Source organism: Anastrepha obliqua, chromosome 3 (genome assembly GCF_027943255.1).
Source record: "Anastrepha obliqua isolate idAnaObli1 chromosome 3, idAnaObli1_1.0, whole genome shotgun sequence".
In the NCBI taxonomy this organism is placed as follows: domain Eukaryota; kingdom Metazoa; phylum Arthropoda; class Insecta; order Diptera; family Tephritidae; genus Anastrepha; species Anastrepha obliqua.
This window is the reverse complement of record NC_072894.1, coordinates 32264139-32325086: the sequence shown is the minus strand read 5'-3', so window position 1 is coordinate 32325086 and position 60948 is coordinate 32264139. Positions and strand designations below refer to the sequence as shown.

Genomic DNA, 60948 nt, shown 5'->3' with positions numbered 1-60948 from the left:
TGTTAGATTTTACGTCGGTGTTTCTACAAAATAAGTTCCAAGTATGATGTGAAGCAGTGTGCAAAAATGACTAGTGCACCTGCACAAAATATTTGAAGAAGTTGAAGACGTTCATAAATAAATGGGTGCAACGTATGATGGAAAGAATAATGAGATGACGCATATCGTGGTACCGTTATTTTGCCCTCAGCGAATTTGACAATGAGTGACGTCATATTAGCACCAGTATGGCCAGATTACCATTTTCGTAACTTGATTTAGCATTTTTTTGTTTGTTTTTAGGTTCGGAGTTTTAGTTCTTTCTTCATAACATTTTTCTAGCCTGTTCTAATTAAAAGTAATGTTTATAATTTTAATAACCTTAAAAGGAGAAAAAAATTAAATTCACACTTTCAAAATATCAAATTTTATAAGAACCAACTATTTTTCATTAGCACTAAAATCTTCTCAGAGTGGCCTTTTTTAACCTTCTTTTGTATAAAAATACAGTTTTTTTTAACTCAAATTTCGGTACTTTTAAATTAAAAAAAAAAAGAAACAAACACGAAACTTCAAAACTTTCGCATTTTCGGTATAAAAAAGCACTAAATCTATTGCGAAGAGCAAATGGTTGGCAACACGTGACGTCACGCACTCTCTGATGGGCGCAATCTTGTTTCTGTCATTCTTGGAACTTAACGTTGCGTGAAGCAGAAGACATTTTAGGCTAAGGTGGTGTTAACTTATCTAAAGGTATGATTCGAGAACGTTTACTTGTATGTTGAAGGCTTCAAAAAACCGCTGCTCTCATTAACTCATTAACTATAACAGCATTCCCCATACATTTTTGAGAAATTTTGGTGAAGTGACAGCCATTGGCTGGATCATTCTGGTACTCTCACTAACTCTCGTGAGGACGCTTATTAAGATCCAGATGGGATGAAGGTATGATACGAGCACTAATTTTCGTTTCGGTGTGTAAGAGTCTTACTATATACATATGCACTGCCAGGTTAACTACATACATATTATGGGAGCAACATTTTACTCTTATGTAAAGCATGCCTACTGTAAACCATCTGTTGCTTATGGGTGAATGAGTGAACTCCTTCAATGTTAATCAAAATGTTTACAAAGCCTGCAAACTTCCTTAGCTTTATGATCACATTTACATACTCGTATAACACCACCAAAAATGCTGTTTCTTTCTACGAATTCCTGACATTGAGCGATTGCAAATGCCAGCGTATCTAGCATAACAGACAGTTTGGCATTGAAAAGCATGGCGTGCAATAGAAAAATTCACCACACATTCACGCCATGCCGAATTGCACCATTCGCAAATTATCTATGCGAGTATGCTTGAATATTTGTGCATATGAGATTTGTGGCTTCTATATATATATATGGGGTGTTTTTTGAGCTGTATGAGAACTATTAATATCGATAACTATGGTTTGACAGCTGAAAATGGCAAACTATGTTAAAATTTCTGTTGAGTTGGATTTGGCGATGTTCTTGGTGGAAATTGTGGAAATTTACTTTGAAAAAAAAAACCCCATGGTTTCACATGGTTTAAAGAGTTCATAATACATGACTAGATGTACAGCATAACCTTTGAAGCATGAATTTGTCTTTTTCGCTGTCGATGGACCTGGTTCAGCTGGCAGGCAATATTTCGGCGCTTAGGGTTATCATATTAGATTAATTTATCATAGCCAGTGACGATGCGATGCAGAAAACCTTTTCTTTTCTGCCGTTCAAGAAGCATTTCACACGTCACCAAACGTCTCTCGACATCCCTCTCCTTCAAGTGATGTGACACTCAGTTACCTGCTTTCTGGACCATTCCCACCGCGTGCAAACGTTTACCGACGGTTGATCTTTTTAGACATAAGGACATACGTTTTCATCTAATAATTGTTTTATTTGAGTATCTTCGAATTTTTTCGGTGCCTCTTCGCGATCTTATCACTCACGTAGAAATTGCCACTTTGGAAGCGTCAAAACCACTCGACAAGTTGTATTCGATGGAGCGTGATTACCGTAAATATTGATCAATATACGACACGTTTCAGCTGCACTTTTTTTTAAAAGGTAATAATGAAGCATGAATTTCCGCGAACTCTGTTTTTTCGGGTCGAACCTAGACGTTTTTGGCGTCAGATAAAAAAGGATCTTTACGCTTCAAACGAATGTTAACTACTGCGATCGAGACCTCACATATACACCTTCAAATCATCAGGATATTACGAGAGTGAACACAAAAATAGTATCAGCAGCGACACCTCTTTCACTTTGGCGAAAACTTATTCCCATATAAATATATTTCATCCTTTTATTCCTGTATGGAACAAGGGGCATCATCTGGCTGCCATACGACCAGATTTATTGGAAAAAGTAGTCGAAAATTGGATTGATCGAATGGCCGGTGGCCTACCAAATTATATTAAAAAAAATTCATTCCAACAATATTTCTGTTTTGTATAATCATTTGAAATTCTCAAGCTCTGAAAAAAACACCGTGAGTACAACAAAAAAAAAAACAACGTAAATACAAAAGTGGAACTTACTTAAATAACACTCAGAATGGTATGCCTTAGGCAATGTTATCTCTACTACATAGAACCTATTTCCATTCCTTCTCTTTGATCTGATTTAATATTTATGAGGCAAGCGCTGAGGATGAAATCCTCTGGCTACCACATGTGCCTGACTTATTTTACTCAAACGACAAAAAGTTTTGTTGAATGCCAATAGGAGAGCATTTGTATGCTTAACGGTTTCAAGCCCTCAGTACACAGACATACTTGCACTTTTTCCTTTTTTTCGAAATCCTGTTTAAATAGAAAGTGTAGAGGTAGAACATAAGTTTGATAGTAAATAATTAGGAACTTAAATGCTAGTATGTGCATTCTCGAAGTACAGTAGTCACTCTATAATTGGGACCATTAAAAATCTAACACTATTCGAATTTTTGAAGTCTTAAAAGCGATCAAAAAATTTATCTACTGCAGCAGCAAAATTAATTGTATGGTTTTCACATTACATTTTACAACATTAGCGCAGATATGCCCATTGACCTTTTAAAAAAAAAACAAATTCGCGACTAAGTTCGTGCTAAATATTTACACGCAGGTAGCGCCACATATAAAACAGGTTTCAAGGTTCTAGATTATCAGGGGAAAGTTTAGTTTACAAATTATCGAGTACTGAATATTGAGCTCATACCCGGGTAATTACAACCTCAATAGAAATTACACTTACATCCGGATTATCGAATGTCTGAACTATCGAAATCCTCCTGTAGTAAGGAATACAGAGTTCTCAATGGAAATTCACTCTGAACTGAAAGGAATTACGCTTTCAAGTGTTTAGTTTAAGGCCACAAATTGGTGTGTCTTTGCCGGATATTATTTATGACGTCATCCGCGCACTTGTTGAAATGTGCAATTAAAATGAGTAAACTCTGAAATCTATCAAAACGGTGTAAAATCGATTAGTGTTTTACAAAAATTGTCGAACTAATCCTTATAAAATTGTTTCGTATCGCTGAATATGAATTGGCATTAAGTTTCGCAATGGTTACAGTTTTTCATAAAATGCGGCAGTGTACAAGGCGTAACTCAGGCAACTGTTCTTCATATTTAAGTATGCAGTTGAAAACGCCTAATGAAGATAGATTTAACTGCTGAAATATTTTTGAGCATAGCTTTCGTTATGCCTTCTTTTGGCACGAAATATTATCATGTTGTCATTTTGACATTTTAGCATATACTCAAATCGAAATAACCTGGCACGTGTTTTCACTGTAATTGCATTCTTTGTCCATCCATTTTAGTTGTATATTTTCTCGTTCATCAATCTAAGGTGTGTCACCAGACTCAACCTCAACTGCTGAAGTTTATAGGTATGCTGAACTTACTCCATGATCTGAAAGTGTGGAATGTTCAAATAAAACTAAACGGAGTTAAATTTCAGACAAATTTGTTTTATCTGCTTCAAAATATGACCCGTCTGAAGCGTCACACATGTGCCAACGGTTAAACGTCCTCCATGCACCCCTGGTAGGCCGACGAAGGAATGGCCTTCAGCGCCTTCGTCGCATTCTCTTTGATCTGCTCTATCGACTGAAATCTCCTTCCACGAAGTGGTAACTTCAACTTGGGAAACAAAAAGAAGTCGCACGGGGCCATATCAGGTGAATACGGTGCTTGCACGATGGTGTTTACTTGGTGTTTGACCAAATAATCGAGCACAATTTGGGCTCGGTGCGATGGCGCGTTATCATCATGCAAAATCCAAGAATTGTTTGCCCATATTTCCTTCCGTTTGCAACGTACAGCATCTCTCAAACGCATCTCAAAACGGATAAATAATATTCTTTATTGACTGTCTGGCCCGATGGAAGGTACTCATGCTGCACTACGCCTTGGCAATCGAAGAAAATAGTCAACATCACCTTCCCGGTACTTTTTGATCATAGGGTACTTTCAACTTTCGTTCAAAAGTTTCCTTTGTTTTTAAACTTTCGAAATACAAATTCAATCACTGTCCGATACTTAATTTTTTCCATTATAGAAAATGCTGTGACACGTCGGTACTAAATGACTTATAAACAAAGAATGAATTGACAGAGTGAAATGCGTTCATATGAAAAGCGTACCAACATAAAAAAATGTAGGCTAGTAGCAATGCCCTCTCTTATCGAACCGCGAAACTTATTGAACAATCTGGTATTAACAGCTATAAGACTTCAATTCTTTTATAACCTAGTTTTTGTTTGTTTCGTCCTTTTGGGAAATTCTGAAAAGTAAGAACTCTGGATTATTTCTATCTTAAACAACACTAGAATGGAGCAAATATTCCAAATTTGTAGTTTGTGTTTATAGGTATTGCAATTAGGAATCAAATTTAATGCATTTTCCATTTATTTTTGCTATACAAATACATATATTTTTATGTGTAAGGGAAACACAAATGTCCTTAAATTTCGCGGAAGTTGCTATCCAATTTCACATACACATCTCAAGTATTCAACTGCTTTTCAAATCACTCAGTAGGAAGTCAGTAGGTCAGTCATTCCCACTCATAACAAATTTCAAAATAAGTCTATGCATATATTTACAAATGAGTTTATGTATCCATGGACTCAAGAAATGCCTCACACTTCTTTGCAGATTTTACGATACGCCGCTGCATATATATGTACGTATGTGTATGTAGATGGAGTGCTTCAGTCCATTAATGTTCACGTCTTGGAATAAGTTTTAAAATATTTATTGTTGTATGCCGGCTATTTCTATGGCAGCGACGCTTGCCTTTCAGGTCGTTGTCCCCATTTTATTATAATAATAATGCCACTACAGCGCGCAAAGGCAGAAAATCGCACTATTAGACGAGCGTTTATAAAGTGAGAAAATACATACATACATATTAACGCACATACTCGTATGTACATGTGCACGTTTATAACTATGCTTTTGGTTCGGCCTCAAAAGCTGAGTACCAGTTTTTCGCTTAAGAGTATTTTGAGGTTCGAACCTCAGATGGATTTGCAATATACTCGTAAATATTCGCATTCATATTTGCATACATATGTATATTATGTATGTTTGCGCTCGTATATACATATGTATGAATGTAAAATTTGCTGAATGAATGCTTTTTCTATTTAATATTTTTGAAATCATTCGGGCAGTGACTAAAGTTGAATGAGAAATCTGATCGGATAAGTTTGATAATATAACAAATGACTCAGTTGATGATATGTCAGTGCGTTTCGTAGCGAAACTCGCCAACGTATTTGTAAATTATGAATATTAGGGTAGCTTTTTATAAATCAGATATTTGCATTTCCATAACTTTAAAAATGTTTCAAGATAGACCCAGGAACAAAATATACAACAAAAATAAAAACCTAAAAACAAAATAAAAAATATAAAAAAATAAAAAAATATAAGAAATATAAAAAAAATTAAAAATAGAAGAAAATAAAATAAAATAAAAAAAAAACGGTACAAAAAATAAAAAATATAAAAAAAGAAAATAAAAATGGAAAATATAAAAAAAATAAAAAATATTAAAAAAAAATTATAAAACAAAAAAAAAAAATAAAAACATTAAAAAAATTTATAAAACAAAAAACAAATAAAAATAAAAACAAAACATATTAAAAAAATTATAAAACAAAAAAAAATAAAAAAAAAAATATAAAAAAAATAAAAAACATTAAAAAATTAAAAATATATATACAGATGGTTCAAAACAAGACGGCAAAGTGGGATTTGGAATCTTTTCCAATTCCCCTCACATCAATCTATCATTTAGATTACCGACTACTGTAGCGTATTCCAAGTGGAAGTATGCGCTATCTGGTATGCTGCGAAAACTCTCTTAGAAAATAGAATATCACTAGAGGATATCCGCTTTTTCACCGACAGTCAAGCGGCCGTTCCTCTTATACCCACTCAGATGTGGTTCGATCCTGTCTCTTATCTCTTAACGAGATAAGTGTTCAGAATTCTGTCCAAGTTATCTGGATACCGGGTCACAGTGGATTCGAAGGTAACTGCAAAGCTGATGAGCTCGCAAGAGCTGGAGCTGCGCAATCAAATGTTAGTAACGTACCCACAACCCACATTCCGCTCTCAACATGTAAATTGCTCATTGATCGAGAATTTCACAGCATTGCTGATCGGAGGTGGCGAGTGGAGACTACTTGCGTTACGACCAGACAAATCTGGCCATCCTACAATCTGAAACATACAAAACCCCTTATAAGTCTTTCGAAACACGAACTAAGGCATATAATATCTCTTATCATCGGCCACTGCCTTTTGGGCACTCACGCACGTCGACTCGGGGTTCCTCAAAACGACCTGTGCAGATACTGCGAGGGTCACCCTTAAACCAACCAACCAACCAAAAATAGAAGAAAAAATAAATAAACAATAAAATAAAAAACAGTAAATAGTTTTAATAATATACATATAGAAATAATAAAAAGAAAATAATAGTAAAAAATTACAAAAAAAAATTGAACATTAAAAAATAAAAATTAACAAAAAATAAAAAAGTGAAAAATATAATAATGAATAAATGAAAATAAAAATATAAAAACATATATTTATACATATTGGGTAGTCGAAAAAGTCTTTTCGTATTTTGTCAATAGATGTCGTTGGAGTCATCTATCTCCAGTGTTTCCAATCACATTGTGTCATATCATATGGTGTTAGAAAGGTGACATTTTAAGCTTCATTTAACTAAAAAAAATTAAATTCAGAGAAGTTGAAAAAAAGTTATAGCTGTTCAAAAATGAGTGAAAATAATGAAGAAATTCGCTATATTTGCAAATTTTTGTATAAAAAAGGGAAGAATGCCTCGCAAGCCACCAATGAAATTTGCGAAGTTTACGGAGACGATGCTGTATCAGATCGTGTAGCACAACAATGGTTCGTTCGCTTCCGTTCTGGAAATTTCGATGTGAAAGATGCACCTCGCTCCGGTCGACCTATCGTTGAAAAAGTCGATGAAATTATGGAAAAGATTGACCAGGACCGTCACATAAGCTGCCATGACATCGCCAAGGCACTAAACATTCATCATCAAACGGTTTTGAACCATTTAAAAAAGGCTGGTTACAAAAAGAAGCTCGATGTTTGGGTACCACATGAATGGACCGAATTAACATCTGCGATTCTTTGCTGAAACGAAATGAAATCGAACCATTTCTGAGGCGAATGGTAACGGGAGACGAAAAGTGGATCAAATACGACAATAATGTGCGAAAAAGAGCATGGTGCAAGGGTGGAGCTCGGCTGGGAAGTTTTGATGCATCCACCATATAGCCCTGACCTTGCACCATCGGACTACCATTTGTTTCGGTCAATGCAGAACTCCCTTAATGTAGTAAAGTTGGCTTCAAGAGAAGCCTGTGAAAATTACTTATCCCAGTTTTTCGCCGAGAAACCACAAAAGTTTTACACTGATGGAATAATGTCTCTAGAAGAAAAATGGCAAAAGGTGGTCGACCAAAATAGTAGATATTTGGTTTAATAAAGTTCATTATAAATATAAAAAAAATAAGTTGAAGTTTGATTAGAAATACGAAAAGACTTTTTCGACTACCCAATATATATAATTAAAAAAAAAAATAAAATAAAAACATATAGAAATAATATTATAATAAGAAATAAAAAAAAAAAGATTTTAAATTAAAAAATATATAAAAAAAATGTATAAAAAAATAGAAATAAAAATTAACAAAAAAAAATATAATAAATAAGATAAAATTAATAAAATGGGACGCCAAATAGCCGGATACACAAATAAAATGAAAAAAAAAAAATTGAGTTACTGAAAGTAAATGTAAAATATAACCTATTTCGTTTGTTTGCTGGTCGGGTGCAAAAGAGAGGGTACAGTATTTATACAGGTACTCTTGTCCGTTACATTGCAACTACAAATACTCAGATGTATTTTTCTGTTATTGATGCAAATTTGTAACTTCCTATGTTACTCAAATATGGGAAATGCACAGACATTAAGGCATAGGCATCAGTGTGTGTGTACGCGTAAATAAAGGGTCTTTCAAAAGTGATGCCTAGGTTTCAGTGAATAATTCCCAGATGCTACCTTTTTTTAATCATCCTTGGCATTTCTCAAGTAGACGGATATATAATTTTACACGATAGAACAACGCGTTAAACTTATTGAAACTATAATAACAATCAATCTTTAAGAAGAACATATCACTAAATTCGTGATTTTTTTGGTGGAAATAATTTTTTAAATGAGTTGACAATTCAAAGTTTGGGGAAAAAATTACAAGAAACTGGTGCTATCGAGGATAGAAAAAGCACTGGCAAACTAAAAACTGGATGTTCTTTTGCGAATATTGCTTCAACATCGATATCTCGACGTTCTCAAGAATTAGGCATTCATGAATATACTGTTTAGCGGACTTTTCCTGTAGACGTGCTCATGGTGGATGGCAATTTTTAACATATAATTGTTCAGAGCTTTATTTAAAAAAAAAAAAGCGAAGCCTACAAGAATCTAAATTTTATTTTATTTAGCACAACATTTTTGATAGACCCTTTACATTTGGATGTGCATACATACTTATGTCTAAAACGACTATGAAAAACTAATAGCAAAAGAGAGATTTGAATGAGCTAACACAGACATAACGATTAAAACAAAAAATTGCGGAAATTACCAAACAGCTGGTAGAATTGCCAACTAATGACACAAATGAATGAGTGTAATTAATTTATAGTGGCTGCACATTAGGTATGTGACTAGTGAATCCTCGATATCTTTACTTGCAAGTAAATACTCCACAATTTTTTACCGAAGCAAGTAATTATTTTACTCGATGCTTTTTTCGAGTTTGGTACTCCGTGTCGTTTTTTCGCAATTTTTGCTATATGGCAACGACGTCACTATCAATTTGCCGTTATTTTTTCGAATTTACTTTTCTTGTAACTTCTGCTTGTAGTTTAAATTGAAGTTGAAGATTTTAATTGAAGAAGTTAATTTTAGATTTTGCACTGCCTGCGTTTGGAAAAACTTCTAAAAAATGGACTCCAATAAAATTGCAGCGTGTAAAATATGTAATGTAAGGGTTAAGTATTCCATCCGTCTTTGTCTTTCATTTCGAGATTCCTCAAAACAGGTCTATAGGGCGAAAGGTTACGTCCAAAATGTGCGCAAAAGTTAAAGGTTGTAGCACCTAATCAAAATGATAAACAAAAAAAAAAAGAGTGCTAGGCCACGTTCCGAAAATTATATACTCAAGACATCCATAAATAGGGCTGTGTGATTATGGACGATGAAACATATGTACGTTAAAGTAAGCGTTTGCTGCCATTCTTAAGGGAACATACAGACTCAGTTCTGTTTTGGCCCGACTTAGCATCGTGTCATTATAGTCGTCTTGCCATGAACTGGTATGAAAACGACGTGATAAATATTGTTCAAAAGGACCCCAACTCACCAAACTGGCCACAATTACGACACATTGAAAAATTTTGGGCCATTGGTAAAATAAAATAACTAAAAATGAAAAGGAAGTAAAAAGTGAGCAGCAGTTTGAATGAATTGGCGGAGAGCGATATATGTCGTAATGAAAAAAACTAATGTCCATCGGGTAATGAGAGAAGCCAAATCTAAATTGCACCATTTGTTTATAACAAAGAGAACTTAAAAGTTTTTTGTTAAGAGTTTTTTGTTTTGTTTTTGTTTTGCTTAATAAAGAAGAAAATAAAATTAAATTGGTTTCGATAGCTTATACACATTTTCTGCTATAATGGTTTAAGGCGAACCAATATTTTTGGTGTTAATTTTTTAATAGAAGCTGCCCATCAGGCAAATATTTGAAGAAATTTCTGTTCTGTACCTCAGTTAGTGAGGAAGACTATTTGCTTAAGGGGTTTCATATGTACGTCCAGCAGCGCCAAAAATGCACAAATATACAAAAATGTACAATAGAAATAATAATATATATAATAATAGAAATAAATATAAAAAAATGTATACATTGTTTATTAGTATGATACTTAAACTTTATAAAAAAGTTTATTTTAATTTTTCTTTTCAAAAATGAGTATATAAAAAATCATGTGACCCAAAGTTCTCCTTGAAATGTTGATGCATCTGTAAAAAGTAAAAAAAAAATCTTGTAAAATAGTCTGTCGAGCCGAGTTTTTGAATTTCGAAAAATTTGCAATTTACGGCAAAAAAGTATGAGTTTTACGTCATAAATGTCACACTTTAATTATGTTTATAAAATTTTTTCAATAAAAATTTCAAAAATCAAATCTATAGGAAAACACTTTCGAATATTAAAAAAAAACATCAAAAAATATTAAAAACTGTATGAGTTATCATGCAGACCGTACCGGAAAAAATAGTTTCGAGAAAAACGTGTTTAAAGTTTGAGTTACAAGAGCGCGCAGACCGCTCTCTACCTAGTTAATGGGCTGTAATGTTGGAAATTTCCGTATAAAAAGTTCACAGTATATTCTTAAGATACTGTACCTTCGAAATTTCGAAAAAAAAATCGATTTTTTGAAAATTCTGGACCTATTAAATCCCTTAAGGGGGCAGTACCTCCAGACAACGACATTTTAAATTATTTTTTGCGAAAACCTGAGAGTTTTTATTATCTTGAAATAAATTATGTATTTATTAATGCTTAAATGAATCTACAAAAATCTTTTTGAAAAAAAAAAACAATGAAAATTTGAAGTGAAAAAGAAAAAAATTACACTATTTCTATAAACAAATTGATCAAAACAATATTTTTAGTGATAGTTTACATAAAATTTTAGGTACATGTAGAGGCCAATATGTTAAAGAATATCCCTGTAAAATTTTAAGTTGATATCTTGATTCCTTTTTGAAGTGAAACTTCTTAGGCGTCGATGGACGAGCGTGAATGGAGAGTAAAATTTCAAGGCCATGCAACGTTTTGGGATTTTCGTTCCGCGAGAGAGAAAGAAGATATAACGTAGAGGAAAAGGAAAGAGAGATCTATACCTTGTATTGATCTTAGATACTCTTTAGGCTATTTTTTCTTGTGGTTGCTAATTTCTAGTGAGAAATAACACTGCCTACTTTTTGACGCTTGTTTGTTGGTGCAAACTTGTAGGAAATATATTTTTGGTGCCTACTTTTTGGCGTTATATTTCCTTGGTGCCTACTGTTTGGGGCGTTTTTTGGTCCCAATTTTTTGGCGTTGTTTTTTTGTTGCCTACTTTTTGGCACTTATTTCCGTTTCCTGGCTAGTGCTTGTGCGTACTATAAAGTGCTATCCATTCCGGCGTCGGATTTATTGGTATTGCCTTGCCGTAAATTGTGCCGTTGCTGCGGTCCTGGAATCGCTGCGTTTGTGCGGGTTATAAACGCTCGGAGTAGTGCACGTTGTTGCCACGGTTTGTGTCCGGTGTTTACCTACACCGATCGACCCTTCTCCGTTTTTTGTAAATTTTGTCTATTTGTATTCTTTGCAAATGTTGTAAAGTTATTTAGATATATATTCTTTCTCTCTCTCTCTCTCTCTCTCGGGTCTCTACCTCTTTCTCTGTCTGCCTTAAAAGTTTCACTTCTGTTATCTGTATTACGCAACACGCACTTGTTTTTTTAGTTATATTCGATAGCGCGGAAAAAAAAGTATTTCGAGAAAAGCTCGATTAAAGTTTTCGTTCTTACTCATCTTACGTTCGACGCACATCACTTCACTGACTTTATAGGAACCTTTTAGACTTTCTATTAAGCCTAAAACATTCCAAAGATATTCTTTAGACTTTAAATGAATTTTTAAAGAAAAGAAAAGGGAAAAATTGAAGGTGCTTGAGGAGCTGGAAGAGCTCTCATTGTAAAATTCAAACCAAACATGAAAACAGAATTTCCTTGCAATAATAAAAATTAAAAAAAAAAAAATATATATATAGGTATATATTAAAAATTTGTAATGAAAGTTAATTTTTCTGCACTTCCCATTGTAAAATTCAAACCAAACACGAAAAAAGAATTTCCGTGCAATAATAAACAATAATAAAAAAAATTAAAAATTTCTGATTTTTATAATTTAAAATTTTTACTCGACTCTTTTTACCGATATTTATTCAGTATTCGATACCAGAAACAAAGAAAAGTATCTATGCCAAGGCGATCAAACCACCAAATGATCACCAAATGTGACTACACAATAATGAATGAATTTATTTAATTTTTCCACGACTCATAGCAACGCTATATTAAGCAATTTAAGTTTCCACATCATATGTGGTGATGCATAGTGTTATTATAGTACATACATTGCCTTGCCATGTTGCATTCCTTTATTGATCCCTCTTTTCTTTTAGCACCACAGCTCATCAAATAGCGCCACAGCTCATCAAATAGCGCCACATCACAACTTGCCATTTATCAAAAATCTTCATCACTTCTTTTCTAACGCAGTCCTATTGCTCGCCCTTTTTACCTCTATTTAGTTTAGCTATGTACGTATGTATAGAATATTTATATAAATTCCGACTGGCGCATTCACTGGCATCATTAGCACTGAAATTGTAAATAATTAAAGGCGCATTGTCATCATAGATTCGCTTTCCTCACTTCATCTATTTTCCTGCGGCAAAGTGCTACGTGTGTACCCGTTTTTTTTTTGTTTTTTTTTTATGTACTCGTAATAAAAATCAAGCATTTTAATATTTTAATCTGTTTTCTGCTTTAACAAAATATTCTTCTTTTATCTACTTATTTTCCCATTATAGGTCCAATGCACAGAGCTCAGCACCAGCAACTACGTGATGCGGCTAAATATCAAATACATTTAGGTAAAATTAACCAACTAACCGATCAACCAATTAACTAACCACAAAAAAACAAAAACAATAATCACTCAGTCAATCATCATCCAGTATTGCAGTTCTTAGTTCTTTGCACTCTTATTTAATTGATAATAGGATTTCAAATGCCACCACTTCTAATTCCCTTGATTTTATTGATGAACTTACCGAGTCTGTATTCCAAGCCTAAAGGGAATATAACTGGAAAATAAGGTCGTCAAAGTAGGCTACAGCGCTCTGTGTAAATGTTGGCAATTTGTTTGGTTTTTGTAGTAGACGTAGTAGTAGAATATTTTGAGCTGGTAGTACTCGTTTTTTACTATAATTCAAGCGTAAAAATTAGTTTTAAGATTAAGTAATAACAATACGTTTTTAAACTTTTATAAAAATATTGACAAAGTTATGAAAATTTTACTTGTACATATATGCATGGAAGAGTCTTGTCGAGGCCCTACGCTCCATAGAGGAGTGAACAAGGGGGAAAAATATACAGAACATACAAATATCTGTATGTATAGTACAGTGCTTACAGTTTATTTGAATTATCGCTTTAAATTTTAAGTAGAATAATTACTTCATACCCTATGATCAAAAAGTACCGGGAATGTTTAATTGACTGTTTTCTTCGATTGCCAATTACCGTGAGTACCTTCCATCGTGCCAGACAGTCAATAAAGAATATTATTTATCCGTTTTGAGATGCGTTTGAGAGATGCTGTACGTCGCAAATGTGCAAACAATTCTCGGATTTTGCATTATGATAACGCGCCATTGCACCGAGCCCAAATTGTGCTGGATTATTTGGTCAAACACCAAGTAAATACAATCGTGCAAGCACCGTATTCACCTGATATGGCCCCGTGCGACTTCTTTTTGTTTCCCAAGTTGAAGTTACCACTTTGTGGAAGGAGATTTCAGGCGATAGAGCAGATCAAAGAGAATGCGACGAAGGCGCTGAAAGCCATTCCTTCGTCGGCCTACCAGTGGTGCATGGAGGACTGGGTTAAACGTTGGCACATGTGTGTCGCTTCAGACGGGTCATATTTTGAAGCAGATAAAATAAATTTGCCTGAAATTTAACTCTGTTTTGTTTTATTTAAACTTTCCCAGTACTTTCGGATCATAGGGTACTTTAAGTGGTTATAATTATAATTTATAATTATAATTTTTAAATTAAAATCTATATGAATGAAGTTCACGTTCTTTTGGGTTGGAGGGCAAGTTCTTTCGTATTGTAAAGAAAATATTTGAATTCATTTATAAAAATATGTGTTTAATATTAATCAATTATATACGAGGGGGGTTCAATAAATACCCGTGTTAGAAATGAAGACACAATTTGAAAATAATATTTTTTCTTTATTTTTCAACATAGCCCCCTTTTTCAAAGATACAAATCTCCCAACACTCTGGCCATTTATTTAACCCCTCCAACAAATAGGATTTTTCGAACTCTCCAAAATACGCCTCTGTCTCGGCGATGACTTCCTCGTTTGAACTAAATTTGTTTCCGCAAGCCATTTCTCCATGTTAGGGAGCAGGAAAACGTCGCAGGGAGACAGATTGGGTGAATACGGGGTGTGCGGCAGCAATTCAAGCAGTTTGGCGGCCGTGTCCCCGTCAATTTTTTGTGCAAGCGGTCCAATAACTCACTGTAATAGTGTCCAGTGATCGTTTTGCCTTTTTCAAAAAAATCCATGAGGATGACGCCGTTCGCATCCCAAACAATCGTCGCCATGGCCTTTCCAGCTGATGGGACTGTCTCCACGTTCTTTGGAGCAGATTCACTGGGAGAAATCCATTGTTTTGATTGTTGCTTAGTTTCTGGTGTGTAATGATGAGTCCAAGTTCCATCAACGGTGACAGCTCGTTGCAAAAATTCTCTCAGATCTCACTCAAACTGCTCGAAACACTGCTTCGAAGTTAACTGCCGCATCAACTTATTTTTGCTTGTGAGCAATCGCGGCACCCATCCGGCCGACAATTTTTTCATCGCCAACTTATCAGGTAAAATGTTAATTGCCGTTCCGGTCGACACACCTATGGCCTCTGTTCCTTCGCACACCTTCGTTAGTCGATTAATCATGTCGTGGACTTTTTAAATGAGTTCCTCGGTAACCATCTCTGCCGGGTCTCCTAATCGCTCCTCATCACATTTAAATCTTTTTCCATCATCGCGAAAATCCATCTTCGAGAGTCTCGAACAACTGTCTGACTTAGACGTCAACAGTCTAATAAGGATCCTAAACCGCACAGACTGGATATTGTCTTCCTGTAAATAACTGTTAATCAAGTTGGTAACGAGGATGTGGCAACAAAATGGTGCGGAAGCGCCTCATCTATACCTTCATGGTTCCGTGCTAACTGAATCTGTATTGGACTGCTAAAAATTTAACTTTAAAATTTTGCACTCGACACCATTTCCCCACAGATTAACCAGCAACTCGAAACATTTTATTGGGCTTTTGGTGAATTTCTTGATACTCACCTTAAACAGCTGCATCGTTAATTGATTGCTGGCATAAAATCAGTCCTTATCGTCCCCCACAAAAAAGTCTAACGGCGTAAAAACGCACCTCCGAGGTGGGCAATTGATATCGTCGAGACCACTGATAATTCGATTACCGAACTTGGTGCACAAAAGATTGAATTTTGCATGCGCTGCGTCGCATAATGCGCGCCAACTTGCTGAAACCAAGGATCGTCCAAATTCATGTCTTCAATTACGGCCACAAAAAATCCTTTATCATGCCTAATTCCATAGCGATCCCCGTTGAATGAAATTGTGTTTCAAAGGGAAACACAAAAAATGGACGGCTTCAAAATCTGCATCGATAGTCAAACTCTGAGAATGAATTTTCTTCTCGAAGATCACGTGCGTGTTTTCCGATCGCCAAAAGCGGCGATTTTGATGAGATAATGATCAGAAAAGTTGATATCAACTTCTTTACAATCAACGTACTGTTTTCGCCTACACAACAGTTTGCAATATTTCCCAACGTCGTTCAAGTGTAAAGCGATTCTTGTTCCGTGGAGATATTTTACTGACTTTCTGTCATGGTTAAGGGCTGTCACTCTCAAAATAACATGTGATTGGAAAGAATCCACTCTATGGCCCACCCTTTATAACGTCTCGGCTTCAGAATTTTTTTATTCTGGTATTGCAAAAATGTCTCTCTGAGTAAAATATAACAAAACGAAAAAAACTTTTTCGTAGCTCCATGTTTTAAACTAAACGTATGATCGTGCCGGATTTCATCACCAAGATTTCAGCACTTATGTATTTATCTTGAAAATTGCGGCAATAAAATACCGTCACGTGCTACGAAATGTTTTTAGATGTTTTTGTTTTTTAATAAATCAATCGGCCTGCACTTGACACCACGGCAGTGAATATTTATAAATTTAATTATTTTTTATGGCACCCCATTTACTGATTTTACTATACATATGACTATTTGTGACTTTTGTTAACCATTTTTTGTAAAAATAATGGCGCAATTTAAAAATCAATATTCCAATCGTAACCATGGAATAATTTCCCTTCAAATATGGCAGTCTTTTGTAAGCCTAAACTCTTTTGTTTTTTTTTGTTTTTTTATATTCGCGCAATTAAATACTCAGCGCTTTGCTTTGTTTGGCAGCCATGCAATATTTTATTGTTACATTTTTTGCCATTTTATTGGACAATTAATTTTCTTTTAATGCGGATGGAAGGCTTGCTTTTGTACTTATATCCATTTTAATTGTGTTTCCATAACCAAATTTAGTGAATGAAAAGCGAAAATAAGCAGGTGGCTGTGGCTGTGTTGTAATTTGTATGTTATTTAAAGGCCAAGTTAAATATTGTTGTTGTTGGGAATTCCTATTAAAACATTGTAGACATCTTAGCGAGATATCTGTTAGCCGATTATAAAAAAACAGCTCAGAACACTTAAATTCAAACACAGAGTGCCGCATTCAATATAACACATAAGAAAGGAATGGAATATAAATAAATAAAAAATTCAAAAAATATTAAAAGTTAATACAATTAAGCATTTGCAAGTTGAAATGCATTATAACTCTGAATCAAAGAGTTTATGCATATATAAATATATTTTTACGATAAGATAAGGAATGATAAATTGCATTCGCTCTCTTGTAAGCCTGCATCGCGTGGTAATCTTTTGTAAACTAAACGGTGTTTTTTTTAGAGGTTAGGTTTTCAAGATGAAATAAAACGTATATAATTTAATGTTATGGCCAAGAATTTAGCTTTATTATAAAGATAAGGGTTTGCCATTATGTTTTAAAAATGATTTCGGGCAAGTGGCCGCCGCGGCTGGCTCGAATAAATTCCAGCCGAGAGGCCCAATTTTCGACCACTTTTTGCAGCAATTGGGGCCGTATGTCAGCAATAACGCGCCGAATATTCTCTTCCAAGACGTCAATCGTCTCGGGCTTATCTGCGTAGACAACCGACTTCACATAGCCCCACAAGAAATAGTCCAGCGGTGTTATATCGCACGATCTTGGAGGCCACGCCACAGGTCCACGGCGCGAGATAATGCGCTCACCAAAAGTTTCCTTCAATAAATCGAATGTTGCGTTGGCTGTATGGCATGTAGCGCCGTCTTGTTGGAACCAAAGGTCGTCCACATCAACATCGTCCAATTCAGGCACGAAAAAGTCATTAATCATGGCTCTATAGCGCTCTCCATTGACTGTAACATTATGGCCGGCTTCATTTTTAAAGAAATATGGACCAATGATTCCCTCTGCCCATAGAGCACACCAAACAGTGACTTTTTGAGGATGTAACGGCGTCTCAGCAATGGCTTGTGGATTATGTTCACTCCAAATGCGACAATTTTGCTTATTTTGACATACCCATTCAACCAAAAGTGAGCTTCATCGCTAAACAAAATTTTCTTCGAAGCGTCGCGCGAACCGAACCATTATTTTCGTAATAAATTTGCACGATTTGCAAACGTTGTTCAGGTGTAAGTCTATTCATTATGAAATGGCAAACCAAATTGAGCATAAATCAAGTGACAGCTGTCAAAAAGACCATCTACGAAAAAAGTAGTGCCAACTTGAAAACCTAACCTCTAAAAAAAACACCCTTTACTAAAAATTTAGCGTATGGTCGTTTTCTTAACGTCCTGTTAATGTGAACATCTCAAAATAGGTCCATAAATTTTTTGTGCCGATATGTTGAAAAAATATATCGTGACAAATATTTTTTCAACATATCGTTTAAAATTTATTTAATAGTAATGAAACCACGATACAATACTGTGAATACTTAGTGGTACATTGAGGCCTGTCCCATTGGACGGCTTGTACCATACGCAATTGTCTCATCGGGCGGTTTTCTGAGAATGCTGGTAACGGAGAGAAATAGTTTACATCTAACGCAGGCATAGTCGGCAGATCTCACTGCGCGATATGCAATTACGGTTACAACAGCGCCGTCCGATGAAAGAATCTTGGAGTTACAGAGCCACCAGAAGCTGAGAACAAAAAATTCGGTCGCGGAGGAAGCGTTTTAATAACTAAAATATCTTACTTTGAACTTTCTCTTTCTGAACTCTTCGTCTGTACACCTACATACCACTCAAAATAACCGCTCAAAAGGTTCTATAAGTTATAAGTACTTATACACAACTTTTTCGTCGAATGTTTCATCGAATGCATCTACATAAATATACGAATATTCCATTGTAGACAATTAATTATCAGCACTACCTATAGAAAAAAGGCAAGTGGAGCTGTTGAAACGAATAATGTTAATCGGTGTATGCTTTGCCTGTTAACATTTGTCGCGACATAAACTTAACAGGCGGTCAAGGATACAAAAAAGACTTCTAAAAGCAGACACATTTAAATTGAGAAAATGTCCCTAAATCTGTTGCAAAGAGATGGAAAACATATTTAACTTATTGAGTTGTACAATATTACTAAACCCGAATTGGGGAAAATTGTACAGATAACATAAGGCTGTACACCATAACTGTGGGCAAATGTGGCTACTCACTTTGTCTCACTGTTAAGCTGATGTTTAGACAACAACAAAAAAAATACATATTTATTCAAATTCTCTTTTTATTCAACCCACCTATTTAGACATTTTTTACTGAATGGCGTTCCCTATGTCAACTCTCGCATGCCTGCCTGCCTCTAATCACAATGAATCGCTTTACAACTCTTTTCAGAACTATGCATGCGTCTATTAATTTTGATATTCTAAAATCCACATAATACTATACGTCTTATGAATGATATCCACATAATTCATAATTTCGCCTCATGCTAGCTCACATTTCCGGCCCATAGTCGTCGCCGCTCGCTGTAAGACAATATTTTTTTTTTATTAATTTTTACTATACATACTTTTCGTTAATGAATGTATGAGCTATGCGCATATGTATGTATGTACATTGTATGTATGAAATTTTGTGTGTGCGGCAAGTATGCAAGTCATAAATGATGATGTCTTCGGCGTTCATATGGGTCTGCGGTCAGTTGCAACAACAACAACAACGATAACTGTTCTGTAGCCAATGGTGCGTCAAGCGTTTATAGCAGCTCGTTTAGATAAATGAATATTTCCTCTTCAATAATAAAATAAAACTTTACAAACTCGTAGTTACTTTGCTTTGAGATTCAAATGCGAAATATTTATGTTCATTTTGAATGGAACGTTTTAACGTCAAATAGGTGCATAAGTGGCAAGCAAATGAAATTGATATTGTGGTATTTTGGAAATAAGTTGGTGTTAAGAGTAATTAGTATATAGTTATAAACATACACATGCGTACAGTACTCCCCAGTCAATTGAAACTGGAAAGCTCTACTATTTTCGCTTAAATTATAATTTTAACTGAAAAAAACCTGCTTAATTAGACAGTTAGACAAATTTAAGCGTATTTGTATGCTTTTTTTTATGATATTAACAATCCACACATTGTTTCACGCGGGTTGATCATAAAATGTGTTGCGTTGCACTAATAACCAAGAAGGTGCAAAAAGCTCCGTACTTCTTCTACCCCTACCTCTACGCTCGAAAAGAAATGTCGTATTTGTGATCGAAATTTGACGCTTTATCTAACGTACTTAGATTCAAGTCGAATTTGCCCCGTTTTGTTCGCAAACTTGTTGCCATTTAGAAGGCAACTTCATTATCCCCACTTTATAAAACCCCCCTCCTTATTTGCAAACAACTCAGACAACCAGTTTTCGCAAGCCTCTTTTGAGGCCAACTTGGTATCACCAAGGGCGTTTTGAATAGACCGGAAGAGATGATAGTCACTTGGTGCCAGGTCCGGACTATATGGTGGGTGCGATAGGACATCCCATCCGAGCTCCCGTAGCTTCTGGCGGGTCATCAAAGATGTGTGAGGACGAGCGTTGTCGTGGTGGAACACAACACCATTCCTATTGACCAATTTTGGACGCTTCTGGTCAATCGCCTGCTTCAAACGGTCAAGCTGCTCACAGTAGAGGACCGAATTAAGGCTCTGGCCATAGCTGAGCAGCTCATAGTGGATAATTCCCTTCCAATCCCACCAAACACACAGCAAAACCTTCCTGGCGATCAATCCGGGCTTAGCGATGGTTTGGGCCGGCTCGCCGCTTCTCGACCACGATCTTTTTCGCTTGGTGTTGTCGTACGTGATCCACTTTCTATCGCCAGTCACTATCCGCTTCAAAAATGGGTAAAGTTCGTTCCGTTTTAGCATAGAATCGCAAGCGTTGATTCAGTCCAAGAGATTTTTTTGCGTCAACACGTGTGGCACCCAAACATCCAGTTTTTTTGGAATCCAATCTTCTGCAAATGGTTCCAAACGGTTTTGTGGTCTACACCAAGTTCCTGACTAATCGAGCGAATGCTCACATGCCGGTCTCTTTGGATAATGTCTACGATTTTATCAGTTTCTACGACGATTGGCCTACCAGTACGGGGTGCATCTTCGACATCTACTACACCAGAACGAAATCGATCGAACCAACGCTGTGCTGTGCGAATCGTTACAGTATCAGGTCCATAAACTTCACAAATTTTTGCCGCCTTCGTTGCATATACATATAATATATATATATAATATATTTGTCATCTTGGCTTTGCCTGCTTTATTTCCACAACTGCAAAAAATTCTCAATTTGATTTCAAAATTCTAATATTAATAGGAAATAATTTATGAATTTTATTAGTGCAGAGTCTTAAGGGAGGGGTCTAGGGTTTGAGCATTTTTTTTAATAAATTTTTGAGACTTTGCTTTAGAGATATGAATAGTGAAAATGTATTTAAACTTTTTGTACATTATAAAGCATCATTTCAACAATATTGTACTAAATTTTTTTAAGAAAATATCGGGAAATAAGCCGGTGAGGTAACTTTTCCGAAAACGCCTTTTCCAAAAGGCGATTTGCGGTGACTATCGTATCTAGTTGTAGAATCACCTGAAATAAAAAAAAACAGAATTATTTGGTTAAATTATCACCAAAACCTCCCCCCCACGGGCTCCGATTTTTTTTTTTTTCATTTTTACGTTGCCAGCGCGTTTTTGAAGCAAAAAGTGGGATTTTCACTGATTTTTTCGCTGTATAAGTGGAAACCGCCCTTAATGTAAAACAAAAAAGTGAAAAATCTCTCCGTGGGGGGGAGGTATTTTATATATAGAAGCTGTATACCAAATTTGAAAAGGATCGGTTAAATATTGTTGAAGTTCTAATAGTCACGGACTTTGAAAAAGTGGTTTCGAGAAAAACGCGTTTGAAAAACACGCTCCGCTCGCAGCTGTCGCAGAGGAGTGGGGACAAAAACGTCTATAACTCCAAAAGGTTTACTCCGATTGAGCTGAAATTTTGGGACAATATTTTTGAGATGATTTACTATAAGAAAAAGCTATTTCCAAAAAATCGATTTTTTGAAAGTCAAACCCTAGACCCCTCCCTTAAAGGTCTGTTCATGTAAAAATTATGCAGTAACTTGAGCCCAAGTTCCACTGGAAGCTGCACATAGAAAATTGAGTTAAGAAGTCCAATATAGCCTTCTACGTCTGTAAATCTATATTCGGCAAAAAATGGGCTCTCAACCCACGTGTCGTACTTTGGATGTACATCTTAGTGGTTCTGCCAATTTTGAAATACGGTTGCCTAGTTTGGTGGGTAGCTCTTCAGAAGGGCTACAACACCACTAAACTAGTGCAGAGAACTCCATGTGTGGGCATCACTGGTGCTTGTAGAACATGTCCCACTGCTGCGCTCAACGTTATTCTGCACCTACTTCCTGTGGATCTGCAGGTTAAATCCATTGCTGCTCAGAGTGATATTAGGTTGAAGGAGATTGGCCTTTGGAGACAACTGTTGAAGCAGATCTCCACTTCCTTTTCTGTTATTCGCACCGACCTCTCCATCCGCAAACTGTGCTTTGAGAGTTGTGCTAGGGCTATCTTTCCGAGCAGGCAAGATTGGAAAGAGGGGAGAGTCGGTATTGATATAGATACCTCTGTTTTCACTGACGGATCCAAAATGGAGTCTGGAGTGAGAGCGGGGGTTTACTCTAAATCTCTTTTAAACTGTCGGAAACAAGCAGCGTTTTTCAAGCAGAGGTCTTCGCGATCCTGCAGGCATGCAAAATGCTTCGGGATCGCTGTTGGGAGGGAGACATTAATATTTTTTCCGATAATCAAACTGTGATCAAGGCCCTGTCGTCGCCGTATTGCAGCTCTCTTCTGGTGAACTCCTGTAAGGAGGAACTCAAACGTCTCGAACGTGCGGGAAACATATCCCTTATCTGGGTTCCTGGGCACAGGAACATGGAGGGAAATGAAATTGCCAATGAGCTTGCCAGGAAGGGGTCGACAGAACCGGTTTCAGCTGTCCGTTTCTCAGACATCGGTGTCCCCTTGACCGTTGTTGAAGGGAAACTACACAATTTCGGCGTGCTATGGCCTCAATACGATAGAAACAGAACGCTTAAGGTGATGTGAATCCCCCGCCATTCAATTTCCAAACTCATTGCGGTGTTCACTGGTCACTGGGTGATCGGTACTCATGCGGAGAAGCTTGGAATTCTGTACAACCCCTATTGCAGAAGCTGTGGGGATCCTGCAGAGAAAGAGACTATGGAACACTTTCTCTGCAAATGTCTGGCTCTGGCGGCTAGGCGCTTGAGATTCCTTAGCGTACCTACCTACCTTAAGGTCTGTTCAGGTAAAAATTATGCAGTAACTTAATTTTCGAGAATTCTCTCTCAAAGAAAGAAGAAGAGAAAAATATCAACTGCATGTTTTACGAATAATAAAATAACGAGCCTCGGAATCACATGCTTTCATTTTGTCCACAATAATTTGCTCCATTTCATCATAGCTGAAGAGCATTCCATTAGTAATGGTAATTCGCAAATTTTAATTTGTGTTTATTTTTACTTTGCGATCAGCTATTTTTTGTACTTGCAAATTCTTACACGTAAAAATTTATCCAATAAAAACTTGCAACTTCCCCTCAAAATGGAGTGTAATTTTGCGCTCTCACTTTTCCCTACTGTGCAAAACGTGATAATGTGTAACAATCGTTACAAACTATTTGCTTTATGAACAGACCTATAGTAAACCTTTTAATTCCTTATAGCCAAAAACAATGCAGCAATCGGTTGAGTCGTTCTTGTTTTGTTCCAGTTAGAAAATTATTTATATGATTTTTAACACACTTTACCTCCGCAACTCGCCTCTTTTGTCAATGTATGCACTTTATGTTGAAAAAAAAACGTTCCAGAAGATATAACTCCAAAATGCAACCCACTATAAATCGGTGCTATCTGCGCATAGTTATTAGATGTAGATATTTCCGACTGAGTTGTTGGTTAAATTTAACTGGGGGACTATTTGAATGGAGTATGCTGTACATACTTTAAGGCAAGTTTGGCGCGGTACTATTTACGAAATCTACTTTGTTGCAAATATACCTTCTTTTAATTTTTTATTTTGTCTTTTCTCTTATTCATGCTCCCATTTAATTTAGTTCTTTGAATGCATAAAATGCTGCTTCAATGCCCTAATCCTTTTCAAAACATACTTCTTGTTTGCAATTTAGAGTAAACCACACATCACTTTCATTTGCTCTAGAAAGACAAACTTTTGAATACGAATTGGAGTTTTTCCAACTCAAGCGGTTTATTTTGTGCCCATAAAGTAAGTCTTATTCAAAAAGAAACGGCAAAGCTTTTGTTTAATCACCAGAAGATACGACAACAACAATGCTTGCGGTTGCATGACGCGTTCTCGTACACATTTCAGTTGCAGAAGCTGTTGTGGAAAAGTGGTTTTCAGCAACAGCCAACAATAAAAATAACAACATTTTAAAATATATATAAAAAAATAGGTTGTACGCATACAGTTACCCAATTTTTTAAAGCATGTAAGCTTTTTGTAAAGATAAAGGTGTCTTCTGTTCAAAATGTTTAAGAGGTCTAGAGCTCGAAAATTTAGGGTATTTTCAGGAATTTTTTTTTACAATAAAAAAATTCAAAATGATTTACATTTTTTTTTTGGCTTTTTATTTAATTTCTTTTACATACAAAAATGAAAAAAATTTTAATTTTAAAAATTTAAAACATGGCGCTGAAGTTGACCCTCCTGAAAAATTGGACCTGGACGGTGTTGACCATTTTGGGCCTTCTATTTATTTGAAACACAAAAACCAAAAAAATGATTTATCAGTATGACTGTACATATGGCCCGTACTAGAATAAAAAAAGTTCTCAAAATGGCGCGGTTTTAAATTTGACACTCTAAAAATCGAGTTTTTTTTAGTTTTTTTAATCAAAAAAATACGAAATAATTGAAATAATAATATAATATGATTTAAGTACATATGGGCGATAGCATGTTGATGTTTAACATATTAAAATTTCAGACGATTCGGTTTGACAACACCAGGCGGAAAAAAGGCGTTTCGAGATAAATGAGTTTAAAGTTTAAGGTACAGGAGCGCGCGGACCGCTCTCTACCTACCCAGCAAAACCTGCGTGACCGAAGCTCTAACACAATTACACTTTTTTATATGTTACAAACACATATGCACTCGTATTTCTTTGGAAATCGACTTTTTTTTTGATGCTCCGTCCCCTTTGGAAAAGGTGTAAGCAGTAAGCAAACTTCATTCATATATTTTTTCTCATTTTTGCATCAATAGAAAAAAAAAACAAAAAAAACGGCAAGTGGCTGTCAAAGCAATAAGTCAAAAAGATATCTTTTCTCTCTTTTTGATATCAAAGTAGGCCGAGAATCAAATTGTCAACCTTTGGCAAATATGTAAGCAGTAAGCAAATTTCATTCATATATTTTTCGTCATTTTTAAATCAGTCAAAGTAAACAAACGCCGTAGCCGAGTGGGTTGGTGCGTGACTGCTATTCAGAATTCAGAGAGAAAACGTCAGTTCGAATCTCGGTGAAAGCAAAATTAATAAAAACAATTTTTAATAGCGGTCACCCATCAGCAGGCAATGGCAAAACACCGAGTGTATTTCTACCATGAAAAAAATCTGCTCATAAACATATCATAAAACAAAATGAAATAAATGTATAAAAAAAAAAAAATTTTTTTGTGATTCGAACCAAGGATTTCGGATCGGAAGCCCACATTGCTAGCCGCTGGCCTATCGCGCTGTGCTGTCGCCGCTGGCCTAAAAGTTATTTTGTTCGTCGCTACGTTTATATGAAACTGGCACTGGCAAACGAATCCATATGTATGAAAGGGATAAAAAATCACACGTACACAAAAAATTTGGCACAATTTTCCCAACGCTTTTAACAAAGTGATTGTAAAGGGGCGGGGCTAGTGACAGTTTAACGACCACGCGTGGCGGTCATGTGCAGGGTAACCTGACCACCACTCTTCTTGCTGGGTAGTTAATGGGCTGTAGAAGCTATACTATTGCGAATTTCCGCATGAAAATTTTACAGTATATTCTTAAGGTACTATACTTCCGAAATATCGAAAAAACAAAAAAATCTTTTTTTTTAATTTCTAGACCTTAAGTATTAAAATGTATTGGTCCAACACCATTCTTTGGCTTTAACAAAAGCAACCTAAAACAGGAAACCAAAAAATGGCTCCAAATAAAAACCAGGGTATACTGGAATGGCACAAACGGCCTTAATCACTCCAAAAAGTTCCTGAGTTTTAATAGCAACAGAGCAAAATCTGCTCTAACCCTAGATAAAAAGGACCATCGATTACTCTGTGTGTTCTGAGCACTTACAGGCCACATTGCCTGCAACAAGCATTTCAATATAATAGAACTATTCAGCACTATTTTAATTTCAGTCTTTGATGACCACCTCCATGGATAAACTCTTAATCCAAAATAAGAATATCTATATGATTAGGAGTTCAGTTAGTTTAGGTTAAATGGTATTCCCACTTTGATGAATATACGAAATCTCGTACTTTGTGTTGCCATTGTGAGAGAAAAAAAAGAGGAAGAAAGATAAAGGAGCGAGTTATGTTTTTGGGGTTATGGAGAAAAATAACGAACGATGACGACTTACGCTCCATTCTACTAATGAAATTCAGTCAATGTGAGATATCAAAACCTGCTATTCGTAAATCTGCAATTGTAGCAAAAAAGTGAGAAAAAAATCTTAGTTCGGCGAGAACAGATGATTATTCCACCGCATCCTCCATACAGCTGCTGCAGAAAAGACACAAAGCAATACGCAATCTCACCGCGTAAATATGTAACGGACAATGTCCAGAAGAGACAACCACCAAATTCGAGAGCTGTGGCTTTGTTAACCTTAGAAGGTTTCTCAATCTCGCGTCTTTGCACGCTTGTACACTAACTCAGCGCTCCACATTCCTAGGAGCAGACCACAGGTTTTCAAGAGTACTCCAATTCTTTCATTTCGCGGAGTACTCATTAAAACGTCTACAAAAAAGCGTCTTACAAAATGCTTAGATTTAAACTTTTGCTCACACTGTTATGTGAATGTGCCTCTAGAAATATTTATCTTCCTCCTGTTTGTGGTATACGTTTTGATATTGTTCCACAAGTGGAGAGACCGACAGTTTTCAGCCAGAATGGCAGATGAACTTTTTTCATGGCAGAAATACATTCGGAGATTTGTCATTGTTTGCCGAGGGGCGGGCGCCATTCGAAAAACGTGGTCTATGTAGCAATTGATGTTTCGTTCTCGGGAGTTTGAACCCGAATGGTAGTCACGCACCAACCCATTCCGTTAAGGCGGCCGCCAGATTAGATTATAGAGCAGATTATACAGGGTTGCCTGTATTCGACGGGCCCATTCCAATCGACGAGGCTTGTCCGCAGGCAACAATCTTTGCGTCAATTGAATCTTATACGGGAATAAATGCAAATCAATGCGGATAATTCGTTGTATAGTGGTCCGAGCAATGCCCAACTGCTGAGAACGGCGATTTTGGGATGTCCTTGGCGACGTCTCAACACTGGCCCGTACAAGAGCAATATTCTCATGCGATCGCCTTGGTCGGTTTTGATTTGGCTTCTTTGGATTAGAAAGAGCATCACTAGTCGAAAACCTTAATTTTTTATACGCACGTTGAGTTTTCACAATTGAAATTTCAACAATTTGGGAGCTCTCGCATGGCGTGTACTGTTCCAAGGTAAAAATCTGCTTGGACTGACGCTTCCAACGCGATATGTCATTAAGCGATCTGACGTCTCTGTCATAAGATACAGGGTTGTCAGATGGGTCCGTCGAATATTAACAACCCTGTAGATGACATTCTAGCGAGGCTGCATTGCTTGATAATATTTGAATTGATTGCGGAAATCGTGAGAGCTCAAGAACTGATTGTTGAACTTTTCCTAAATGGTGAACATTTTCTATTCAACAAATATAATTCGCGTTCAAAATTACAATAATTGAATTAATTGTCTGGCGCTTTCAACATTTACAAGTCTCGTCCAAGTTTCTGCTCCGATATCGCATAATTAGTGTAGATATATTATTTATGTATGTGCTTTAATAGTTTTAAATAAGTTACAATATTTTTATACATTTCTCAAAAAATAATGGCAAAAGTATTAACTTAAAAGCAATTTGTATCTTTTTTTACACACAATCAACTCTCAAACTGGCACACTCGTAGATGTGTTGAATGCTGGCAGCTAAAAGATGCTATTAACTAGTCAACTTAGCAGAGCGGTCGTTGCATTTTTTTTACACAAAAAGTACAAATTGCGCTAGTGATTTCTGTACCATTAAAATTCTTGTAATTTTTTAACTGTCTTCCCACAACATACAAATGTGGTTTCTTTGGAAAAAAAGAGCTACAATGAGCAAAACACGATTTTTCTTCCTCATTGCCACTTTAACGTCGTGAATTATTTATTTTCTCAATGAAAATGGTTGCATCAAATTCATACAAACACACATACACACATATATACATTACATGCAATATAACTACGCTGTTGCCCACCACGTTTGTTAAAGCATTCCTGCATAAATACCTTGCGATACATAAATTGCCTCTAAAATTCCAGTTCTCATCCGTTTCGATGGCAATTGTTGCCCTCTGTGTTGACATTTTATACTCAAATGATTATCACTCGACGCTCCTTAGCGCTCTCAAAAGCCCTTAATAGTCGAATTTAGAACGAACCGGTATTAGTGCTCACTTACCACGCGCGTTTCTTGCCGGTTGTATTTTGTTTGCCTTCCTTTCTTTTCTTTAAATTCTTATCTCATAAATTGAAGTGAACATTCAATTGTTTTACCTCTCTCTTTGACTTTTCTCAAAACAAGTTTTCTTATATACGAGTATTTATACAACAATGTTGATTGTAATATTTGCAATGTACTTGAAAAAAGTACTGATATTTGTTGTTATGTTAATTTAGTGTTGAGAGCTTTTGGTTAATATTTATTAGAGATGAGTATGAAACTGTGGTGGTGGAGTCAATCCGAATCAATACAAGGCGATATCGATTCTACAAATACAACAATTTGGAGGGTTGTTGTCGAATTTTTGTTAAAGGAAGAAGGGGGAAATAAAATCCACATCCTTTCATTTTGGCAATCGGAGTCTAATTATCAGATGAGACAATACCACTTTGTACTGATTGGCCTTGGGCGGGCTCTAACTATTATACATTTTTGAACAGTGTGGAAGAGCTCGCTCTTGATATCCAAAGGCAGTCATCCTTTTTTGATTACCATAAAGTTTAAAAACGTGTTTTCTAACAATTGTCACTCCACGGCAGGTAAAGTCAAATCTCCGGAAGCATTACTGCCTTGGAAAAGCCTCTCGTAAATCAAAAGCAAGAGGAGAAACTTGGAGCTCAGTTTTGAACTCTTTAGTGATATTCCGTCGGTTTTTCACTGTATGATTTGCTTCAAGGCTACACCATGAAAGAAAAAAGGGGCTTTGATAGTCTTAATGTGTGAAAAATCAAATGTGGCATGCGTTGTGCGCCATTTGAGGCTCGTCCGATTTTAATAAACGCCATATACCCTACGAAATTCTGACCGAGTTTATGGCAAAAATGCGCTCAGAGGTTTGCTATAACCTACTGTGGGGGCGGCCGCTATTAGAAAAAATGATTCTCTCATTTGGTGTTTAATGCTTATAGTGCGTTTCAAATTTGGGTCCTACCGACTATACGTTGAACTTTTCAATAACTCTCTAACTTTCCAACATACCTCTATTTTCTAACTCTTAAAATTGCGAAACCCCTTTGTGGGCATGGTCACACTTATAGTGCTCAACGCTCAAATAGCAATGTTGGAACAAAGGTCGTTGAATGTTAAAGCTTTCATTACAGACTCCTCTGCTGGGTGGGCCTACAACAATATTCCACTGAAGCATGCAAGTATACAGTAGGTTTTTTTCTTGTAACTTCAGGATATATTTCGTTCTGCTTTTTGTTGCGTAATAGTCCTACTCAAGGGCTACGACGCCAGTGATAACTTTTCAAAATCTGGTCCTCTTTGTCGACGAGCTACGCAGAAAAGCTGGTTCAAACGATGCTGAGAAGATGCCAGGCTATACTCGACAACGATGGAGACTACATGGCTTATTTAGTAATTGTGACTCGTAGTTTTTTTATTTTTTATTTTAAATATATATCTTTTATACTTCATGAATAATCGCAGTTCCTTTTTTCTGATACAAGCTGGTTGAAAGCTGGTACTTAATGAAAGCAAGTCAGCTTTAATACTTCGCAATTATAACTTCAAGAGTAACTATTTTAGGTTCGTTTTCTCATTTGACCAAGCAGTGGGCTTTACTAACCATTAAACCATGCCTAAATTTAAAGTACCTTTTAATTGTTTGCCAAAGGGGCCAAAAGGGCATTTATGCACACACTTCAACCTTGAAGAAATAAATGCTGTTATACCGCACGGAAGCCTTCTTGATCCGCTCTTATACATTCTATATACCAGAGACTTGCCGATACCCCCGAATAGCTTGATCGCCACTTGTGTCGGCGACACTGTCATCCTAGCAATTGGAAAAAGTGCTGAAGAAACTGCAGCCAAACTTCAAATTGCAACAAAGAAGAAATTGAAGAATGGACGAAGACTTGGCACATAAAATTGAACAATGTACAGCTAATTCATGTAAGCTTCACAAACAAAAAAGTTTGAAGTGCTAGGTGCCGCAATACCACATGCAAGCACTGCAAAAAACCTTCGCATAACGCTCGATGGAAGGAGCATATAAAACTATGAACAACGCTATCCATTTATAACAAAATATCTTTATAAATATAAATAAACTAAAAAGCCTGTGTGGTCCTATGGTGCGCAACTATGGGGTTGCGCCAGTGAAAGTAATATAAATATACTTCAATGAATAAAATCCTTCGAGATATTCTCAACTCACCTTGGTTCGTTCGCAATAAAGATATTCACCGTGGCCTCAAGAGGCCTACAGTAGCTGAAGAAATTAAAAAAACAAGCAGAAGCCCACTCTCTCAGGCTTCAAAGGCACGTGAATGAGGAAGCTAAAAAACTCCTCAACACCTCAGGCCTAACCCGACGATTCCATCGAATCAAACCACATGATCTGGCATGATGGCTGTTAACTTTTTTTTTTTGTCGGGACAACTAGCAAGTGCAGCACTCAGACATTAATTAAGCCCATTGTACTACACTTGGATTCCCTTTTAATTTTCTTTAAATCTTCATAAAATTGAACAATGTACAGCTAATTCATGTAAGCTTCACAAACAAAAAAGTTTGAAGTGCTAGGTGCCGCTAGGTGAAGATTCTCCGATCTCCGAAGAAATCTGAGTAGATCTTGTGGTGCCAAGGAGCCAAGGTGGTCGCTTCAGTGCCAAAGACCTCAAACCTGATTCGAGCGAAGGCGGGGCAGACGCACAGGAAGTGGTCCGCCGTCTCATCCTCCTCTTCACAAGCTGGGCAGAGTACACTGTGCTTCGCCCACAGAAAGCGGTCCGTCATCAGTCCAACCAGCTGTCTGCACTCCCTTCTGCTTAATGACAGGAGGGTTCGCAACAGATCAGACATGACAGGTAACATCAGTTTAGTCCATCTGCAGCCTCTCTCAGCCTGCCAAGCTCGTTTGTGGGTTGTAGTAACTCATTTGCTAACCGTTGCTTTGATGGCTGCAGAAGGGAGTGGCAAAACGGACTCTGAGGCCAACTTTCCATCTTAGCCAAGGAGTCAGAGGTCTCGTTACCCGGCTGTTAACTTAAGGAGGGGACTATGAAAATCTCTTCACAAAATTCTCTTTGTTACTAAAATTGTACTGCTCGTTAGTTTATGTGTAACTAGTTGCAGTGTCAACAAACAGTTTTATGTATTTTCTATTGTATCTATGTACATATGTTTGTATTAAAAAATTAAAAACAAAAAAAAAATCAACTGTCGAGAGATTAAATACTTGTATGAACATGTCTTCTCGCTGGCCATCCTTGATCAAGAAATCTACAAAGAAGAGTTACCAACAACAAAAATAAAATAACTCTGTCGAATAGATGTGTATTTATGTATGTTATTTCAAGTGCAACAACAATAATGTGTGCCCAGCGTATTTGAAATCATCAACCAGAACATTATTCACCAATCACGCACTCGAATATAAATGTCATACAAATTAACATGTAACGAGTCGAATTGCAAATACTTCGAGGCTATCAATTGGCGCTTGATTTGTTACTACGAATCAGGCGTAGTATTTATGCATGTATGAGTGTGGGTTCTCTGGCGCGTTTAGCTTCGATCGCAACTTTAACGCGATTTTAAAAAATATATATGTAATTGAAATATTAAAACAACAAACTAATTAGAGCAACAACTAATTTTCAAAACAACAAAACAAAAAACAAAAAATGCGAAACCTATTAAAACATTAAATTTGTTTCACCAATTTGTTCAGATTTTTCCTGTTGGAGTGCTACATTAGCTATATTACGTATGATACAAATATTTGCCTGCATCAAGTTTTATGTGTTTTTCCGCTCAAATCTCGACCCATTGTCCTTCTGCGAATCGTCTTCATTCTACTCAACCGCATTTGTACTCTGTCAAAGAGCATAACCACTAATTCCTTTTGTTTCATTTCATTTCATTGCTTCAATGCCAATTAAACGCGTAAAATACTACTTGCAGATAAAATAAAAGTGTATTTTTTTACTTTCTGCTCTTTACAGAAGCGCTGCGGCAATCCCGTCCGCTGCCACACATTCCCGCCGGTACGACGTTGCTGCCTGACGCAGAGTTGCAATGCCAAGATGGCGTTTCGCTGCACACACACAGTCAAGGTCACAGTTCAGCCACATCTGGCTTTGAGTCTGCTCATCGTTGGACATCCAAAGAAAATCTACTAGCACCAGGTCCCGAAGAGGACGATCCACAATTGTTTGTAGCATTATATGATTTTCAGGCTGGTGGTGAGAATCAGTTGAGTCTAAAAAAAGGTGAACAGGTGCGTATTTTGTCATACAACAAATCGGGCGAATGGTGTGAAGCACACTCAGACTCGGGCAATGTCGGTTGGGTACCCTCGAACTATGTGACGCCACTCAACTCGCTAGAGAAACACTCTTGGTATCATGGGCCCATATCGCGCAATGCAGCCGAATATTTGCTCAGCTCAGGCATCAATGGTAGTTTTTTGGTACGCGAAAGTGAAAGTTCACCCGGCCAGCGCAGCATTAGTTTGAGGTATGAAATTTGAGAGAAATTAAAATATTTGATTGCTATGTACATGTGTACATACTCGTGCATAGGAAAATGATTCTATAAAATGTCGTTCTCTTCTTTTTGCATTAGATACGAAGGGCGCGTGTACCACTATCGCATCTCAGAGGATCCGGATGGTAAAGTTTTTGTCACAGCGGAAGCCAAATTTAATACCCTCGCCGAACTAGTGCATCATCATAGTGTACAACACGAAGGGCACGGGTTGATTACGCCATTACTTTACCCGGCGCCCAAACAAAATAAACCGACCGTTTTCCCACTCAGTCCCGAACCGGACGAGTGGGAAATCTGCCGTACGGACATTGTGATGAAGCATAAGTTGGGCGGCGGCCAGTACGGCGAAGTGTACGAGGCTGTTTGGAAGCGTTACGGCAATACGGTGGCTGTAAAAACATTGAAGGAGGATACAATGGCACTAAAAGACTTCCTCGAAGAGGCGGCTATAATGAAAGAGATGAAACATCCAAATCTGGTGCAACTAATTGGTAAGTAATTAAGCTGCTGGCACTTACGGATGCAATGAGCCATAATTAATTGTTAAATAAATGGTAAAATAAAAAGTTTTTAATTCCTAAAGAGATACGTTTTATATAAAATAACAAAAACCGAGCTTTGGAATGAATTTATGTACAACAACCATTTATTTTGTGTTTTCAGGTGTTTGCACGCGTGAACCGCCCTTTTACATTATCACTGAATTTATGTCGCACGGCAATCTTTTGGATTTTCTGCGTTCGCCTGCCCGCGAAACTCTAGACGCTGTGGCATTGCTCTACATGGCCACACAGATTGCCTCCGGTATGAGTTATCTGGAATCGCGTAATTACATTCATCGCGACTTAGCGGCACGCAATTGTCTTGTGGGCGATAATAAACTCGTGAAAGTTGCTGATTTCGGTTTGGCGCGACTTATGCGCGATGACACATACACAGCGCATGCTGGTGCCAAGTTTCCCATTAAGTGGACCGCTCCGGAGGGTTTGGCGTACAATAAATTCAGCACAAAATCAGATGTATGGGCATTTGGCGTTTTGCTCTGGGAGATCGCCACATATGGCGCATCACCATATCCCAATATTGATCTCACCGATGTATTTCATAAGCTTGAGAAAGGCTATCGAATGGAGAGGCCGCCAGGTTGCCCACCGGAAGTTTACGATTTGATGCGCCAGTGTTGGCATTGGAATGCGTCGGATCGGCCGACATTCAAGAGCATACATCATGCATTGGAGCATATGTTTCAGGTGGGTGAGGTGTGGGACGACAATGGTGACAGTGGTGAATTTTGTGAAGAAAATGATGATGAAGATGAGGAAGAGGAAGATGATGATGATGATGATGATGATGAATACGAAGATGATGACGTTGATGACGATGACGGTGTCGAACTTTGATGTGATCGTAACGGCAACCTTGGGTGCAAATGTACCGATGCAACAAATGTGGCTGCAGCCAGCATGTTGTTAGCCACTGTGACCGATACGATAAGAGACGCTTTTATTGTAGAGCCTCATAAAAATAAAATAAATCATGAAAATCAGAATGATGATGATAAAATAGCTATGAACATGAAAATACGTTGTAAGAACAATAATAATAACGAACGACCACGTCTCGTTTTCTTCGATCTGCAGGAATCATCGATTACTGAGGCGGTCGCAAAACAATTGAATGCCACAACGATGACCCAGAGTCTAACGCCACAAATGGGTAAAAAGGGTATACCAGCGAATGGTGGTGGTGGTGGAGGCGGAGGCGGAGGCGGCGGCAGCGGTGGAGGTGGAGGCGGATTAACACCGAGCGGCGGGCTGCTAGATCAACCACCAGCAGGCACTCCAATGTCGGGTAAATATTATAGCAAAATATTTAAATGCAAAGCGAATATAATAATTTTTAATATAATACATTTTATGCCTAATTATTATTTCTATCGTCTAGAAACTGGTTCTACATCCACAAAGTTGAGCACTTTTTCCAGTCAAGGCAAAGGCAATGTGCAAATGCGCCGCACCACCAACAAGCAAGGCAAACAAGCACCTGCGCCACCCAAGCGAACGAGGTGAGTTCGAGCATATCCATGTCCTTATTGTTAATGCTTTATTCTTTTTATCACAGTTTACTATCGACCAGCCGCGATTCTACATATCGTGAGGATGATGCGCGCAACCTCATTGACGATCACAATACAAATGGTAGTAGCATCTTTTTCAACCTACAGCAACAACTCCAAAAACAACTGCAAAAGCAAACTCCAATACAACCACAACCACAACCATCTAATGTTGTACAACCCAGTACCCCAACCAATAACACTAATAAACGTTGCAAAACGAATTCTTATACTTTGTGTACTACACCACCTTCTCCCCAATATTCTATAAAGAAATCATCCTCTTGCAGTAGTTTCCTAATCGATATACTTTTTCGAGGTATTTCACACCTGAGTAAGATTATTAAACCGTTTCTTTTTTGTTTCATTTGTTAATTGTTGAACTTCATTTAATGCTTTAGTATGACTTTTGGTACTTTGGTTTATGTAGTGAGCAGAGTTTGTTTTCATCTGAGTAATGAATAGGCAAATCTCTGTAATTTGTTTACTGTGTTAACTGCTTTTGAATAACGCAAGCATATGCAGTTCTATTATTAGGCAAAATATTTCAATAATAATGAATTTTTGTTCAAGAAAATTCTTGGATCTGCTCTGAATTCAATTATTCATTACTCATTACTGACCAGTTACATTAATATTTGACTTTGTTTTGTGACCTCTTTAATTTGTCGAATGTTTGTTTATGTTTGTTATTAACTTATTTTACTTTCTTACTAACTCATTAAGATGTATTTGAATTAATTATTCTTAATTATGTTAATTATACAGGGTTGCAACGGTCGTATTGTGTGTAAGTTATTTGGTAGCTTCTCACTTCAAGGTGTATGTCTGTAATAAAAAATTAAATAAAAAATCACGCGCATGTCAGTTACTTTTTGGATTGGACCTTTTTCGATTTGCGAATCTTGAAGTGAGTGTACAAGCTATTTTTCACGCTTTCCAGCTCACCCTGTATAAAAGCATAAATATATTAATATGAATGTAACTTTGATTAATTTGCTTTATGCCTTCCACATTCATTTCCATTTCAATAATCTTACTGCCTGGTTGCTGGACCTCTCCATATTTACTGCTTATGTCGCCCCAACAGTGCATCCACCTATCTACGCATTGCTCTTTTTTCATACATTCGAGCGTTCAAGCTTTCATACATTAATTTAATTAATCTTATTTGTTTTGTTTTCTCGTCAAATACTCACCCGTACAGGCATAACGCGCGATATCAACAGTCTGGCACAGCGCTACGATTCTGAAAACGATAATACAACTGGTGATCCCGACACAGATGCTACCGGTGATAGTTTGGAATGCCAGAATATACCTAGCCAAAGCAAGGTGCAACATTCGCTGCATGGCGGTTGTATTGGGCCACGATCCAGCCAACAACATAGCTCATTCAAACGACCTACGCCAGTTATGGGCAATCGTGGTCTCGAAACGCGCCAAAGTAAACGCTCTCAACACCAACAGCAACAGCATGCTCCTCGTGATAGCAGTGCAGGCGGTTGCACCTCACATCACGTTACAGTTGGCGCACTTGAGGTGAAGAATGTGAAGTGCGTAGTGAATCGGTATGGCACTTTGCCAAAAGTACAACGCATAGGCGCATTCCTGAATAGCCTTGAAGATCCGAATACGCCACCGCAGCACAGTATCGCTACCCATTTAACTACAGTTGCTCCGGTCACCACAAATGGCCATGGTAGTGCACATGCTGCGACACGCCAACAAGTCCCACCGGCTCATGTGTTGCCAATACCGCCACCGACTAAGTCAGCAAACGTCACGCCTGGAAATAATGGTAACGGCGTGAATGCACCCACACCGCCTCAGCAAATGATACGTAGCAATTCCTCGAGCGGTGTTACTATGCAAAACAGCGCATCTGCGAGCTTGAATAAACTACAGCGCCATCGTACTGCTGCTGATGGAACAATGATGACGTTTTCCTCATTTCGGGGCGCCTCTTCCAGCAATTCGCCAAAACGTAGTCAACAGCCGGCATTAGCCAATTTGGAATTTCCTCCTCCACCACTAGATTTGCCGCCACCACCGGAGGAATTCGAGACACCACCGCCACCACCACCACCAGCACCGGAAGTGCTGGAACAGCTGAAGGCGGCAAACGTATCTATGTCGCAATATCCATTGCCGAACAGCAGTAATAATGATGTCTCGAATATTGCGCCCAGTGTTGAGGAAGCCAGCTCACGGTTCGGTGTATCGCTACGTAAACGTGAACCGTCGACAGACTCGTGTAGCTCATTGGGGTCACCACCGGAAGTAGTTGGCAACGCTGGCGGCAACGTTCAAGAGCTCAACATGAAGGAGAAATTGATGGCAGAGATAAAAGATCGTTCCAAAGAGAATTCGGCCAACAATGCGAACATACAAAATGGCACCACCGTTCCAGCGTCTGCTGGCAGTGGCGTTGATCCCGTATCCTTACTGTTCACCGAGTTGGCCGAGATGAATTTGTCGAAGCAAAAGTCAATACCAACACCAAAAAGTTTAAGTGGCGGTAATAGCGGCAGCGATGCAAGCGGATCGCAAGCTCAAGAGAATGGCAATACAAACTCATTTAAGGCGCAGCTAAAAAAGGTTGAACCAAAAAAATTAACATCACCTACACAAAAGACCGAAAACCAAACGACGATCATCGACTTTAAAGCGCATTTACGAAAAGTTGAAAAAGACCCGAAAGATAAAAAAGACATGGGGGCAGATGAAACGCCCAAAATTAATATGCAAAAGGGCCAAGCTGTGACATCTACGGGTACGCTAGGCCGCAAGGGTGATAAGAAATTCACCACATCAATGACAATGGCGCCTGTTGGGACGTCAGCAACACAACAAAAGACTGAAAATACAAAACATGATATGACAAATAGCAATAACGGAAATTCCATTAATCTCACGAATACAACTAACACAACCTTAAATACCAATGGTAATACTCAACATAATGCAACTTCAAATTTGAGCTGCAACAATACCGTTAGCGTTTCTGAGATGGCAGATAATTCAGTGGGCACATCTGAAACCGAGGCTGGGAAACGCCGCAGCACAGGTAGTATAAGTAGCTTGAAGAAGTTGTGGGAGCAACCGGGCAGCGGCGCTGATTATGCAAGCACCCAATCACAGGCCAACTGTTTAGCAAATAACGGCAGCACAGGCACGACTACCACCACCACCTCCACAAGCACTAATCAACTCTCACCCAAATTCAGTTTGAAGCCCATATCGAATGCTGCAACCACGCCCACTGCAAATTCAAACCGTTTTCCATCACTTAGCACTCAAATCTCGTCACGTACCACTGCCACGACTACCACAAATTCCATAGCAAACAAGCCGCCACCGGCAGCACCACCACCGCCACCCCCTACTACCATCAGCACAAATAATCAAAATCAAAATTCCATTTTCAGCAATTCCCATTGCACGAAATCCCAACTAACATCCTCTCTTTCGACTCAACTATTCACAGATAGTAATCAGTATGGCGAACAAGGTACTTCAGCCACCACCAACAACACCTCTAATTCTTCAGGTAATCACACAGCGGCTAACAACGAAATTACTTCAATGACGCAATCGCTTTTCGTCGAGCATAGCAGTGTTGCTGCAAATGCAGGAGGCGCTCTGCTCCAGCAAAACAATAAAGTGAACACATCAACCAACTCCACAAGCACAGCTGTGAATAATACTTCAAATGCAAACACTTCCAATACAAATAAACCCGCCGTTCCACTCAAACCCACCAAACTGACCATCTATGCGACGCCCATCTCGCAAAAGATCGCCGCTAGTGCATTGGATAGTTCCACAAACTCACCACTCAGTAGCGCGCTACAGAGTTCCACGCAAATTTCACGTGAGAGCATACTAGAGCTGGTTGCTGTGCTCGAGGGCTCATTGCATCAGCATCCTGTGAATTCGATCTCAGCCTCACAGTGGCTGCAACTTAGCGACAAGCTCAATATACTGCAAAATAATTGTGTAGTTTTCGCTGACAACGAATCTATGCCGCCGCACTCGAAATTCCATTTTCGTGAGTTGGTGACACGGGTCGAAACGCAATCGCAGAATTTACGCACTGCAGGTAGCAAAAATGTGCAAGACAACGAGCGGCTGGTCAGCGAGGTGGGTCAGTCGTTGAAGCAAATAACCAATGCATTGCATAGGTAAATATTATTGAAGCGGGAAACACGGGCGGCAAACAAGGTAAACAGTTACAATTGTACTGATGGCGCAGTAACTGAGGAGTTGCCGGCGTGGCGTAGTTGGCTAGACGCCGAAGGAAATTTCATCAAGCGCAAATGAAAACTGCTAAAGTGGAGAATCAGTGATGCGTGATGCGTATGAAAGCGAGATGAGTTTAAAGGCTTTAGTTTCCTGCTTAATGATGAAAAATGGTATAAGCATATCATGTACGTGTATGTGTGAAGAAACTGTGGGATTTGAAATTGCGTGATGAACACATTAATTTGTATAAAATCAACATATGGGCTAAGGGGATGATGACTAAAAGCATGCCACAAAAAAAAATTGGATGTCTCCTTTTGATTTCATAGTGTTGATGAAGCTAATCTTAAAAAACAAAAAACAAATATACGAGTATATTTTTATGCAAAGAAGTACGCATTATAAAGGGTGCACTTGAATGCATTGGCCCAAACAATTAGGAAGATTAAACTTCAAACGAAGCTCAGGGTTCTAAATCCGAATAAGAATGTATAATTTGTTTCATTCATTGTCACTAGAAATCACAGTGCGAACTTGTTTTTTAGTGCTCTTGCGTATACCTTGAATGTAAAAAATATGTAATCTAGTCATACATAATGAATCCAATTTAAATTGCTGTTAGTTGTAGACTTTCCCTCACACGAAATCAAGACATTTTAAACTATTTGTACTAGTTACTATCAATATGACGGCAATGATGCGTGCAAAAACAAAAAACACAAAAATACAAGGGCGAAAAGTTCATTAGACTTGCACTAAGTACTCATTTACCAAAACTAATTTGAGGGTTATTCCTTTATCATCATACATACATACATTTATAATTTAAATGTTATTATTATTATTATTATTAATTTTTTTTTTTGAAAATTTAACAAATTGAAAACTTGTTTCCATATTTTAGACATTACGTACATTACATACATAAAATTTAGATATTCGTAAGTAGGATTGTATAAAGTTAATGAAAACTATTTTAATTATACAAATATAATATATACAGTTGTATGTGTCATTTTAGCGTTACGGCAATTTTTTAATACCGCTACTGAGGAAACATAGTTATGACAGAAAATGTTAATAAATTTTAGAAGTAAATGCCAAGTGCATTAGCAATGCTCCAGCGTGTATATATCAATACTCCCGTGCTTGCATTCTAATTCGATCACATTGAAGTGCCAAAGATTCTCGAAACTACATTAAACAAAACTGCATACAAAAGTGTGGTAAAGGATGTGAAAGTGACATCTTAACATAAAACATTCCCCGCTAAATTTGTTAGCTATGTTGTGGTAGTAACAACCCTTGGTGGCATATAAATCCGGGCCGTTCCGATAATTTACTCGATCTTCAATCCGCAATTGGTGCGCATGGCGGCAATCAACCATCGCAAATCACATAAAGGGTTTTCCAATAAGTGATGTTATTTTGATAAAAGATCAATGGTTTCGTTGCTTGTGTGGCACGTGGACGGCGGTCTTGTTGAAAATAAACGTTGTCAAGATCAATACCATACAATTCCGGCCATAAAAAATCGTTAATCATCTCTCGATAGCGCAATCCATTCACCGTAGCTCAGGATAGAGAGGCTTTTCAATAATAACTCTTGGATTTACTGAGCCCCAGATCCGACAATTTGGCTTGTTGCCGAAGCCACCGGGGTGGAAATGAGCTTCATCACTCTAGATGATTTTTCGATGGAATTCCGGATCATTTTCATGCATTTCAACGACCCAATCAGAAAAGACGCGACGTTGTTGATGATCGGCCGGCATGAGTTCTTGTTTTAACTGGACTTTATAAGCCTTACGACCCAAATCTTTATGCAAACAATCCTGAGTTTTCTTCAACTCTTTCGGCTGTTCTTGAGCGACGTGCACGGGTTTTGTTCTTCACATCACTAACTTATCCCAACAGCCCGAATTTTCTATTCAATTTCTGTATTGCGGCCCGACAAGGTGCTTCACGATGACCCAAAAATGTTCGAGTTTTACGAATCGTTTGCGCCAAAATTTTGCACCATTTTTATAGTGAATTTTAATCATTTCAATGCGTTGTTTAAGCGTTCCATTTTTTTTATCGTTCCATTTTTATTAATGGCGTAGTTTCTACTTGTCAAATATCAAAAAATGACAGCTACAAAAGTGACATCTACCGAAATAGCGGGCTATTGAAAATAACACCTGTTATTGGAAAACCCTTTATTTCCTATTTATACCATTTGTAATAATTTCTAATGTCAGAATGAAATTCGCGCACTTATAATAGTTATTGTGATGCACTATGGATGTGATTTCGTAGTTTAAAAATATTTCCTTCCTTCGCATCAAACAATAGCGAAATATATCTGCTTCTTTTGAACCAATGACTTTCAAAGCTGAAATACTTTGTTATAATTTTTTTTTTAAATTTCCTATTGGCACTCGCAACATCATGCTTCGTTTTTAATAAATTTTAATAAATAATACGTTTTTGTGGGTCTGTGATATATAGTTTTTTGGTATAATTATCAAAGAAATATTTAATCGAAATGTTGATTTTTACAATTTAGCCTTCAAAATTTTAAAATATTTTAGTGAAAGTGGTTTAGAATTTGACAAACTTGTTATTCTCATTTATTTCCAAAATAATAAATTAATCATGATTTTTATAATAGTAAATATGTTGGCATAATAGAACAGACTGATTAAGAAACACAACTTTATAAAGGGTGATCAATTTAGAGGTGTCGTATTTTAAATTGAAATAAAACAACGAAAGTTCAAAGTGATAGAGAAATATTAATTAGTTTTGTGTAGCACCATTCGTGGTATTTATTTTTTAAAGCCCTTTCAAATGTTGGCCGCAACTGCGCCGTAATTTGGCCAACCGTAGATACAAATTTTGAATGACTCGCGACTCGCTGGAGCACTTCGGTTGGTATTCGTCGTGTATAACTTTAGTAATGTTGGCTTTCAATGCCTGAATCGAAGCTGGTTAATCCCCAAAGTATTTGGACTTTACATACCCCACAAATAAAAGTCCAAAGGTGTGACATCACACGATCTTGGCGGCTAATCCACTAGTCCCAGACGAGCGATAAATTGCTCAAGGAAACGACGACGCAGTGAATCCATTGTTTCATGGGCTTTATGGCAAATGTCGTAGAGATCACGAGCTTCAATTTTCGACACAAAAAGTAGTTTATCATGGTGCGATAGCGTCCGTCAATCACTGTTACATTGACGCCAGCTTCTTCTTTGAAGAAATATGCGCCGATGATTTCTCCAGTCCATAGATCGCGCCAAACGGTTGGTTTCAATAGATGTTATGGCTGTTCTTGAATGTCTTCATCACTGAACACCATAAGTTGACCTGAGCGCGCGATGCAAACTTGTCACAGAGGCTCGATGTTCGTAATACAATTGTACGATGTACGAAACGTTGTTGAGGCGTAAGTCTTTCGATGAAGAAGTGTCAATGAATACTAAAAAAAATTAGGTATTTAGTTTGGCAATAGTCACGCGTGATCTGTCCAAAATCCCCTATGTACCTCCAATCTGATCACCCTTTATTATATTTCATTTCATTGTGTAATGCTGAAACTTGCGGCGCTCTTGCACAAGCAGCATTAAAGCGAAAATTGTATTGGCTTAGCCACTTCAGCGCGTATATCCTTCGGTGGATATTAAGCCAAGCGCCTCCTCGATTTTGTGGTGTGTGTCTTAAGGGGGTATTCTAGTCTAGAGGCCCGAACTTCGAGCATTTTTTGACGGTAAATAAAAAAAAAAAGGGTATTGATATTTTTACTATCCATTTTTTTATCATTTATTTATTTATATATTAAGAGCACACAAAATGAATTAAAAAATAAATAAATTTTCATGGAATTATGCGTCCTTGAAGTGGAAGGGGGAAAACAAAAGGCAGTGTCCTCGTCGTCTCGATTTTAAAAAAATAAAGACAAATTCTTAATTAATACCTATGAATGTCGTTATTGCATGACGCAGAAAAAAGGAGAACATTTTTTTTCATAAAATGGCGGCTACTCAAAAATTGAGGTCGATTTTTCCCTAATTTTTAAGCTTTCTCGATTTGTTTACATATATTAAAAAATTGAAATTTCCAGTTTATCGTCATGCGATAGAGATATATTTAAAGAATATTCATGATAAACTTCAAGAAAATCGGTTGATTAGAACTTGGAATATCATGCCGACCGTATCGAAAGAAGTAGTTTCGAGAAAAACACCTTTGAGGTTCGCTGTCCGCTCAAACCGGTCTAGCTGACGCGTCACTAAAATAGTTGTAACTTCGAAAATAATTCGAATTTAGAAAAATCCTTTTAGGGAGATATTTTTGAATGCTTAAACTATCGAATTTTGAAAAAAACAAAATTTCGATTTTTTCAAATTTCTAGACTAGAATACGCCCTTAATCTTTCGCAACCGGAAGCCACTCAGCTAATTCAGTAATCAATTAATTAATTGCATGCAAAAAAGTTGAAATTGCATAGACTTATGCTTTAAATATATAAAAACATAATAGTTTGACCAAATTTTAATATGCGACCACGAGTAATTAAGCCATTTTTTTTTGCAAATTCTAATGGAAAGCTTTTACGATTTGAAGTAAAATAAAATAAAATAATAGATATATAATATATAAACATATTTTCAATTATATTTTAGGCCTTTTCTCAACTGATAGCAACGGGGCTTTCGGTACCCATTGTGGGCATGAAATATCAAATGATAGAAAATGTTTTTTTTTTCACTCCTCGCTAGGCAATGGCAAAATCTCAGAGTATATTTCTGCCACAAGAAAATCTTAAATAAAAACCATCTGCCGTTTGGAGGGGATATAAAAACTGTCGCAATTATAAAGGGACTTTCAAGTTAGTCATCAGTGGCCTAGATTTCAATAGTGAATAATTCCTTGAGGTTACCAACTTTTGTATGTGATGATGTCACATTTTTCAGTCGTCTAGATTTCAGTAGTGAATATTTCCTAGAGGCTACCTCTTTTTTTACCTCGGCGGCCGCCGTAGCCGAATGGGAGGAGCCCGGGCGAATACCCAAAAAGGGTGTACGCGCCAATTATATATATAATACCTCTTTTTATGTCAGCTTTGACATTTTTCAAGTAGACAGATGTACAATTTTATACGATAGAATAACGCGTTAAATTATTGGAATTTATTATGAAAATGGTCGATCTTTAAGAACAAATCGCGAAATTCGTTGTTGTTTTTTTTTTGTTTTAAATAATCATGCGAATGAGTTGACAATTCCAAAGTTGGTGTATAAATTAATGAAAACTGGTTCTGTCGAGGATAGAAAAAGCACTGGCACACTAAAGTCCAAAAATTGCATGTGCTGTTGAGAATATTGTTGTTGTAGCGCAAAATGTTGCTGAACAACGTTCAACATCGATATCTCCACGTTCTTAACAATGAGCCATTCGTGAATCAACTGTTTGGCGGATTTTATCAGTGCTCCTGGCGGACATTCAAGTCATATTATTGTACACAAACCTGAAAGAATCTTAATTTTTACATGTCTTGTTTCAAAACAATATTTAGGCGTGTCTTTTTTGGAGCACCCTTTATATGTATAGGGTTTTTCAGTAAGAGCGCTTCAACTTTTGAACTTTTTTGAATAAAACACAAACGGTTTGACTTGTTTAACAATTTTTTTTTATTATCGAGTTTGAACATATACATTTAAGTATGAAATTCGATTTCTTTTGCATGACCACCGCGTGCACGTTCTACGAAGTCCAATCGTTGAACCCAATTTTCGACCACTCTTTTGCATAAATCGGCCGAAATTCCAGCAATTTCGCGTTCAATATTGGCTCTGAGCTCACAAATCGTCGCCGGCTTGTTACTGTAGACCAATGACTTCACATAACCCCAAAACGGGACGGCTTGTTAAATGGATCGTAAAATGGCCGTAATGCTCTAATAAAATAAAAATAAAAAATTTGCAAGATTTGCAATCGTTGCTCAAGTGTGTAGCGTTCCATGATGAAATGTATACTAATGAAGTTTACAAATGACAAGCGAAAAATAAAAAATATTGCGTCGTTCGCCCTCCCTATCGGAAAAAAGTTGAAGCGCACCTATTGAATAACCCTTTCTTAGAGCCCACAATAGTTCTATACTTGACCAGCGCGTGATTTCACATGCTGCATAGCATATGTAAACTCTCTGCACCCAATGGCTTCTGTAATTGATGCTCGTGACATACTTTAACCAATCCTTGTGCTAATAGCCCAGCCTGATGCCACCCTTCATTTACCTTCCTTGTTTTAACTATTTTTTTTTACATGTCTTTTTCGGATTTTGGTTTGAGTGAAATTGATAAAAAAAAATACCCAAAGATATTTTTAAATATGTAAGTCTGTGTATGCATATTTATAATAGTTGGAAGCATACCTCTAAGCTTATGGCGATTGTAGGAAGAAGTTGAGAAGTAGAGCGCGTTTAATTTAGCATGCATTTCTGTAGAGAAGCATGCAATGACATGCATTATTGGAGAAGAAACAAAAATATATGTACGAGTATATGTAGAAATAAGGGACAAAGAAATTTGAACACGAAAATGATCAACGATAATACTATACATATATATTCTGATATAGTTACATACATATATATACATATGTATAAATTTGTGTTCCACATTCAGTTTTATATATAATATTTTTGTACAATTATGAAGTAGAAACGGAATGGAGAATAAGAAATGCGAATTCTACACATTAAATTTTTAATAATCTCCTCCGCACTATTTATTTTTATTTTTTTGTTGTTTATTAAATAAAGTCTGTTAAATTTAAAAATAATGTCAACAAATGTCAAATTTAAGTTATAAATTTAAGTCGCTATAGGCGGAACTACTAAAGCAAAAAACCAAATGAGTATTGTAAGTCAAAGTAAAGAAAATACAAATATTAATCTAATATAGCAGCATACGAGTATCTTAAACTTTTGACCAACACTACAATGTATTTTAATTGACAGTGAAAAAAATTATATTACAAGGTCTTATATGGATATAAAACATACATATACATACTTACATACAAAAAGCAACTGTCAGACAAGCAATGTGTAAGAAGTCTTAGAAATCAGCATATTTATGTATGTGTGTATTATTGGCGTGCGTAATGCTCAAATCAAATTGATAAACATATTTATATAATCCAATAACGAATACGTTTTTCAAAAATTATTTTGTAATCATAGGAAAAATCAAAAGCATTGATATGTGGTAAATGAGATGTGAAGGCGATTATTTTTATTAATATATACTATTAGAATTTAGAATAACGTCTTAATCTTAACTCTTATAAATATGCAACCAATAGAATACCGCATTAATATCTAATTATTATACGCAAAAATATTATAATCTATGATAAAGTAAAGTGAAAAATAATTTATGCGCATTATATCTACAATCACATTCATATACCTTTACACATAAACATATACATACAAATATACTTATATATATATAAAAACAAAAAGTTTAGCAATATTTCTCTACATTATTGGAAATAACAATTAAATTAACTATAATAAAATATAAACCATATTTTATCGTATTATATGTTATAATGATCATGAATATGAATATAATTGAAAAAGTTCATTGAAATATAACAAAAAAAGTAAATAAATTTGTCATACCAAAATAAATACTAATAGACTTTTATTACATTCTTGCGCAGCCAACTGCTCGACGTTTGTTGGTGGCACTAGACCAAGGCGCATTACACTTGTTTACACCAAACATGGTCCTCGACCAAAAGGCGTTTTTTAAACTAATTTGAGGTCGGTGAAACCAAAAATGAATTTTATTTTATTTTTTCAAAGAACGGTTTCCGAGATATTCCCAAAATTCCCGGGTTTTTTGAGCAATAGTGCAGTTATTACCTGCAATCTCGAAAATAGTGCGCGCCATTTCTTTGAAGTGCATAAATTTCGAAAGGCACATATATAACCTACACGGCAATTATAATTCGTGTCAATGGAAGTCGTAGTTTTCGCAAAATAGCTGCTAAAAGTTAAAAACAAGGCATTTTTGACGTTTTTTACTAAATTATCAAAGTTTATTAACTTTTTTCGGGAACAAACATTTTTTTTATATCGACATAAGATAGGTTTTCTAAAAGAAAATTTTGTCACCTACATTTTAAGCCTAAGTTTGTCTGAATCGACGAAAATTGTAGAAGTTATGACCCATAAAGTCAACACGTGTGATTTTGCAGCTTTTGACTTGGCTATGTTTGAGGTCAAAAATACGCTTTTACTCTCAAACTTCTTCTTTTATGTTGCACGGAATCTTCACGAAGTTGCATCCAGCAGTAGTCGCTCATCATTCCTTGATCCCAAAAGCCCTCATAACGCTTTTCAATCGTAGCAATATCTTGATGAAATCGCTCGCCTTGTTCATCACTTTCAGCCCCCAAATTCGGAGGAAAAAATCCAAATGACTGTGAAGTAGGTGCATTTTTAACGACATGTGAGCACCTGTTAACAAAAACAAAGTTAATTGTAAATTTTCCAATAATTTTCCAATCAATTTATATGATAAATATATTTTGGAGTAAGTACGTTTTACAATACTAACCAATAGTTTTAAAGTATTTCATCATTGTATGAATCAATTGACGGCCGTTGCTGCTCCTGTTGTTTCCTAAGAATCCATGAACAACTTTTTGGAAAGTTTTCCAAGCTTTAGCTTCGGAACTGTCAAGGCATTATTGAAATTCTGTTTCCGTAAACAATTTTTTTATCTGTGGACCAACGAATATACCCGCTTTGATTTTCTCAGTTGACAATCTTGGGAACTTGGTTTTCAAGTATTTAAGGGCTGTGTTTTCTGGTTTTTTTGCCAAAGCTTTCACAAAATTCTTCGTTAACCCTCTGTCGTCGTGCACAAATTTATACTTGCAGAAATATGGCGCCACTGAAAAATATACACAAAAACTGTTGACCAAGGCAAATCTATTAAAGGCGGTATCGGTAACTCAGCTGATTTATTTGTTTTCCTTCGCAGTGGCTGTCAGCTCAGAGTGAGATAAGGCGAATTTATTATTTGCTTTTTTCTTTGCCAATACTTTGCCGTGACAATCAAATTTACAAAATATTATTGTTGGTCTGCTGCCACCGCCTTTAATGAATGCGCCTCGACCGTCACATATGTATGCCGCACGGAGCTTGATAGTAATTGTTTATTAAGATGACTTCGTCAAGGAAATAAATCAAAAGTCAAAGTGCTACAACTATAAATAATTTAATAGAAAAAGAAAAAAAAACGAGAGACTGTACAAACATTATAGAAGACACTTTTTTATTAATAACTAGCGTACCCTCGCCCGCTTCGCTAGACGATAAATTCAATGATTTGCTGAAAGAGAATAAAATTAATACGAAACAAAGCAAATTCTTTGATACAATTTCATTCGAACTTTATTGTAACACTTTTTGGTAGACAACGTTTGTCTTTTTTTCATCTTTCGCGTGAATAATGACGATGGTTTGCCAACTCGTGAGCAAGCTACATACAATTGTCCATGAGAAAAAATTGGGTATTCTAAATTAATACCGCACATTTGTAGAGACTGTCCTTGCGCCTTATTAATTCTCATAGCGAAGGCAAGGCGAATAGGGAACTGCAAACGTTTGAAATCGAATGGTAAATCCACCGGAATCAGTGGAATTCAGGGTATCAAAATGTCTTCTCCTTTGTACTTCCCTTTCAAAATTGTTGCTTCGATAACGTTACCCATTAGCTTCTTCACAGCGAGTCTGGTACCGTTGCAAAGTCGGGGCACATTACTATTGCGCAGCATAATAATCGGTGCTCCAATTTTTAATCGTAAATTATGAGGTGGTAAGCCTGGCAAATCGAGTGAGTTTAAAGAATTCAGTTGGATAATTTACGACCTCATCTTGATCAGTAATAGTGTCCATTGACTTATACGCAACTATGTCACCAGGTATTTGATCTAAAATAGCTGAATTTATATCATTGACGTCCTTATTTTTCCCAGCTAAAATTGCTCTTTCGCTGAGTCAATCATGGTTTTTGTAATGTTGAACTATGTTTGGAAATACACTCTGTATCAATGCCTCTTTAGACTGTGCAAAAGTGCAGAAATTGTTAGGCAATGTTATCATTCCTGTTGTTTTTGAAAAAAGGTTTATTTTTTTTGGTTAAAAAGTGTTTTTTGAAGTTTTGAAAAACACTTCGCTCTAACAAATTTCTTCTCAGTTAATTGCTGAAAATTAAATATTTTGAAAAAACAATTTTTTTTTAATTTAACGTTTTTGAGAAAATTTTGTTCTTGAAAAAATTTCATACTTTTGTAAAAGTTTAAATTGATTTGTTAAAAAAGATTTTTTTCCGCTTTGAAAAACACCCCCTCGAAAAAATGTATTCTCTATTAATAGTGGAATATGAAATGCTTTGAAAACACCTTTTTTTTTTAATTTTGTTTGGTTTTCAGAAAATTTTGTTTTGAAAAAATTTCATACCCTTGAAAAAGTTTTATTTTATTTTATTTGTTTAAAATTTTTGAAATTTTTTTTTTGTAATTTTAGAAAAACACCTCTTCGAAGAAATTTCTTTTATCTTTTTGAGGAAAATTTGGGTTTGAAAAAATTTCATGCTTTCGAAATTTTTTTATTTTACTTTATTTCTTCAAAATTTTTGAAAACAATTTTTTTTTATAATTTTCGAAAAACACCCCTTTGAAAAAATGTTTTCTATGTGTCATAGTGGTATTCCATTAACTTTTAGGATTATAGTCAAATACTTACAAATATCTACGCTTTCACAAATAGCAACAATAAACAAATTTCCTCAAAACCAAAAAATTTACTTTTTTTCTAAAAAAATTCTAAACAAACAACGTAATAAATTTAGAATTTTGTGTTCATGAAAAAACAGTATTGTTTTTATTGTATTAACTGAAAACCAAAATGTTGCAAAAAATCAAAACAAAACTAAATTATTTTTTTGTGTTCATTTGGTCCATATGTTCCATAAAAAGTTGATATGGTAAATAATATGCAGGGTCTGATACACTCAAATTTCCATTGGCCATTATAGTGACAAAATTATCGATCACCAATTCCAGCAGGATTTCAAAATCAGAGTTGGAATGAGTTGTTGTGTGGTGTACTTCTGAAAAAATGAGAAATAAACAAAATAAATCTAAAAATTCGAATTCTAACTTTATCTTGTGTATGTTCTTATTACCTTTGAATTTTTCCAATGAAGCACCATTCATTTTAAATTTTCCAAGAATTTTTTTTATCATTTCGCGTTTCTTTCCTTTTTCATTCGATTCCAACATTTGTTCATAGCCGAAAACATCGTTTGCAAACTCATTCATTTCCATATAGAATTGGTCAAAGAAAGCATTGCTCAATTGAATTGAAACATTATTTTCATAAATACTTAGGACCTTAACTAATGCACCTTGGTACATACTAGGGGTGGGACTATTCGAATAAAAATTATTCGAATAATAAAATCTTTTATTCGAGAGGTATTCGTAATTCGAATAATATTTATTCGAATTTTTTATTCGTTTATTCGAATAATGCTATTCGAATAGTTCATTATTCGAATACCTTACTATTCGAATACCTCACTATTCGAATAGTTTACTATTCGAATACCTCACTATTCGAATAGTTTACTATTCGAATACCTCACTATTCGAATACCTTACTATTCGAATACCTTACTATTCGAATACCTCACTATTCGAATACCTTACTATTCGAATACCTCACTATTCGAATACCTTACTATTCGAATACCTCACTATTCGAATACCTTACTATTTGAATACTTCACTATTCGAATATTTTTGGTAAATATTTACTTAGATAAGCGGACTACTAATCGGTTTCTGTACAAGTGCATGTACCTATGTATGCAAATTCAAAAACCACGCAAAGGCTTATATTAACACGTTCCCTGTCCCAATACAAAAATGCAAAATTGACCGTCAAGTCCAACAGGGTTTTTTGAAAAATTTGTTTTTTGTAGTCATAGGATAGCTTTAGTAATAATAATAACTAAACAAAAAAAACGGATGCAGGGTATTTCTACCTGAAACACATATGGTCCATTTTTGCTTCTGCATGTTCATGAAACAAATGTGGTTCAGGGAACTTTTTCTATGCTGACACACATATGGCTCAGGAACGTATCAGTGCTTATCAGGCGCACGTTTACTGAACCATATGTGGCTAAGCGTACAGGGAACGTGTTAAATGAAAATACTACCTACTTTTTATTGTGTCGGCGCTTTGTTTTTGTTTCATATTTTGGTAAATATTTACTTAGATTAGCGGACTACTCTTGCTTGAGGCATGAAATTATTTTCTTTTAGGTTTTTTGCTTTTCGCAGTACTATTATATGCACATACATACATATACCCATATACTCTACCTGCTACTGACTGACCTAAGCCCGATAAACGAGTGCAGACAGTCCTACGACCATGCATACGCTTAGGTAACTGGCGATGAGAATTATATATGTATGTATATGGACATTTCAGGCAATAAACTGCATGTGACACTGAAATACGTAATCTATTTCAGACTTCTTTTTAAGAGAAATAAAAAATATATATTTTATTATCGAATTAAAAAAAAATGTTTACTTTAAAAGGAAGAGCGTTAGCAAAAGCATACGTACATAAATACTTCAAAAACCATTTACTATGATAATTATTTATCACAAATAGTGTCTTATAACTAAATATACAAAGAAATATCTACCTACTATTGACCACTCAGCAGGGTAGGTACATGTACATATACATACATATGTCATGTATGTATCTGTTGTTGTTGTCATGTATCTGTTGTACACACATTAGCAACAAAAAGTAAGTGATATTTCTATTTAATTTCTTCTATTGCGTAATTTTTTGAAATTACATACATACATAGATACATACACACATGCATTTGCGCATCAATCCAATTTCAAAGCAATCTGCATGTGTACATAAATAAGTACATATATAATTCTATCCTATTATTGGCCTTGAATAACTTCTAAATCTGTAGATTAAGCAAAAGAAGATTTTAAGGCTCCATATTTATCGTTTAAGAGAAAACCATTATTTCGATCCGTTACCGAGAATGTTAAAACCGATGCGGACATATAAAATGTGAAATCATATTTCTCCATAGAATTTATATGGGAAATTGAAAAGTGCGGTGCGGGCCACCCTAATATTAATATTAAGGCGTCTAAACACAAGAATTGTTACGAGGGAAAACCAAATATTTTTTTAGAAACGCTCTGATGTTTTTATGCACATTTAGTTATGCACATACATATACATAAGTATGTATACCTGTCGATGTTTTATCAAGAACAATACCAAAGAAATATTATCATATTAGCTAATTGAAACATGAAGCGGTCAAATCAAAAAATCACAATGTTCAAAATTCGAGAAAAACTGATTAGCACCATGAGAAGGGCCAATGAAATTTTTATGTTTTTAAAAGCATTTTCTCCCTGATATAAATGAATATATAGTGAGGTATTCGAATAGTAAGGTATTCGAATAGTGAGGTATTCGAATAGTAAGGTATTCGAATAAAGAACTATTCGAATTATTTGAAACGAATAGTGTTATTCGTTTTATTCGAATAATGTTTATTCGAATATTATTCGAAAATAATCCCACCCCTAGTACATACCTAACGCAGATATTCATCGCGTCCTTGACATCGATACTATTGATGAAACAATACAAAGCGCTAGCAGAAGACACATAAATAGACCATTAACGCATACAAATCCTATGATGAGAAGACTACCAAATAAAGAAAAATCAACCCAAAGTCGGCTTAGCCGTCAAACACCAACAGATCTTGCAAAATCCTTGTAATCAATTGTCAACTAATCGTATATGCCATTGTTTGTTAACCACTTGTTTTTAAATAATATGTATATATTTCTTCTAAATGAGCTTGGGGGCATTGGCCCTTCAATATCACTCTCATTCCATCTTTTTGTAAATCAAATTACTTATTGTCTAACGACAGGTGTAATATTTTATGGAAGAAATAAAAAAAAAAAAAATTGCATTCGAATCATTTGAAATTTCTGTATACAATAACGAAAAATTCAAAAAAAGTTGTACACATAAAATGAATGTCGATTCGAAACTTACTTTAATCTAAGAATCGAGCAAGTTTTGTTGTTGTTTTTTTATATGAAGAACATATTTAAAAGAAATTTTTTTTTGCTAAAAACCTTCCCCTAGTGGATCCCTATAATATGAAAAAAGAAGGAATAAAATTGGCCTCGTATCGGCCAAAAAAAATTCGTACAAACGAACATCATTTCATTTTTATATATGTATATAGATAAGGTTTGTAAATTATTTTTGTTTTTTAGAAAAAATTATATTAACATATGTGATCTTTATTTAAATAATTCTGTCGATATGACGAAATATTCATTCAAGACTTCACTCTTTTTCTGAATTTTACCTATCGTTTAATTGTGGAAGAATCTTTGTAAAGTGAAACATGAACATTTACTTCATACGCTTTGCTGAAAAAAATGTGATTTAACACTAACCTCATGAAGAAAATCAAAAAAGAAAAAGGAAAACAAAAGCAAATGTTTGCAAAGGGCTAGAAGAAGGCGATTCGAATGCAGAAAGGGGCGTCTTCCAAAAACAGTTGTCTTTTTTTCACGATTTTGACAAATGTGACTTGGAGCTTCACAACAATGCAAAACAAACGAATCAAACTAACAAAAGGAAAAGAAAAGTCTCTTTATTTTGCGCGTTTTTGACAAGTCTGACGTCAGCTCCCTTTGTAATACAAAACGAACAAAAGTAGGAAAAATTACGTGTTTGTGAAAATTTAGTGAATGGCTTGGTATTTTTGGGATTTGCGAGATTTAAACTAATGAAAACGAAGTATTGCGTGTTAAATTGTTAAAGCAGAAATTAATACAAAGCCTTTAAATGCAGTTTGTTTGCGTTTTTTTGCGGAAGACGTCGTGGGAAGAAAGTAAGTGCGTGCGCGTATAATTTCTTGTGTTTGGTTGTTTCCATTGCTTTCGCTACTCTTCCTCCTGACAAACAAGTAATTCTCAGTCCTTTTCCTTGCAGAGAACGTAAATTCATAGAGAAGGCGCAGGAACGAATGGACAGGTTAAATGTCAAAACACATCAAAACGAGGGTAGGAAATTAACAGTAGAGAGTTAACATAGCGGAGCGTAGTCAACATAGCGGAGCGTAGTCAACAGAAATATATATAGCGTTTGCATTGAAATGTAAAATGCCATGATTTGATGTTAGAGAAAAGAAAATAACAGCAGACTTGTACATTTTTCTTTCATGCTTATTTGCCGTCGGCATTTTGCATGCGCAAATGGATTATTTCTTGTGAGATGAATAAATTAATTCTAAGTAACGCAATAGCACCGTAGGCCTAAGTAGCTAGAGTGCTCTATCAGTTAGTGTTATATTTCATGTTTCTCTAATAAATAATAATAATAATAATTCTAAGTATATACATGCATGAATATGAAATTTTAAGTATCTAATTGACTAAATTGTATTGAATTTAGGTCTATTATCAAAATTATTCAAATATCATAACACAAAAAATAACTTTGTAAACCATTCATTTACATCAAGGTTTATTATTCAGCAAAGTGTTGAATTAATATAACATCTACCATCCATATTCATGTGGGCAGATAAAAACATGACTTGCCTCGAAACCCAGCTCATATACCTCTCATACACATCTGCATATAAAGAATTCAAAGCAAATAGACAAACGTATGCAAACATATTTCTAATATACATATGTATGCAAAAATCACATTTCTTTTTCATGCTTATGTATCCCGTAGGCATTTTGCATGCGCAAATGCATTATTTCTTGTGAGATGAATAAATTAATTCTAAGTATATGCATGCATGAGTGTGAAATTTTAAGTATGTAATTAACTAAATTGTGATGATATTAAGTGCATTTTCAAAATAATTTCAAAATATTCACATAAAAATTGGCTTTGTAAACCATTCATTTGCATCAACGGTTATTATTCAACAATATGTGTCCTTTTTAAATTTTTATATCCATATGTATGTATATTCATATTCTAAATAGATATAACATCTACCATCCATATTCATGTGGGCAGAAAATCTTGACCTGCCTCAAAACACAGCTCATATGTATCTACATATAAAACATTCAAAAGCAAATAGACAAACGTATACAAACATATTCCTAACATATGCTAAAAAAACTCATCTAAACGGTATTCGCGTACATATACATATGTATGTATATATGCATATATGAATACATAGGTTGGGACAATGTACATATGTACGTAAATGTTTCTATTCTAAGCAAAACAATGAATATTCGTATATACCTACATATAACCGCACATACTTACTTTATGCCTCTACATATGTATGCTTCCAAAACTAAAATTCTAAGCCTAGCGACTACAAGAACAAAATGCATTCCTATTCGTAGCTGCTGCGGCCATGATTTGTTACCCGCGACGGCGCTGAACAGTTTCAAATATTAAAAAGCACAACAAAAACAAATTCATTGATAAGTTCGAGCTCATATTTCTACGAGTAAAGTACTTTCATTCATAAAACGAGCCGCCCATATGCCAATTTTCGCGACCATTCGAAAATAGTCAATATTGGAATATTTCGCGTTGAATTATTTGCCAATATTTGGTAAATCTTGAATTTTTGTCAAGTCGAGCGGCCGCGGCTCCGTACATATGTATGCATCAATATATGTATGTAAATATGTGTATATGTACAATGCTGTGCCAATGAATGTGCGCTGCGCCTATGAATGCGCGCTGGATTTCTTGATTTCTGTCGCAAGTGCTCGCAGCCTCATATGTATGTATGTCTATGGAAGTTTGTAGGCATGTATTTATGTATATGCGTGTTTGCTTTTGCACGTCCATATGAACGATTTTTCATATGCAGATATTCATTTGATTTAGCTGAACGAATATATTGATTTTGTAAGGAAATCCTGTCGAATTAAATTATTGGTATATGTTCATTTAAGTTCTTGTTACCAAATAAATATTATTATCCTTAAGAAAATTGAAACACTAGTTTTTTAATCTCTATTTTTATTTTTACCAACAAGTAAGTTAACTACTCATATATAGTATATATATTTTACAATACTATAAATAGGTATTTATTGTACATTTCCTGAAATGAAAAAAAATATATAAAATTGTGAAAGCACGAATTACGAAATTGTTCTTATATTATAACAATTTCTCACACGACTTCGATATTGACATCGATTAAGTCATATCAGATATCAATCGCGCTACTATGTATTGCACTTCGTGTGCTGTGGAATGAGTATTAATACCCTGACTAGCTCGGACCCGATAAAAGAAATTTTCTAGACAATCTTGGTTTAACTTTCCAAGGAAAATAAATTTTTATTTTAATGCTGTTGAAAAAGTTCCTCGCACAATTCCAGCATCGATTTTATTGCAGTACGAAAGCCTTGGATACATTTAATAGTAGAATATGCACGCATATTGTAGACATTGGACTAAAGAACTCGAAGTAACTTAATAGTCTTTCAACTTTGCCCCTATCATCCCGCTTCAGAGGAGACCTTAATGGATTTGTTGACTGGAAATGCTTTGCATCGAGTTCATCAAAAAGATCATTCATTTCTTTAACAAATATCTGCGTGGGCTTGGCAAAATTTATCAAGTTTTCGTCATTACCAAATAAATTTTGACTACACATCATGTCAATACCTGACGCTACCGAATTGCTCAATACTTGTGTTGCGCGTGAAACACTCATTTTTTCGAAAATGCTTGGGTAAATATGAGTCTCGGTCAATTTTGGGCAAATTTTAAAATTGGAATTCTTTTGATCAATTTCAAATAACTTCCTAATGACCTTAAAGCTTGCAGTGCCATGGGCGGTTGGAATATCATATTTCATAAATACATTACGGATGGACTTTATAAGATGGCAATAGTCAAACATGCAAAAATTGGATATTTATGCACGACAACGATCCCAAACATACTGCGGGAGTGGTCAAAAACTGGCTTTCGCAGGAAAATATTACCCAGCTCGATTGGCCAGCACAAAGTCCGGATTTAAATCCAATCGAAAACTTGTGGAATGATGTGAAGACGATGGTTGGACAAAAAAAAATGAAAAAATATCGATGAACTTTGGGAAGGTGTACAGGAAGCATGGAACTCTATTCCTTTGGACAGGTGCCAAAAGTTAATAGAGAGTTTACCACGCAGGTGTGATGGAGTTATACAGAATAACGGCTATTCTACCAAATATTGATATGGTAAATAATAATAGTCAACAATCTTTTCTCATTTCTTACAAATATTTCATATTTTTTACAAAAATCAAAACTGCGCTAAGTCTTTGTCCAAATCCCACTATGACCAAATAAGAATTACTTCTATTTTATCATATTTTTTCTAGGGAAAACTGTCTACTTTAAGTTATTTTGTCTTATAATAAAGTGTTAAATATATTTAGTTAAAAAAACTGGATTTATTTTGGTTTCATATCATTTAATCGAGCATTATATTGAACTCTTTTTAAGTGCGCTAAACGTTTGACCATAGCTGTATGTCCTATGCTAATATATGTATATAAACATGCATACATACAATTACGCGCAATTTTCATAAAAAGACCAAAAAGAACAAATCTGTAAACATGCATACAAATCATATGGACATATCAAATGAACAAATCTGTTCTGTACGCAAGCAAATGTAAGCTAATGTAAACTACATTTTTTCACACTTGCGTATCACTCTCTCCCTCTCATTTCTCTCCGGCAGCCATATTAATTAATTTCCTACTGTTAACGTGTGCTGATTTCATTTTCCTACCCGTATTTTGTTAGGAGGAACGGGCCGGGACTGCGCCTTCTCTATGAATTTACGTTCTCTGTTCCTTGTTTATTAATCCGCTCTTACGACACGGCGTAAGTCGTGTATTCTATCACTCTTGCTTAACAACTATTGTGATTTCTAGATGTGGCAACTCGTAGTATCTGACGAGTACCGTCTCGCCATCACGGGGAATTCATGTTTTTGTTTTGATATCATCTTCGCTCGCTATTGTTGCCAGTCGGCACGCGAAGTTTCACGCTTCGCAACAATATTGTAATGCAAGGCAACTTGACTATAATGCATATACTCGTATGTACACAAGATAAATTTAAAGTAGAAACTTTTCCATTAATGTAAAAACGAAGTGGTTTCGTCTATTATTTATATCGCCCTGTTTCCAGCAGCTCGCCTTATCGTCTATCAGCTGTTTATCTGTTTGATAGTGCTGCCAAGTACTCGAACGAGTTACTGGGTGCGATCTTTTATAAAATAAGGGAGTTTTGCATCCATTGTATTCAACTAACCGCACATTTTGTGTTCATTTCGTTCGCTCATCTCGCTGGTAAATCACCTATGACGTAACAGTCAAAATACTTTCAAAATATTTCTTCCGATGGCCCCCATCTTGTAATCTATCATTCTACATAACAAAACTTGGAAGCTCCGATTTTATCCGTAACTATTTCATTCGCGTTTATAAAACTGTGTACTTATTGCTTAATATAAATTTTAAGTGCAAGCGTATATCTTAAAAAGAAAAACACAGCTATTACTATGCTATGTTCCCACGGCACGTAATTCGCGAATTACCTTGTTTTCACGCCGCATACGTAATTCACCTTGGCAGCACATCTTCTTGTTCTTCTCCTTTGCTTTTTATTACTATCATTTGCTGTCAATATCGGTGATAGAGAAAAAGTAAGTTAAAACTTAGATTTTTGAAGCGAAGATTGTATCAATTGATTTCTTCCATTTTCCAGCAATAAGAAAAAGTGCCAATACATGGCAGCAGATCGGCAAAAAAACAGCCGACCTCAGCAATCTTCTCGACATAATAATTTTTGAACAATTTCTGTTTTTGCCTTTATTATTATTTGCTGCTCTGCTTTGTTTCCCTTTCTTGCTTGGGTTTGACAGGTTATTCGATAACTTTCCGATAAAATAATTGGCGAATTAAAATGTTTGTTTTGCGAATTACCTTATTCGCAGGGTAATTGTGAAGTGAATTACAAATCAGAGTGCGAATTAAATGCTTTAAATACAGGATCATAGTGGGTGGAATTTTTTAAGGCTAATCCCCATACATAATTTTTGTTAAGCCCCAAGTAAATATTTATATATTGTTCAAATTTTAGCTTGAGGCTTTGCCTTTAGGTGGCAGTGTAAAAATATTTATATTTGTATGCATCTTTTTAGTTTACCATTTCTGTCAAATTTATAGTTTGTAAATAAATCCGCCATATCCGCCAATCATATTTTCTTTCCCTTCCTTTATTTCCGTTGAAAAATTTATTTACATGAATGACTCATATTCGAAAATGGCAGCCCACATTCTTGTAGATTTTAACATTTACGTTCGTGAGTTAAACTGGCAACGCTTAAGATATCTGAACGAGACGGCTAAAGAGAAAAGTCAAAAGAAAAGTAAAATCGAAAACTTTCCTTTTATTCAACTACACCCAAGAACTACAAAAGTAGAAAATTAACGACAATAGTAGTTGTGTGCGGTAAACCGGGTGTGAACTATTGAGTAAAGTGCCAACGTAATGCCCTTGTTTGGAAAATCACAAAAGACCCCCGTCGAATTAGTGCGGTCACTTAAGGAGGCAATCAATGCGCTCGAAACGGGTGGTGATCGAAAAGCTGAAAAAGCACAAGAAGATGTTAGCAAAAACCTTGTTTCGATAAAAAATATGCTATATGGCAGTAGTGACTCAGAACCACCAGCTGAGTACGTCGTTGCCCAGTTGTCGCAAGAGCTTTACAATAGTAATCTACTATTGCTGCTCATACAGAATCTGCATCGCATCGATTTTGAAGGTAAAAAGCACGTAG

At 36.0% G+C, this 60948-nt stretch overlaps 2 protein-coding genes across 2 annotated transcripts in view; both read left to right on the top strand.

Annotated features, from left to right (window-relative positions):
- The first annotated feature begins 13273 nt into the window (after positions 1 to 13273).
- Positions 13274 to 40717, top strand: LOC129240603 (tyrosine-protein kinase Abl). The gene is made up of 8 exons (XM_054876507.1): positions 13274 to 13331; positions 33004 to 33517; positions 33626 to 34041; positions 34214 to 34800; positions 35191 to 35401; positions 35495 to 35615; positions 35672 to 36000; positions 36874 to 40717. The coding sequence occupies exons 1-8, from the start codon at positions 13274 to 13276 to the stop codon at positions 39855 to 39857; spliced, it is 5220 nt and encodes a 1739-aa protein (XP_054732482.1). The 3' UTR covers positions 39858 to 40717.
- Positions 40718 to 60486: 19769 nt separating this feature from the next.
- Positions 60487 to 60948, top strand: part of LOC129240807 (protein Mo25) — a 2369-nt gene continuing 1907 nt past the window's right edge. Inside the window, exon 1 of the mRNA XM_054876808.1 lies at positions 60487 to 60948. This exon is cut by the window's right edge and continues 1907 nt beyond it. Coding sequence (XP_054732783.1) covers positions 60660 to 60948 — 289 coding nt within the window. The 5' untranslated portion in view covers positions 60487 to 60659.

Coding starts and splice junctions, on each gene's coding strand:
- LOC129240603 (XM_054876507.1), top strand. CDS start 13,274: ATGCACAGAGCTCAGCACCAGCAACTACGTGATGCGGCTAAATATCAA. Junction 13,332..33,003: donor TAAATATCAAATACATTTAG/GTAAAATTAACC, acceptor TGCTCTTTACAG/AAGCGCTGCGGCAATCCCGT. Junction 33,518..33,625: donor CAGCGCAGCATTAGTTTGAG/GTATGAAATTTG, acceptor TTTTTGCATTAG/ATACGAAGGGCGCGTGTACC.